We start from the raw sequence: 72,089 nt of genomic DNA, 5'->3' as shown, positions 1-72,089 counted from the left end.
ATGGACAATGTGGGGGGAAGGAGAGAGAGAACAAGAATGAATGATCATTCAAAACGGCTTCCACACACAGACCTGCGATATTGCTCACAAGCAGCTTTCGGGCGAGTCCTTTGTGATGTCACCTGAGGTCACCGACTGTGACCCCTCCTCCAGATGCGGTCGATCCTCTGCAGTGAACCTGGCACCCAAGCAAGGGCGGACACACACCGGGTTCCCGCTGATCGTACCTTTCCACCCTGTGCGTCTAAGGCTTGGTTCCGCAACCAGCCTTCCAAACCACTCCCGCCAACTTGCGGTGGGGGGGGGGGCACCGCTTCCAGGGTCTCGTTACCTCGTGCTGTCGTGTGTGTCCTGCCTTAGCGAACCTGTCCCTTTTTATCCCCCTGCTGGGGTATCACCTGTCCATCACTTCAAGCAGTTCAGGGTTCAAAGGGGGAGCCACTCTAGACAGCTCTCTCTCCCATCCCTTCATTACACATCTCCAAATGCTGCTCCATTGTCTTCCTTATCTCTCTCTCCCGAAGACAGGTGGCAGACCAACTGCTGATCACACAGGACAGCTAACATCTATGTGTATTCTTGTCACACTCCTTACAGAGGACAACAGGATTGTACTCTGAAATCTGACGCCTAAGAACATCACGCTAACCATTACACTACCACGGCTCCCCCACGGATTAATAAGAGAATACTCTAGTGAACTAAATGTACCGTCCCCAGATCAAGATGCTAGAAAGAAGAAAAAGGAAAAGAAAGAGGCAAATGACCTATTGTAATTGCTATGGAAATGGAAGGATAAATGAGACCTAATTTCTCAAGAGATTATCAAATTCAGAGATTCTCACAAGAAACTAGAAGAAAAAGGAAGGCGAGAAAGACAAGAAGTTGAAAAGGAGAGAAGAGATAGAGAGAAAGAACATATGCAAGAAAGAGAAGGAAAGTGAGAATGAAAAGATTGGGACTAAGAGAGAGAAAGAAACCAAGAAGGAGGGAAGCAAGCATCAAAATAGATCCAGAGAAAAAAGCTAAGAAAAGGAGAAGAAAGGTGCCCAGAGCTCTCAAACCACTTCCCGCATTCTCAATCAACTTCTACACAACCACAGGGGAGGCCCCAGAACCTGAGATTGGTTTCACAGCCAAGCATAGTGATCCCCCTTGTCAGGAAAGACATTATCCCACAAGAGTAAGAAATCGCCCACAGCAATTAAATCTTTAGGCCTGAGTGGGACAATTAAAAATTTACAATGCTTTTGATGTCTGTATAGTAGTTATATAGTACACTGTGTTTATAGTTGAAATGTATTGTATATTGAGTTGGAGTTTATAACTAAACAGGAAAGATTGCTGTGAATTTAATATTTGATTAATAAATATTGTAAATATATTGTTTGTTTAAGCATTCCTTGTTGCTTAAATAATTCATTATGGGCTATATGTAAAAATGCATACATCATCACACCACCATGTCATACATGCGCGCCTCGCTTAAAGTAAAAACGGACTAAGACTTGCATCTCTTAGCTTCCTTATTTTCCTCCCAGTTGGTTTTATATTTTAGAATTACAAAACATAGCAGCTAAAACACCATACTCCTTCTTAACAGACCTATCAACTTCCATGGCACCTTTGAGGGATCTATAGACATGGAACCACACTGCTAAGCATCCTGCCATTAACCCTGTACCTTGACCTTCCAAAGTGAATCACTTCACACTTTTCTGGGTTGAGTTCCATCTGCCACTATTCCCTTTCTTGAGCAAATGAATAATATTTGCCACCTTCCAATTACCTGGCACTACCCCTGTGGCCAGTGAGGACACAAAGATGACTGCCTAAGGTGCAGCAATATCTTCCCTTGCTTCCAGCAGTAGCGTTTATGCCGTCAAGTCCCGGAGACTTGTCTATCCTGGGAGCCGTGGGGGAGCCGTGGTAGTGTAGTGGTTAGCGTGATGTTCTTAGGCATCAGATTTCAGAGTACAATCCTGGTGTCCTCTGTAAGGAGTCTCTGTATGTCCTCCCTGTGGAATACATAGGTTTTCTCCAGGTGCTCTGGTTTCCTCCCACAGTCCAAAGACGTACTGGGTGGGTTAATTGGTTATTGTGAATTGACCTCTGATTAGATTAGGGTTAAATTGGGGCAGCTCAAGAGGCTTATTCCATGCTAAATGAACCCAGCAGGAAGCTCAGAGACCTTGGCCTTGACCCTGCCGTGTGCAGCTGGATCCTGGACTTCCTGTCAGATCACCAGCAGGTGTTAAGAGTGGGCTCCCTCACCTCCACCCCTCTGACTCTCAATACAGGAGCCCCTTAGGGCTGCGTACTGAGTCCCCTCCTTTACTCCCTGTATACCCATGACTGTATCACCACACACAGCTCCAATCTGTTAATTAAATTTGACGACAACACTACATTGATCGGCTTAATCTCAAATAATAACGAGGTGGCCTACAGGGAAGAAGTTATCTCTATGACATAGTGGTGTCAAGAAAACAACCTCTCCTTCAATGTCACAAAAACAAAGGAGCTGGTTGTGGATTACAGGAGGAATGGAGACAGGTTAACCCCAATTGACATCAATGGATCTGGGGTTGAGAGGGCAAACAGCTTTAAGTTCCTCGGCATCCCCATCACTGAGGACCTCACATGGTCTGTACACACCAGCTGCGTGGTGAAAAGGGCACAACAGTGCTTCTTTCACCTCAGACGGTTGAGGAAGTTTGGTATGGGCCCCCAAATCCTAAGAACTTTCTACAGGGGCACAATTGAGAGCACCTTGACTGGCTGCATCACTGCCTGGTATGGGAACTGTACCTCCCTTAATCACAGGACTCTGCAGAGAATGGTGCGGACAGCCCAGCACATCTGTAGTTGTGAACTTCCCATGATTCAGGACATTTACAAGGACAGGTGTGTAAATGTTATTTCTCTTCATCTTGAGTCTATGATAGTGCCTGCCTTACTCAGTGTGTTTAACCCCAGGAGAGTACCTTCATTGTCTGGGCTCACCCAGAAATCTACAGGAAGCTGCACTCCCTCAATCTCAAGTACCTGGGGCAGACTTCTCTCTGCCCTCATTGTCTCATCTCCTGCACTGTTAATGGAATTTGTTTCTCCAGTCGTGGGCAGGGGTAGATCAGTTATCAATACTGACAACCCTGACCCTGTGTCAACTAACATTTCACATTGCTGGCCCCCTAATAAACCTCTTGTGTACATCTGTGGCTGACCACCACTGGCAATAGAGGTGGCCATCAGCCGTTTGTCTGACCTCACCAGCTCTATACCAGGTCAGCAGTTAAATCGGAAAGAGAGGGTGCTGCTGTGGATTCTGCCTGCTTTGGTGAGTGATTCTCACAATTTGCTCTGATTTCTGGACACTGTCTCCAACCATGGTCCGAGAAGCCACAGCTGTAATAAATCATCTCTTTTACCCTCCCACATCCATTCCAGCAGTTCCTTGCTACGTGCCCCAGTTGCTGGCACACAAAGTAAGCTCTCTGTGATGTCTCTTCCCCCTCCTCTGGTGTTTCTCACCACCCATGATACTACCATGGAGTAGGTCAAACTCACCACTATCCCCAAATCTATGACTTCTTGGTGGGCTGAGCTCAGGCCTTCCGTCAGTATTTTCAGGAAGACTGGGTCATTCCTCCCTGGATTATCCAACCCTGAGTACTCCTCATCCGCTCGATATTTACATTCTGCATAATCCATGGCTGGCTCGTCAGCTCTCTGATTCATTGACATTATCTTTCTCCAGTTACTCTCACTTCCCCCTGAATGAAATGTTATCTCTCTTCATTGCTGGCATTCCTGGTAGTTGCCCAGTAAGCATCCTGAACCCTGGGCCATCATCTCCCAAATATTCCTCGGGCACTTTGCTTTTATCAACACATACAGATCTTTAGGTGCATCTATTGAATTTCATAATTTCCTTGAGCTTGTGCCAGAATTTTACATTCCCGCAGGTGACCTTAGAAGAGGGCAACTCTGACAAAATGCTTTGCTTCTCCCCGGGGTGAAGGACTTACAGATGGTCGTAATCAGAGTCAAGGGCTGGCTCAGGTCGTCAAGGTTCTTGACCTGATGTTGCTTGACCTTAATCAGTGCCATCCTGACAGATATATCTGGGGATAACCTCTACCTGAAATATCTCTATAGTAATTCCCACATTATGCAAAATATAAATGATGGATAAAAATTAAACAGCACACACTAAAAACCACAGAATATACACTCTGCAATCTGCCACTTATGTGTGTCTGAACTCATGTCTGCTGAATCCCTTTGCATTGAAAATTGTTGCACCAAAGTTACAAGCTTACTCTTAAAACATACATACACATACATGCAAACACGTCTGCCCATATACAGTTCCCTGAACGAGTATCATCATCGTGGCTTGGCTTTGCGAATGAAGGTTTAGAAGGGGGCTGCCCATGTCTGCTGCAGGCTCGCTGGTGGCTGACGAGGCCAATACGGGACAGGCAAGCCCGGCCACAGCGGTTGCAATGGTCGGGGAGGATGGTCATGGATGTGGGCGTGTCCTTCGGCCTGCGCAATGGTATTTTAGGTGGAGTGCAGTGTGCGCGGTACTGGCCCCACCCTTTACACCCGGGGTTCATCTGCCATAGCCTAGCAAGCTGGGACGGTGACAGCCAGGTCCTCGGGTCGTAGGAGTTACGTCGGAGTGTCCTTCTCCGAGGTGGATGGCCTGACAAGGCTAACAAGCCCCACCTGCCCGGGTTTGGATTCAGAGTTGTGCTTCTCTTAGGCTGGCTGCCAACCAAGGCTAACGAACCCAGCCTACCCATCCAGTTATACCGCTGGACACTCAGTCAAGCCATGACATAGCAAGCTTGGTGGAAACGGGGGGCACCGATGAGAAGGTGTTGCTCTGGACGCAGTAATGTAGGAGAGGCCATTTGCAGTGGCCTCCTGCCTAGCAGGCCAGACAGTGACCACGCGGCGATCATTACACCGGGAAAGGAGAGGCGACGTATTGCGTGTACACTTTCCCTGGGTGAGTGGGACATCAGGCCCAGACCTCACCCGCGCCCCTGAACGAGTATACATGCACCACAATGGCTTCCCAAACAGTAAGTAACAACTCTTCGCAACAGGTAGCCCTGTCTCAAGAAATTAACACACAAATATTTAGTCTCTTACATAAACACACAACACACTCCTTCTATATCTACTAGTTCAGTCCTCCACTGTATTTGTTATACCTTGTGAACCCATAGACACCAACCAGAACTGATCCAGGTGAGAGTGCTAATTTTAAAAATACTCACCCACTTAGACTGCTGAGGTCACTGGCCATACGCTGGGTTATAGGTATTCCAGACGAGGCACCAAGTGGTGTTACAAGAACAAAGTCACCAGAGAGACACTGAAGCTAGTGGATACAGAAGTGATTAATTTAACAAAATGAGATGCACTTGGAGGAAGAGGCCTCTTGACCCAATATTACATGACATTTTTATATATGCTAAAGGTCATAGGTAAAAGCAGGACAATTCTATAGTTACAATGTATCTACTGTGGCCACCCACTTTCTACACAAGCGAACCGGCTCACAAAATAGCCCGCGCGTGGGGAGAGACTTTTGTAATGCACCTCTGACGTCATTTCCACCTGGAGAGGGCTGGAGGGGAACTGCTTAAAAGCCAGTGCCGTGAAGTTTGAATAAAGGAGTCTCGAGTGCGACTTACAGACTGCGTGTCATTATTTCTAGCTCTGTGTGTAGCACATCGCTACAGTGTTGACCCCAATGGTCCAAACGGGATTTGGACCAAAGACAATCGACTCTTCATCTGTTCACGCAGTTTCGCTAAAACTGCCAACTTTCTGGACGCTGCGACCACGCTTGTGGTTTGACCAAGCAGAAGCCCAGTTCCAGATTTGGCAAATATCTTTGGATTCCACACGTTACTATTAAGTGGTGAGCTCTCTTGACCAGGAGACAGCCGCACGGGTTGGGGATTTCATACAGTCACCCCCCCGAAGAAGGCAAATATACAGCATCCAAAGCACTGCTCATAGGGACCTTCGGCCTCTCACTGCGTGAGCGAGGTGCCCGCTTGCTGCACATGGATGGTTTGGGAGTCAGGCCGCCGTCAGCATTAATGAACGAGATGCTGGCCCTGGCTGAAGGACACAAGCCCTGCCTCATGTTTGAGCAGGTGTTCCCAGAACAACTGCCCGAGGACATACATCTGCTGCTGGCCAACACAGATTTCAGTGACCCCCGGAAGGTGGCAGCCTGGGCAGACACGCTGTGGAAAGCCAAGAGGGAGAGCGGGGCGTCCGTCGGACAGATTACCAAGCCACGCGCCCAACAGCAGGCCAGACCAGGCCCGGCAACCGAGCGCACACAACCCTGAGGCAGGAGTGAGGAGGCCAATGAGCAGTGGTGTTTCTACCACCAGCGGTGGGGCATAGAAGCCTGCCATTGTCGCCCGCCCTGCAAGTTCCCGGGAAACGCCAGGGCCAGCCGCCGCTAATGGCTACGGCGGCTGGCCACCAGGACAGCCTCTCGTACGTTTGGGACAAACATTCAGGACGCCGCTTCTTGGTCGACACCGGAGTGGAGATCAGCATCTTACCCCCGATGGGGTTTGACACCCACAACAGGGCGACACGACCCACCCTGAGGGCCACAAACGGCAGCACGATTCGGACCTACGGCACCCACACAGTGCAGCTACAGTTCGGCGCCAGCCGGTTCACGTGGAACTTCACACTGGCCGCCGTGGCCCAACCACTCCTGGGGGCGGACTTCTTCAGGCCCACAGCCTGCTGGTCGACTTGCAAGGGAAAAGACTGGTCCATGCCAAGACTTTCCAGATGTTCTCCCTGGGTGAAGCCAAGTTGCCGGCCCCACACCTGGACTCCATCACACTGTCTGACAATGAATTCACCAGAATCCTGGCGGAGTTTCCATCGGTTCTGGCACCGCAGTTCACAGCAGCTATGCCCAGACACGGAGAACAGCACCACATTCCGACCCAGGGACCACCCCTCCATGCCCGCGCACGACGGCTACCCCCGGACAAGCTCCGACTGGTGAAGGAGGAGTTCAAGAAGATGGAGGAATTAGGGATCATACGACGGTCCGACAGCCCATGGGCCTCCCCTTTGCACATGGTGCCCAAAGCAGCCGGGGGCTGGAGACCATGTGATGACTACCACAGACTGAACGAGGCTACAACTCCAGACCACTACCCCGTGCCGCACATACAGGACTTTGCAGCAAACCTGCATGGGGCAAGCATCTTTTCCAAAGTAGACCTCGTCCGGGTATACCATCAAATCCCGGTACACCCTGAAGACATCCCCAAAACAGCACTCATCACCCCGTTCGGCCTGTTCAAATTCCTCTGAATGCCGTTCGGCCTGAAGAATGTCGCACAGACGTTCCAGCAGCTAATGGATGCAGTGGGACGTGACCTGGACTTTGCGTTCATCTATTTGGACGACATCCTCATAGCCAGCAGTAGTCATCAGGAGCATCTGTCCCACTAATCCCAACCTCACCATCAAACCCACTGACAAAGGTGGTGCCGTAGTAGTCTGGCGGACGGACGTCTACCTCACTGAGGCCAAACGGCAGCTCTCTGACATCTCCTCTTACTTACCCATGGATTAGGACCCCACCAAAAAACATTAAACCATTGTCTCCTGTACCATCACCACCCTTATCAACTCCGGAGACCTTCCATCCTCAGCCACTAAACTCATAATTCCCACACCCCGTACCGCTCGGTTTTACCTCCTCCCAAAGATACACAAGCCTGACTGTCCCGGTAGACCCATAGTTTCTGTCTGCTCCTGTCCAACCGAACTTGTATCTGCCTACCTGGACTCCATTTTGTCACCCATAGTTCAGTCTCTCCCCACCTACATCCGGGATACGTCCCATGCCCTCCACTTCTTCCATAACTTCCAGTTCCCTGGTCCCAACCGCTTCATTTTCACTATGGATGTCCAATCCCTATACACCTCCATTCCTCATGAAGGCCTCAAAGCCCTCCGCTACTTCCTAGATAATAGACCTCACCAGTTCCCCATCACCACTACCCTCTTCCGGTTGGCGGAACTGGTTCTCACACTCAATAACTTCTCTTTTGGCTCTACCCACTTTCTTCAGACTAAGGGTGTAGCTATGGGAACTCACATGGGACCCAGCTACACCTGCCTCTTCGTTGGTTATGTAGAACAGTCTGTGCTCCAAACCTATTCTGGTACTGCTCCCCAACTTTTCCTTCGATACATTGACGACTACATTGGTGCTGCTTCCTGCACCCATGCTGAGCTCGTCAATTTCATCGACTTTACTTCAAATTTCCACCCAGCCCTCAAATTCACTTGGTCTATCTCTGACACTTCTTTCCCCTTTCTCGATGTCTCAGTCTCCATCTCTGGAGACAGACTGTCCACTGACATCTTCTACAAGTCCACTGACTCTCATAACTACCTCAACTATACCTCTTCCCACCCCACCACATGCAAAAATGCCATTCCCTATTCCCAGTTCCCCCGTCTCCACCGCATATGCTCCCAGGATGAGGCTTTCTGTTCCAGGACATCTCAAATGTCCTCTTTCTTTAAGGATCGTGGTTTCCCTTCTACGGTGATCAATGATGCCCTCACCCGCATCTCCTCCATTTCCCGCACTTCGGCCCTCACCCCATCTTCCCGCCACCACAACAGGGACAGAGTTCCCCTTGTCCTCACCTACCACCCCACCAGCCTCCGGATCCAGCACATTATCCTCCGCAGCTTCCGCCACCTTCAACAGGACCCCACCACTAAGCACATCTTTCCCTCTCCACCCCTCTCCGCTTTCCGCAGGGATCGATCCCTCCGCGACTCCCTTATCCACACGTCCATCCCCACTGATCTCCCACCCGGCACTTATCCCTGTAAGCGTAAGTGCTACACCTGTCCCTACACCTCCCCTCTTGCCGCCATTCAGGGCCCCAAACAGTCTTTCCAGGTGAGGCAGCACTTCACTTGTGAATCTGTTGCGGTCATCTATTGCATCCAGTGCGGGCTCCTCTACATCAGTGAAAGCCGATGCAGATTGGGGGACCGCTTCGTCGAGCACCTCCACTCCGTCCGCCATAACAGACAGGATCTCCCGGTAGCCACCCACCTCAACTCTGCTTCCCATTCACATTCAGATATGTCCATACATGGCCTCCTCTATTGCCATGATGAGGCCAAACTCAGGTTGGAGAAGCAACACCTCATATACCGACCAGGTAGTCTCCAGCCCCTTGGTATGAACATTGAATTCTCCAACTTCCGGTAATTTCCTCCTCCTCCCTTCCTCTATCCCTATTTCACATCACCTCCCTCATAGTTCCGCCTCCTTCTACTTCTACTATTGTTCTCCTGCCAATCACCTCCCTGCTTCCCCTCCCCCACCCCTTTGAAAAAAAATTACTGTTTTTTTCAACTACCAGCATTCTTCAAACCCTCCCCAAAATTTTTCCTTCAGTTCTGACGAAGGGTTTCGGCCCGAAACGTCGACTAATCTTTTAAACTGATGCTGACTGACCTGTTGCGTTCCTCCAGTGCATTGTGAGTGTCCCACCTCCGCCAGCTCTACTCCCGCCTGAGTGATTTCAGCCTCATGATCAACCCGGCCAAATGTCAGTTCGGACTCGACACCATCGACTACCTGGGCCACAGGATTACCAAAGACGGGGCAACACCTCTGCCCGCCAAGGTAGACGCGATCCGCCATTTCGCCCGGCCCAACATAGTCAAAAGCCTGCAGGAGTTTGTTGGTATGGTGAACTTCTACCACCGCTTCCTCCCGTCAGCAGCCCGTATCATGCGCCCTTTGTTTACCCTGATGTCGGGTAAAGGCAAGGACATTACTTGGGACGAAGAGGCCACAGCTGCTTTCATTAAAGCCAAGAAAGCCTTGGCAGACGTCGCGATGCTGGTGCACCCCAGAACGGACGTTCCAACCGCCTTCACAGTGGACGCATCCAACACAGCAGTCGGTGGAGCAACTCATCGAGGGGTGCTGGCAACCCCTGGCGTTCTTCAGCAGGAACCTACGGCCACCCGAACTCAAGTACAGTGCCTTCGACCGGGAGCCGTTGGAACCATATCCGGCAATCCGGCATTTCAGGTACTTCTTAGAAGGCAGGCCGTTCACCGTGTTCACGGACCACAAACCATTGACCATTGACCTTCGTGTTCACGAAGGTGTCCGATCCCTGGTCAGCCTGACAGCAGCGACATCTCTCCTACACCTCCGAGTACACGACGGACATCCAGCATGTCTTGGGAAAGGACAACCTCGTGGCGGACGCACTCTCCAGACCAGCTGTCCAGGCCCTGTCCCAGGGGGTGGACTATGCAGCACTGGTGGAGACGCAGCGGGCAGACGATGAGATGTCCAGCTACAGGACCGCAGTCTCGGGTTTGCAGCTGCAAGACTTCATCGTAGGCCCAGGAGAGAGGACCCTCCTCTGTGACGTGGCTACGCCCCATCGTCCCAGCAGCCTGGCGGCGGTGAGTTTTCAACTCCATACACGGCTTGGCGCACCCATCTATCAGGACAACCGTCCGGCTGGTCTCCAGCAAGTTCGTGTGGCGCAGACTTCACAAACAGGTCAGCGAATGGGCCAAAACGTGCACGTATCATGGGGCCCCTGCCAGTGTCGCAAGGAGTGCGGTACCTCCTAACTATAGTAGACCAGTCTATGAGATGGCCAGAGGCGGTCCCGCTCAACAACACCACCACCGATTCCTGCGCCCGAGCGCTGATTGCAAACTGGGTAGCACGCTTCCGGATACCGGCCCACATTACCTCCAACAGAGGTGCCCAGTTCACCTCCAGCCTGTGGTCGGCTGTGGCCAGCCTGTTGGGAACACAATTACACCACACAACTGCCTACCACCCACAGTGGAACGCTTCCACCATCACTTGAAGTCGGCTCTCATGGCCCGCCTGAAAGGGCCTAACTGGGTGGACGAGCTTCCCTGGGTCCTGCTTGGAATCCGCACAGCACCCAAAGAGGATCTGCACACCTCGTCGGCCGAGCTGGTGTACGGCGCACCCCTGGTCGTCCCAGGAGAGTTCATACCAGCCTCAAGGGGGCAAGAGGAAGAACCCGCAGTAGTTCTGGACAGACTACGTGAAAGGCTCGGCAACCTGGCCCCCGTACCGACTTCACAGCACGGCCAGATCCTGACCTGCGTACCCAAAGACCTGCAGAACTGTAAGTTTGTATTTGTACGAAGGGGCGCACACCGGGCACCGCTACTGCGGCCGTATGAGGGGCAGTCCAAGGTGATCAGTAACAACGGGTCCACGTACCTTCTGGACGTTGGGGGGGGCGGGGGAAGAGGTTTTCACGGTGGACCGACTCAAACTGGCCCATGTGGACTTGGCGCAGCCAGTCGAGGTTCAGGCACTGCGGCGCAGAGGCAGACCGCCCAAACAGAGACTGATCCAGACTGTGGACATTGGGGGTGTATCGCCGGTTCTGGGGGGGTGCGGTTATGTGGCCACCCTCTTTCTACACAAGTGAACTGGCTCACAAAATAGCCCATGCACAGGGAGAGACTTTTGTAATGAACCTCTGACGTCATTTCCGCCTGGAGAGGGCTGGAAGGGAACTGCTTAAAAGCCAGTGCCGCGCAGTTTGAATAAACGAGTCTCGAGTGCGGCTTACTGAATGCATGTCATTATTTCTAGCTCTGCGTGTAGCCCATCACTACACTACAATATCTTGAATTGCATAGAGTTTCACTCCTTCTTCGCACCCACACTCCCGACACACAAAATGAATGTTAATCATCATTGCCTGGTTCGATATCAACTCCAGTCCACAGCTCCAGGGACGCTATTGTTCAGAGCTGCATTTTAAATTCCATCTGCAGTCACATCCAAATCTGAAGAATGGCTTCTGTTGAACTTCATATTTGTTACATATTCTAACTGCAGAATACGTCATAACACTGAGCTAAGGGGATGAACACTATTGAACTGCTGACATTTCAGCTTATGAATTTTTAGTTTTTCATGCTTTACAATTTTCCCTTTTTTTTGGGCTCCACCATGAAAAAAGGAGCATGTGATACACAAATGAAAATTCTCAGTTAAATTGATCAAAATCCTTGGTTGTAATACTCATTTATGTGAACAAAGGGTTGGGAGCTGAATACTTTTTCAAAGCACTGTATCAATGAAAAAATCACTGCTTTTTTAACATAAACACAACTGATGCCATTTAAAAACCGCTTGCTCGAAGCACAGTTAAGTGTCTAATAGCCACACAAGTGCACGCAATTTACCCAAGAGAGAAACGGTTCAGCAACAGGGTTTTGTCCCAATTAAATGCCGTACTGTCCCAGATAAACAAAGGGAATTTCTGCTATTTTCTAGGTTAGTTTTTATTCTTTGAGTTATCCCAAATAAGCAGCTGATCCCAAATTAACTGATCACCCAATTAAATGGAATCCATTGTATATAATTAAAAATTAAATACATAGTGGAGAAAGAGAGGAAAAATAGTGATCCAATCACAAACAAGAGAAAATCTGCAGATGCTGGAAATCCAAGCAACACACACAAAATGCTGGTGGAACTGAGGTAGTGGACATGGGCATCAGCAAATTTATAGATGGTGTTTGAGCTGTGCCTAGCCACTCGGTCATGGGTATAGAGTCCAGCAGTGGGCTAAGCATGCATCCTTGAGATGCACCGCCGCTGATTGTCAGTGAGGAGAATCAACCAAGTGGTATACCTTTGACTGAGGGAAACAGCCACAGGATACTCAGTACTTCCTGCCTCTTCCTTTTCCTCTCCTGACCATCACTCAACTAACTACCTGCCACCTGCAACTTAGTGGCATCTGCCTCCCTAAAGCTCTTATCTATCACCTCCTCCCATCTCCCATGTGAACCGAAAGTCATCCGGCCACAAGTCCGGTTCCCTAGCAGGATCTGCAAGGAGCTGTAGCTGAGTGTCCTTCACTGGTCGTGCCCGTAACGGAGGTGGCTGAGGCTGCAACCCTCAGCAGCCTTTTTCCATCCTGTGCATTGCTGCCTCCAAACCAGGCTGTGATACACCATTCAGAATGCTCTCCACTGTACACCCGTAAAATCTGCAAGAGTCTTAGGTGTCATGCAGACACCTAATTCATGCTGACACAACTGTATTTCTATGTTATATTGTTGTACATACTATTTATTATAAATTATTATAAATTGCACATTTAGACAGAGGCATAACATAAAGATTTTTACTCCTCATGTACATGAAGGATGTAAGTAATAAAGTCAATTCAATTCATGCTAAGTTTCCTCAAGCTCGAATGAAGTAGATCTGCTGATGGATCAGCGTGTGTGGCCCCAAGGCTGATCCTTCAACATGGCAACACTCAGGAACTTGACGCCTCACACTCTCCTCTACCGACCTCAATGAGGCATGTATCCCATATAGCCTGCAGCTGTTTTGGATCAAAACCCTGCATCAGTTCCTTTCTCCCCACAGATGCCGCCCAATCTGCTGAGTTTTCTCCAGCAAATAGGTCTTTGACTCCTGATTCCAGCATCTGCAGTCCCTTATCTCTATGAGGTTGTTTCCTATAATAATCACGGCTTCTGTTATTTCCAAATGAGCTCTAAATAATAAAGCCCACCCCACAGTTCGAATCTCATCTACTCCCCTCTCTGAGGCCTCTTCTGAAACCATATAATAATCAGGCAGAGAGAGAGGCCGCTCAGCCCACCAGGTCTGGGGACGTTTTATAATGAATAAAATTCGTCCCGGTCTCCCAAATCTCCCTTAGCACTCTGCGAAATGCTTCTTTTTCATTCATGTTGCAAATATCTTTTGAACGATATCCTGCTTTCTGCCACCTCGCCAAGGAACAAATACACCTTAACAGAAAATACTTTTAAAATAAGGGAATGCTAATTTTCCACCCTCCCGCAATCACACAAAGACGTCGTGTCCTCCTCCCTCCCCTCGCCGAGCACGGCGTGCGGTGATTAGTTTAGAGCTGCTGTCAATCAAGCTCGCGTCCCGGAAGTCCGAATGTGAGTGGCGTTTGTTAATCCAGGGTTACGCCCGAGTTTGGAAGGCAGGTGAGCCGGTGTAGTTACGGGTGTGGTCTCTCTGAAACTTTGCATGTCTGGTAGTTTAAATTTATGCATTCCTGTAAATGACGAAAAAGCAAAGTTGCAATGAGATGTTGCGGCGTTGTGACTAGGAGGAGGCCCGGGGGGAAATGGGGATCATTTCCTGGATGGAGCAGTGGTCTGTCGGCCGAGTCATAAACTCAGGGTGGATAGCAATCAGTTATACCCCGCTTTCCCATCCAGCTAGTGAAGGTTTCCAGATTTAAATTAATGGTGTTTGGCTGATCCTACCCCGCTTTCCCATCCAGCTCCGTAACCAGACTTTTAGTAGAATCATGAAACTCGCGGGGGGGGGGGGGGATAATTTTAAACTTGTTGCCCAACGTTTTAAGCTAATTTATGCAACAAATACAGTAAAATGCCACTATTATATGGAAAACTCTTGCGTGATCTTTCATTTCTTGTTTGTTGAGGATGCACGTTAATGGTCTAGTCAGCAGAGGAAACACGTAAGTGGTTTGGGGGGGGGTCAGCTGAGCAAATCATTCATCTTATTTGGAGTGATGTTCAAAAATATTTTACACAGTGGTAGAAACCTGAATTATACTTTTATAATTGCCAATTAATGTTGGAATAACTGATAATTTTAAGTCAGTGGTTGATAGATTTTTAATAACCAGAGGTATTATAGGAAAAGCTCGATTGGATACATTGGTGTTAAAGACTCCAAGACAAATAACTTACTGTTGTACTTCATTTCCATAACCATCAAATATAGGAGCAGGATTAGGTGACTCAGTTCATCTAGATCTGCTCCAGCATTCCATCACGGCTGATTTATTATCTCTTTCAACCCCATTCTCCTGTGCCTTCTCCCCATTAACTTTGATTCCCTTACTTATCAAGAAACTATCAACCTCCGCTTTAAATATATCCAATGACTTGGCCTCCACAGGCATCTGTGGCAATGAATTCCACAGATTCACCACCCTCTGCCTAAATTACTCCTCATCTCTTTACTAAGAGGACATCCTTGTATTGCGAGGCTGTGCCCTCTGCTCCTTGACTCCCTTATAAGATTTGAAACTTCAGCCTTGAGAGCTGGCCGTTTACACTGGCCCTTCAGTTTGAAAGCTAGCCTGCTGGATTGGCTTCCTGTGTGTGCTGGCAATGACTGTGCCAGTCTTGTGAAACCAGCATAAGTAATCTCTCCCCATTGTCTGCGACCGAGGCTCTGGATCCCAGGCCATTCCCAACTCTGCTCCGAATGGGAATCTCTCCCAAAGAGATTTCAATTGTAGAATGAAGGATTTCAAATGTAGAATTGACACCTTGTAGAATTTTGATACCAGAAACAGCAAACGATCCAGCACTTCTGCTCAGTGAACAGTGTGACCTCCTTAATTACATCACATATGCTGTCTGCATTTTCCCTCTTCCCCCCACATCCTCCACCAGTCACGTAGAATTCTCCTTATCCTCACTGTCCACCCCTCTGGCCTGCACACTCAATCAGTTGGATTTCACAGTTTCCACCAGCTCCAAAGAGGCACTTTGAAGGGCCGGTTCCCTTCGTTACTCCCTGGTCTGCTCTTGCGATGTGAACAACCACTCCCTTTTGTCCAGTGCGTTCCCATTGGAGGTGCAAAACCTGTCCTCTCATCCTTTCCTTCCTGCCAACAAGGGGTTAAGTAGTGGTTGACTTGCACTCCTGTCTCCTCTACACTGGCGAACCCAAATGTGGCCTGTAGGAGCAACCTTCAGCTTCCTGTCTGACTCTTTAACTCACCATCTGTGACTGCCTGCCTGTTATAACGAAGACCAATGCAAGTTTTAGGTACAACATCTCTTCCTCACTGTGTGCATGTTGCTGGATTCAGTATCAAGTCTTACAACTTTAATTAACTTGTTTTCTCTCTCTGTCAGGAAAAATTCAGTCAGTTCTGATAATTTATGATATTGACAGACTTTTTTGCTATGTCAGTAGTCTTAACTGTTGAGCCTGTTGCATGGGCCTGCCCTTTGCAACACCTAGCAGAAATACCGAAGCACTATTGCCCTCTTATTGCCTTCATTAACCCATTTAATATGTTCTCACCCTAGTCGAGATCACTCCCTTTCTTTTCTACATCCCTTCTCTGCACTTTAAACATTTTTTTGTATAATTTCTCCACCCCAATGCAAGGAAGAGTCTCTGACCTGAATCGTGAATTTAATTTCTCTTTCCACAACTGCTGCCTGATCTAACGATGAAAGGATTGGCTTTGTCTGTCACATGTACGTTGGAACATACAGTGAAGTGCTATGTTTTGCGCCAACAACCAGCGCGGTCTGGGGAGCGCGCTGGGGCCATGCTTCCAGCGTCAGCATATTTTGCCCCTGGCTCACTAACCTCAGCCATATGTCTTTGGAAAGCCAGGGGCGGTGGTAACCAGAGCACCCAGAGGGCAGACAGTGGCAGATATCAGAGATAGCTGGCACCGTAAAGCGATTGCGCTAATCGCTACACTACCATGTCGACCCTCTGAGTATTTCAGTGGCTCCATTTAACATCAGAGAACGTATGCAAGATTCAGCCTGAAATTCTGACTCTCTGCAGACGTCTACGAAACTCCAGTGAATGAATGTTAGAACCCCAAGCCCCTCCCACACACAAGCATCAACCCTTCCCCACCTGCCTCAGCAAAAGCATTGCCCCCCACCCCCACCACCACCATCCAGCATGCAAGCAATACCAAAACCCCTGAAGAGACCTTGATCCAGGGTCCACCAAACACCACTGTTCACCCGGCCATTTGACATGCCACAGGCTCGCTTGCTGTCTCTTACTTACGATAGGGGGAGAGAAGTATCAGTCCTACCACAGCGAGAGGGGAGACCAGCAGCTTGCTGTTTCAATGTTACAGTCTGCAGCGTCACTTTTATTTCAAGTTCCCAACTTGAGAATCAGCAGCACACCATTGAGAGAGAGAGTGATCATTCACATGCAGAAGTCTCTGACAGTCGCACCCAATGTATCAATGTTCCAATCTCCCGTGACGCTTCAGTTGGTGACACTGGCGAAGAAACGGGCCCACAAAGCTGCACCCTGAAGGCGCGCATCTTCCGGGACGGTCCTGCAGATATTGAAAACAGTCGCACGGTAAGCTCCGAGAGCTGAAGCCCATTGCCGTGAAGAACCGCAGTTTGAGTGCAGCTGTAGGTCACGGACTCCGACAGGACCCCAGCCGTCTAGGAAAGGAAAGAAGAAGCATTAAAGAGAAGAATTTAAGCTGTTTTGCAGCTGCTGGACTGGGAGAAGTTGCTCTCTGGCACTCCTTTAGCTCCACCACATATTTCCGGCATTTTTTGTTTTTATATCTAAAATTATAGCACTGAAATCGCTATTCCAAAGAGTAAAGTTCACCTTCATCCATGTAGGCTAGTGGATTTTTACCTTTGTGCTGCTACTTTTTACAGTGTTGCGTTATCTAAGGTAGTCTGTTATTTAGATAAAGGATAGAGTCTGTCTAGCTCTGCCCAGTGTTAAACCAATAAAGAAAAGAACATTAGACCTTGCAATCTATTAATGTAATAACTTTATTGGAGACACGAGAGACTGCAGATGCTGGAAGCCTAGAGCAATGCTTGAAGTCCTGAAGAAACTCAGAAGGCCAGGCAGCATCTATGGAGAGAAATGATTGGTCGATGTTTTGTTTCAAGACCCTTCCTCAGGACTGGAAAGAAAAGGGAGGAAGCCAGTGTAAAATTATGGGGGAGGAGGGAGGGGTGGAGCAAGAGCTGCCAGGTGATAAAGTGAATACAAATCAGAGGGGGAAGGTAGGCAGTGGGGAGGGGTGCACTTGTATTGGAAAATGATGTAAGAAGCAGGAAGGTGATAGATGTATATTGACAAAGATCTGGAGAAGATGGAATGTGATGGGAGAAGACAGTGGGCATGAAATAAAGGGAAAGAGGTCCCAAGGTGAACCAGAGGGATGAAAGAGTGGTTGATGGGTTGATCAAGAGGGCTGGGGAGGGGAATAAGAAGGTGTGTGGGGGCTAATAGGAATGGAAATACAAAAGGGAGATGGGGGGTGGTGTGGGGTGGAGAGAGGTTGCTGGAAGTTGGAGAAATCGACATTCATTTTGTTAGGTTGGAGATTACAAGAGCAGAATATGAGGTGTTGTTCCTCTAATTTGTATCTGGCCGCAACTTGGCAGTAGAGGCCATGGACAGATTCATCAGTGTGAGAATGGGACGTGGAATTAAAATGGCTGGCCACTGGGAGATCCTGGCTCTCTTGGCAGACAGAGCTGGGCGCTGGATGGAGCTGTTCCACCATCTCCATCAGATCTCATTGATGAGGCTGCAGTGGGAGCACGGAATACAGTAGATTGACAAGTGAAGGACTGCCTCACCTCGAAGGATTGCATGGGATCCTGAATGGTAGCGAGGGAGTAGGTGTAGGGGCACGTTTTACCCTTTGCACAGCCGGAGGGATGAATGTCTGGAGAGGGTTCAAAAGGAGGGATGGGTGAATAAGGGCGTCATGGAGAGAGCACTTGCTGGGAAAAGCAGTAAGATGTGCCTAGTGGTTGGATCATGCTGAAGATGGTGGAAATTGTGGAGAATGATATGTTGGATATGTAGGCTTGTGGGTGTTAAGTGAGGACAAGGGGGGCTCTATCACTTTTATGTATCGGGGGGGCGGCCGAATAATCAGGAAATAGAAGAGATGTAGTTGAGGATGCATCGACAGCAGTGGGACTGCTTTTGAAAAAGAAGGATGTCTTGGGTGTCCTGGAATGGACATCATGTGAAAAAGCAGAGGATCTGAGAGAAGGAAATAGCATCCATGCAAATGACAGGGTGGGTGAGGTGTTGTCAGGGTAACTGCGGGAGTAGTGGGGTTGTGGAAGATATCTCCCAAGATGGAGGCAGAGATGAAGAAAGGGGAGAGAGGTGTCAGAGATGGACCAAGTGAATTTCAGGGCTTGGTGGAAGTTGGTAGTGAAGTTCATGAAATTGATGAGCTCTGCGGGAGCTTGGAAAACAGGGCCAATGTTTCCCCCTTCTTTTCTTTCCTAATGAAGGGACTCAGCCCAAGATGTCAACTGCTTATTCCTCTCCATAGAAGGTGCCTGACCTACCGAGTCTTCCGGCATTTGTGTTTTAGTCTGGATTTCCAGCATCCCCGGACTCTTGTGTTTACCATCACGTCTACCCTCAATTGTTAGCCAAGGAAGAGGAGGTGTTGCCAACTGCACTGTCAAATGGTACTTGCCTCCCAATAACTTGGTGTTGGGTTTCACCAGGAACTAATTCCTCGAGGTAAGGATACCTCAATCTTAGACAACATTTGAAAATTTGTGGTATCAAGGAACCTAGTTGAAATTGAAGAAATAAGCAATTAAGGGGAAAGCATTCCATTGGCGGAAGTGATATCTTGCGTAAAAGATGTTAGCAGTTATTAGAAGTCCATCGTGCATGGAAGTTACTGAGGGGAATCTCCAGATGCTACCCGTCGTCAGGTGATGTGGATGTCAAAAGACATGGTAGCATTGTGGTTATTGCAACGCTTTACAGTGTTGGCTGGGGGATCAGGGTTCATTTCCTGCCACTGACTAAGGATTTAGCATGTTCTTCCCATGACCGTGTGGGTTTCCTCTGGCTGCTTCGGTTTCCTCCCATATTCCAAAGACGTACGTGTAGGCATGCAATGTTTGTGACAGAAGCATAGCAATACTTGTGCGCCACTCCCGGCACATCACATATTGTGTTGCTCAATGACACAAAACAACACATATTACTATATGTTTTGAGGTACAGTCTAGTGACAAATAAAGCTCTTCTGGTGGCCAGTGATTCAGCAATGCCTCTGTTCTAGTGATAAACTCCTTAAAGTGAAACAGTCCATGCCTGAATGCAGGGGCTAAGAAAGAGCGGTTAGATAGATAGATACTTTATTTCTTTGGGATCAATAAAGGATCTATCTAATGTATCTTAACACTTAGTGGCCACTTTATAAGGTACACCTGTACACCTGCTCATTAATGCAAATATCTAGTTAGCCAATCATGTGGCAATCAACTCAATGCATTAAAGCATGCAGACGTGGCCAAGAGGTTCAGTTGTTGATCAGAATGGGGAAGAAATGTGATCTAAGTGACTTTAACTGTGGAGTCATTGTTGGTGCCAGATGTGCTTTGCATCAATAAGGAACACAATATGTGATGTGCTGGGAGTGGCCCACAAGTATTGCTATGCGTCTGGTGATCTGGGATTTTCACACACAGCAGTCTCTAGAGTTCACAGAGAATGGTTCAAAAAGTAAAAGACGCCCAATGAGAACGGCCAGACTGGTTTAAGCTGACAGGAAGGCGACAGTAACTCAAATAACCATGCATTAACAGCAGTGCTGTACTTCAGTGTATCGTTGAATGCACAACATGTGGAACCTTGAAGTGGTTGGGCTACAGCAGCTGAAGACCACACCGGGTTCCGAGGTGTACCTCATAAAGTGGTCACTGAGTGTATGTGCCACACAAGTATCAGGTGGTGATAATTTTAGTAAAAATAATTACATGACCATGTAGCTTCTCCGCTCACTTGGATTATCACTGTTGTGTCCCACTAGCAATGTACTACAGGGTTAGAGATGTCATCATGCAGGGGTATAGATAGGATAACTGCAAGCAGGCTTTTTCTTCTGAGGTTGGGTAGGACTAGAACTAGAAGTCACAGGTTAAGGGTGAAGGGTGAAATATTTAAGGGGAACTTGAGGAGGAACTTCTTCACTCAGAGTGGTATGAGTGTAGAACGAGCTGCCAGCAGAAGTAGTGAATGTGGGTTCCATTTCAGCATTTAAGAGAAATTTGGGTAAGAACACGGGTAGGAGGAGTAGGAAGGGTCATGGTCCAAGTGCAGGTCAATGGGATGAGGCAGAATAACAGTTTGACATGGACTAGAGGGGCCAAAGGGCCTGTTTCTGTGCTGTGGACCAGAAACTGGACTGAATTAGCCACATGTATACTATAGCTACAAGAGCAAGTCAGAGATGTCTTCTGACACCCTGCAACCTTTCCACCTTCGGAGAGTAATGAAATATTCTTCAGTTACATCTCTCTGCAAACTATCTGGATCCCCTTCACAGTTTGCATTCCACTGAGTTTAGTGTCATCAGAAAACTTAGATACTCTGCACTTGGTCCCCTCTTCCAAATTGTTAATGAACAGTCGTGTGGCCAGCACCGACCCCTGCAGCACTCCGCTCACCACTGATTGCTAACCAGAGAAACGCCCATTTATCTCAACACTCTGCTCTCTATTGGTTGACCATTCCTAGCAATTCTGATACATTACCCCTATCTCCATGCATGCTTATGGAAAGCCTTTTATATGGCACCTTATTAAATGCTTTCTGGAAATCTAAGTATACAACATCTACCTGTTCTTCTCTATCCATTGCACTCATTATATCCTCAAGGACCTCCAGAAATGTTGTCAAACAAGATCTGCCCTTCCTTAATCCATCCTGTGTCTCTGATAAAACCACTTCTATCCAGGTGGCTCACTGTTTCTTCCTTAATGGTTGCTTCAAGCATTTTCCTGACTACAGGCATTATGCTAACTCAGTATAGCTACCCACCTTTCACCTACATCCTTTTTTAAACAGCGGTGTGACATTCGCTGTCTTCTAACCCACCGGGACCTGCCCAAAGTTGGTGAATTATCACAACTGTGTCTCCTATAACTTCTGCCATTTTGTTCAGTATCCGGGGATCTATCAGGACCAGGGACTAGTCTACCTTTAGGTCCACTAGTTTTCTCATCAATACCTCTTCAGTGACAACAATTGTTTCGAGGTCCTCACCTTCCATTGTATCTATAACATCTCTCTTTGACATTTTAGATGTGTCCTCCACTGTGAAGGTCAGCACAAAATAGTTGTTCAAGGCCTTGGCCATTTCCACATTACTCAATATTAATTCTCCCTTCTCATCTTCCAAGAGACATACTGTACACTTACTTTGGCCACCCTTTTCAACTTCATATAGTTATAAAATCTTTTACTATCTATTTTGCTAGTTTACTTTCATAATCTATATTCCCTTTCCTTATTGCTCACTTAGTGGTTCTTTGTTTTTAAAGTTTTCCCAATCTTTCAGTTTCCCACTACTCTTGTTGACTTAGTACGCATGAGCTTTTAGTTTCATGTTGCCTATTAATTCCTTAGTTATCCAAGGCTGCTTTACCCTTACTGTTTCTTGCCTTTAACTGGAATATACTATTAAACACTGTGAAAGCTCTTTTGAAAGTCTGCCATTGTTCCTCAGCAGGCCCACCATAAAAATTGTGTTCTTCGTCTATACTGGCAACACCCCTGCCGCCACCCCCGCCATCCTATTGTAGTCTCCCTTATTTAGGCATAGAGATTAAACTATTGCACCCTTCATTTGTATCAGAAATTCACTCATACTGTGATCACTCTTTCCAAGCGGATCCCTAACTACAAGATCATTAATTTTGTCTTTCTCATTGCAAAAGACTAGATCTAGGATAGCATTTTCACTTATAGGTTCACTGACATGCTGTTCAAGAAGACTATCATGGATGCATTCTATGAAGTCCTCCTCAGGTCTGCCTCAATCAACATAATTTGCCCAATCTATATACGTGCAAATTGAAGTTCCCCATGACAATTGCATTTCTAGTCTTACATGAATCAGATATTTCTTGGTTTATTGTCTGTACCTTTGTAATGTTATTACAGTATTCAGTTGCCTGTAGACAACTCCCACCAATGATTTTATTTTCCTTCTATATTCCTAAACTCTACCGAGATAGAGTCAACATTTTGTTCTTTAACCCTTATATCGTCTCTCAATATCGTCCTGATCTTATCCTTAATTAAGGGCACCACCCCATCTCCCTATCTGTCTGCCTGTCCTTCAGTATTACCTGATACCCTTGGATTCTTAATTTCCAATCATCTCCACCCTCCCACCATGTTTCTGTAGTGACTACTAAATCTTAACCCTTTGTACTGATTTGTGCCATACATTCACTGACCTTGTTTCAGATGAGGTTCCCTTATACTTATTGTCCTTTCAGAATCTAGTAACCCCTGTGTCCTTTACACTTGATATTTCTGTACTCCATTCTTGCTTTTCTCTTTTCTAGCATTAGCTTTTGTCTCTGCATTGCGTCCCTCTATTTTGCTGCTTGGGTTCCCTTCTGAACAGCACTAGCAAATAATGCCCTGGGGCATTGATCATGGTTACGCCCAGGTGTAGTCTGTTTGGTATGTTCAAGTTCAAGTTTATTGATATTTCAAGCATATACATGTATACCACCAAAGGAAAGAACGTTCCTTTGCACAACACAGTATGTAGAACTCACACACAACAAATAAAGTAATATTGCCACAAATAAATTATTACATGTGTTACGTACCCCGTTAACTGGGTTGCCAGACCAGCAGAAATAGACCACTTAGTTAGAGTCTGGTTAACAGAAACTTTAAAGTTTTATTACGGAAATAAGCAACACAGTACAATAATCGTAAGGATATAAATGCAACAGGTTAGCAATGATAAAACACACGTACACAGAACTAGGATAATAGAAATCAATCAAGCTCTATCGCAGTCTAGGGGTAAAATAATCAGTCTCAAGTGACGCAGAGTTCAGTTCAGCTTAGTACAGTTCGCAGTAATCGCTATTGTGCCGTTGGAGAGAGAGAGATAGATATGCACCTCCCTGAAATGAGTTTTTGCAAGGTGGGATGTCTGGGTCTGTTGAGTAAAAATGTATGGGATTTATGGCCACAGTTGTCTGCTGCCATTGCCCCTTGCTTCCTTTGGAGGAATGGCACAGACTACCCAACACCAGAAAATTATGGGCCCCCACTCCTAGACCATTCAATGCTGGCTTGTGGGTCAGAAAGATGGTCTGTGGAACCTTGTTCCACCACTGTACAAAGGCTGCCTCTAGTCCTTGAGCTTTTTTCAGAACGTGGGATATGATATTAAATTTTAACGGTTGCTGAGCAATAGTTACAAAGGGTTAATTAGTTGAGTACATTTGGTGATTGCTTGGAGAACCTGTAGTATTTGAAGGGTGGAGTTTCGAGACTTCCAGGCCCTTTATAAAGCAAACGTTTGCAAAGTTCAAAGCATTACTCAGCACAACTCGTTCTGCTTTCAGAACCGCTACTGAAGTCTGCTCACCAGGATAATGGCATATCTGCCAAAGCTTTTCAAGTACATAGATGACAATCAAGATTTGTATGTAACAGTAAGTGTTTGCTGTTCCTGCATTTTGTAACTGTTAATCCACTGGTAGGTAACTGCTTTTCTTTTACCGTGCTCTAATCATTTTTCCCTGTTAATAATGAGGCAAGATCATATCCACAGGATTTTTTTTAGTGTTAATCACTTGAACTTGCCTGTATTGTTCAGTGTTATGTTTAATGAAGACCCCTTTCTGAGAAACAGATTACTGTAAGTAGAGTGCAGTTCCACAGCAGTAATCTGTTTTTAAATGTATCAGCTCCTCATGTATCCAAGTGTTATTTTAAGAAGGGAGACTGTCTGTGGCAAGCAGCATAGTGATTGATATTGCAGAAGAGGTATGTATATAATACTGATTAAGGAGGTGGGGTAGATAGAGGATTGGCTTTGTTGCTAGTTCCTATTGAGGGCTCTGACAGATATAACAAAGTAATCCTTAAAACAGCCTCTGCAGCTGAGACTATAATCTGGAAGTAGCAAGGCAAATTCTTTGGCATTGTATCTGTGGAGTGTGTTACTACATAATTGATGGAGCTGGGGCCTATATTTGTTTTCTTCATTATAGCTGCCCATTGTGAGTAAAATATTAGAAGTTTAGAAGGTGTCATTGAAGAAAGGATTTTCCAAAGTGAAGAAATCTTGAAGTCTGTGATCAGACACAAACTCTTATTTGAACTTAGCTCTCAGCTCAAATTTGGTTTCAAATTTAAAAGGAAATTATTTTCCACATACCCTAAGTCAGCATAGTTGGCAAATATTTGCAGATCTTTCCAGTATATTTAGTAAGCATTCCTTTTAATTATTGTCTTTCTACATAACATTGCGTTTTAGTGAAAGTTCTACATGAAAGCGGTATGATGCATCAGGGCAGTTTAAGGAAGTGGTTCTAAAATACTGTCTCCAATCTTCCTCCATCTTCCTCTCACCCCACCTTCCCTGAACACCCCAATCCACTGCCTCCTCAGACATTACCAACCTCCTTCCCCCCCTCTGATTCTGGCTCTCATCCATGCCGGGTCTTCACAATTCCCTTCGACCTTCCCCCTCTCTGAGGCAGAACGTTCTGTCCTCAGTAAAGGCCTCACCTTTGTCCCCCTGCGACTACACCTCAGTGAGTTCCGTGCCTGCTGTCACGCTGAGCTCTTCTTCCGCTGCCTCTGTCTCCGTGCCTACTTCTTTGGTAAGGACTCCTCACCCAGCACCAATGACCCCTTCTCCCATCTTCAACCCTCCTCCTCTTCCTAGACACCCTGCTCTGGTCTTCTGCCTGCTCTGGATCTTTTCATTGCCAGCTGCCGACGGGACATCAACCATCTCGACTTCACTCCTCTCTCCATTTCTAATCTCACTCCTTCCGAACGCACTGCTGTCCATCCCCTCCACACCAGTCCTAACCTCGCCATCAAACCCGTAGATAAGGAGGGTGCTGTAGTAGTCTGTCATACTGACCTCTACCTTGTGGAAACCCGGCAACAACTCTCAGACACCTCCTCTTACTTACCCTTTGAACAGAACCCCACTAAAGAACACCAGGCCATTGTCTTCCATGCCATCACCTCCCTTATTAACTCTGGGGATCTCCCATCCACTGCCACCCATCTCATACTTCCTGCACCCAGCACCTCCTGTTTCAACCTCCCACCCAAGATCCACAAACCTGCCTTTCCAGGTAGACCCTTTATTTCAGCTTGTTCCTGCCCACTGAACTTATCGGCGTACCTCGACTCAGTTTTATCCCCCCTGGTTCAGTCCCTTCCAACCTACATCTATGACACTTCATATGCTCTTGATATTTCCAATGATTTCAAGTCCCCTGGCCCCGATCATCTTATTTTCACCATGGATGGCCAGTTGCTATACACCTCCATCCTCCACCAGGAAGGCCTCAAAGCTCTCCATTTCTTTCTGGACACCAGACCCAACCAGTTCCCCTCCACCACCACTCTGATCCACCTAGTCCTCACTCTAAATAATTCTTCCTTTGGCTCCTCCCACTTCCTTCAAACAAAAGGTGTAGCCATGGGTACTCGCTTGGGCCTCAGCTATACCTGCCCTTTTATCGGCAAAGTGGAAGAATCTATGCTCCAACCCGTCACTGGCGTTACCCCCACTTTTCCTACACTACATCGACGACTGCATTGGTGCTGCTTTCTACACCTATGCCAAGCTCATCGACTTCATCAACTTTGCCTCCAACTTCCACCCTGCCCTCAAATTTACCTGGTCCATTTCTGATACTTCCCTCCCCTTTCTCGATCTCTCTGGCTGTATCTCTAGAGACAGCTTATCGACTGATGTCTATTATAAACATAGACAACTACCTGGACTATAACCCTTCCCATTGTACTTGTAAAAACGCCATCCCCTTCTCTCAATTCCTTTGACTCCGCCGCATCTGCTGTCAGGATGAGGAATTTCCTTCTTTTTGATAATTCAGTTAGCAGTCATGCAGTTCCAGCCAAATACAAATATAGGCTTACTTGAATCTTAATAAGTGGCATTGCTTAAATTTTTAGTACTTTAATGTCCTGTATTACAGTAACTACCGAATAGAATGCTTGGTAGTTGTTTTCCATTTATTCCGCTGTGCTCACACTGCATTCGACTGGTTAATGTGAATTTGAAATAATCATGTAAATGGTATGCACTTATTGTCCCTCTTGCACAATGATGCTGAAATACTGGTAAGACAGTGGCAGCACCGTCTACCTCCAAGTTTTAAAATTATTTATTGTGGTTGCGGGGGTGGGTTCAAGTTAACATGTGGAGGTGTGAATCAGCCCGATGGCTTGGGGTGGGGGGAGGGAAGTAACTCCTACGTTGAGGTACACTGCTGACAGATTGCCTCTTGTAGATGCTGTCAATGGTGGGGAGACCTGTACCCATCCACTAGCCTCTGAAGCCTCCTGCATCCATGTGCATTGGAGTTTCCATAACAGGCCATGATGCAGCTGCTTTGGTATTTAAAAAAAAATAAACTGCTTCATCTCTCGATATAAACCAGGTTGAAGTGCAATGCTGTCTTTCTGTGATCTGTGAAAGTGTGAAGGTAGCTTTATAAACGAATTGAGTTTGTTTCCCCAGCGCCTCGCAGAATGGGTGGCAATACAGAGCGTGTCTGCATTGCCAGAGAAGAGAAGCGAAACTATAAGAATGGTGGAGTTGGTCGGCAAGGAGATAAAAAAACTGGGTGGATCAGTGGAGCTGGCTGAAAATGGGCAACAAACGGTGAGAACTACAGAGGATGTGCTTCTTCTGCCCTTTATCCTCTCCACCTATGGCCTCCCACCTTCTCACTTCATCCCCCCTCCCCCACCTACTTGCCTTGCCCCTCCCCGGTTTCACCCTCCCACCTGATGGCATGAACATTGATTTATCTAACCTCTGATCATTTTCCCCCCTACCCCTTCCCTCTTCTTCCATTCCCCAATCTGGCTCCCCTGTTGCCTCTTCTCTGATACCTCTCCTACTTCCCTTTCTCCCGTGGTCGACTCTCCTCTTCTATTAGATTCCTTCTTCTTCAGACACCTGTCACACCCCAGCTCCTCACTTCATCCCCACCAACCTGGCTTCAACTATCATCTTCTAGCGTTTGTACTCCTTTCCCTCTCCCCACCTTCTTATTCCGGCTGCCCCCCCCCCCCCACAGTCCTGGTGAAGGGTCTCAGCTCGAAACATCAGCTCTTCATTTTTCTCCATTGATGTTGCTCGATCTGTTGAGCTCCTACAGCATTTTATGTATGGCACTCTGGATTTCCTGCATCTGCGGAATCTCCTGTGTTTATGACGTGCTTTGGAAATTTCTTTATCATTTCAAATGTTCTTATTTTCTTATCAAAAGTGTTGAATATTGTGTTAAGATTTCCCAGCTGTGACCAGCCCACTTGCCTCAAAGTTCAAAATAAATTTATTATCAAATAAATTTATTGTCACCATATACAACCCTGAAATTCATTTGCTTGCGGGCCTTCACAGTGATACAAGAAACACAATAGAATCAATGAAAGACCTCACCCAACAGGACAGACACATAACCAGTGTGCAAAATACAACAAAATGCAAATACAAAAAGAAGGAGAAAGAAATCGAATGATTCAAATGGTGGTTCCTTTTATTATTGGAGAACATCCACAGTGTACAGCCTGATATAATAATAAATAGCAATAAATATTGAGAGCATGGGATAAAAAGTCCTTGAAAGTGAGTCCATAAGTTGTGGGGGCAGTTCAGTGGTGCAGTTGAATGAACTTATCTTCTCAGATTCAAGAGCCTAATGGTTGAGGGGTAATAACTGTTCCTGAACCTATAGTTGGGTCTTGGGGCTGCTGGCAGCATTGAGAAGAGAGTGTGGCCTGGATGGTGGGGTCCTTGATGATGGATGCTGCTTTCCTATGACAGCGTTCCATGTAGATGTGCTCAGTGGTGGGGATGGATCCATCTATATAGGCTTTTCCATTCAAGGGCATTGGTGCTTCCATACTAGGCCAAGATGCAACTAGTCAATATTTTTCTCTACTGCACATCTATAGAAGTTTGTCAAAGGTTTAGATAATATGCTAAATCTTCATAAACTTCTAAGAAAGTAGAGGCGTTGCTGTGCGTGCCGGACCAGGTTAGATCCTTATTTGATGGATCAACAGTTTATTTCATGTAATCAATAGTTCATACCATTTTATATGCAAATACAATTCTCTCCACAACAAATTTCACAATTGGTCACTGACCTTGATGTACTTTTTAAAATTTTAAATCAGCTGCCTGATGGAACAAAGATTCCGCTTCCACCAATCCTATTGGCCACACTGGGCAATGACCCAGCCAAGAAGACCGTATGCATCTATGGACATCTGGATGTTCAGCCTGCTCAAATTGAAGATGGATGGGATTCTGAGCCCTTTACGTTGGTGGAAAAAGATGGTGAAATTTTTTTTTTTGTTCATAATACGGTTGCTAGAGTTCCATGTCTGGCCTGAGCGGCACAATAATTTCACCAAAAGCATTTCTTGTTTGATATTTAGTTTTCGCTTTCATCTTCTGACCAGAAGCTTGATGGAGTAGTTGGAAAAACGCTTGAGCATTCTGATGGTTGAGTAGCTAATATAAATACAGGATATGTAATAGAAACATAGGAAATAGGTGCAGGAGTAGGCCATTCGGCCCTTCGAGCCTGCACCGCCATTTATTATGATCATGGCTGATCATCCAACTCAGAACCCCGCCCCAGCCTTCCCTCCATACCCCCTGACCCCCATAGCCACAAGGGCTATATCTAACTCCCTCTTAAATATAGCCAATGAACTGGCCTCAACTGTTTCCTGTGTCAGAGAATTCCATAGATTCACCACTCTCTGTGTGAAGAAGTTTTTCCTAATCTCGGTCCTAAAAGGCTTCCCCTCTATCCTCAAACTGTGGTCCCTCGTTCTGGACTTCCCCAACATCAGGAACAATCTTCCTGCATCTAGCCTGTCCAATCCCTTTAGGATCTTATACGTTTCAAACAGATCCCCCCTCAATCTTCTAAATTCCAACGAGTACAAGCCCAGTTCATCCAGTCTTTCTTCATATGAAAGTCCTGCCATCCCAGGAATCAATCTGGTGAACCTTCTTTGTACTCCCTCTAAGGCAAGGATGTCTTTCCTCAGATTAGGGGACCAAAACTGCACACAATACTCCAGGTGTGGTCTCACCAAGACCTTGTACAACTGCAGTAGTACCTCCCTGCTCCTGTACTCGAATCCTCTTGCTATAAATGCCAGCATACCATTCGCCTTTTTCACTGCCTGCTGTACCTGCATGCCCACTTTCAATGACTGGTGTATAATGACACCCAGGTCTCGTTGCACCTCCCCTTTTCCTAATCGACCACCATTCAGATAATAATCTGTTTTCCTATTTTTGCCACCAAAGTGGATAACTTCACATTTATCCACATTAAATTGCTTCTGCCATGAATTTGTCTTTACCAGTCTTTTCTTTTTTACATATCTATAAACGCTTTTACAGTCTGTTTTTATGTTCCCTGCCAGTTTTCTCTCATAATCTTTTTTCCCCTTCCTAATTAAGCCCTTTGTCCTCCTCTGCTGAACTCTGAATTTCTCCCAGTCCTCAGGTGAGCCACTTTCTCTGGCTAATTTGTATGCTTCTTCTTTGGAATTGATACTATCCCTAATTTCTCTTGTCAGCCACGGGTGCACTACCTTCCTTGATTTATTCTTTTGCCAAACTGGGATGAACAATTGTTGTAGTTCATCCATGCAACCTTTAAATGCTTGCCATTGCATATCCACCGTTAATCCTTTAAGTGTCATTTGCCAGTCTATCTTAGCTAATTCACGTCTCATACCTTCAAAGTTACCCCTCTTTAAGTTCAGAACCTTTGTTTCTGAATTAACTATGTCACTCTCCATCTTAATGAAGAATTCCACCATATTATGGTCACTCTTACCCAAGGGGCCTTTCACGACAAGATCGCTAATTAACCCTTCCTCATTGCTCAAAACCCAGTCCAGAATAGCCTGCTCTCTAGTTGGTTCCTCGACACGTTGGTTCAAAAAACCATCCTGCATACATTCCAAGAAATCCTCTTCCTCAGCACCTTTACCAATTTGGTTCACCCAGTCTACATGTAGATTGAAGTCACCCATTATAACTGCTGTTCCTTTATTGCACACATTTCTAATTTCCTGTTTAATACCATCTCCGACCTCACTACTACTGTTAGGTGGCCTGTACACAACTCCCACCAGCGTCTTCTGCCCCTTAGTGTTACGCTGCTCTACCCATATCGATTCCACATCTTCCCGGCTTATGTCCTTCCTTTCTAATGCGTTAATCTCTTCTTTAACCAGCAACGCCACCCCACCTCCCCTTCCTTCATGTCTATCCCTCCTGAATATTGAATATCCCTGAACGTTGAGCTCCCATCCCTGGTCACCCTGGTAATGAAGAACATGGTGGCTTCGTTTTGTTTCCTTCATCGCTGTGGGTGAATTACTAAAACTCAGTCATGATTGTCTTCAATTACCTAAATCGAAGCGTTCAAAGTTCAAAGTAAATTTATTATCAAAAGATGTACAGTGTATATCACCATATACTACTTAGAGATTAATTTTCTTGCAGGCATTTACAGGAAGATAAAGAAATAATATAGAATTTATTAAAAAGTGTAATTAACAAAGTTTGACAAACATCTAATGTGCAAAAGAGAACAAATTGTGCAAATAATTTTAAAAATGTAATTATATAATACAAAGTTACAGAGTCCTTGAAAGTGAGTTGAAAGGTTGTGAGATCAGCTCAGTGTTGAAGTGAACGAAGTTATCCACACTGGTTCAGGAGCCTAGGATGGTTGTTGGGTGATAACTGTCCCTGAAGCTGGTGGCGTTGGACCCAAGTCTGCTATATGGATAGCCCGATGTTGGTTTACGAGCAGAGAGCATGGCTTTGCTGATAGAGGCTGCTTTCTTTTCCCAGTGCTCTTTATAAATGTGCTTAGTGATGAAAAGTGAAAGATCAAACCTTTGATCAAAGATGAAAGATCATCAGTACTTCACTGATTACAGGGGAACGGTGATAAATAAGATTGCATTGTGTAGTCTTATGACTGCACCAAACTAACAAGAACCTTTGTCGTGAGCACTTAGATTTTAGCTCATCTTGAGCGTAACACCCCAGAAATGTGGGTGAAAATTGCCCACTGCTTTCGGTCATAATTGCAATTTCTATTAAAAATGAATCATTTTCAGTTGTTGGCAAACAGCAAGACAATTATTTGAGCAATGAGAGGAAAGCTGTTCTCTCTTGTTTTCCAAAGTGAGAAAGAATTTGCTTTCTCTTCTTCAACTGCACACAAAATACTGTTCAATTGTGATGAACATTCTAAGTCCACCAAGGACAGTCCCAGGTCCAGCTGCAAAAGGAGGAGGGTTGGACATGGGGCTAGCAATCCCATCCAGTAAAGACGTAGGCTACAGAAATACCAGCAGTAGCTCCAAAGACCTCACTCCTGGGAGAGGAAAGATCTTGAAAGAAGGGCTAAACCGAGGGACTGCTCGAAAGACTGGCCCAGGACAGAGGACTCTGGCGAGCTACTGTTTGTAGCTTAACGCTTGAAGAGGTGGTAGTAATGAACATGTTATGAAAAATGAGGTATTATCTATTAAGATACCTTCTGCTGAATGGAGTGGTTTAAACTATAAATCCCTGTTAAGACAACCTAGCCAACACTTTTGTGTAACATTCTTCTGTTTGAATGAGGCTTATCTAAATCATTACAAATATAAAACACAAAATAATTGATTGCATAAGTATTCACCCCCTTCAAGTCAGTATTTCGTAGATGTACCTTTGTCAGCAATTACAGCCTTGAGTCTGTGTGAATAGGTCTCTAACAGCTTTGCACATCTAGACACTGTTATTTTTCCCAATTCATCTTTACAAACCTGCTCAAGCCCTGTCAGATTTCATTGGGGTCATGCGTGAACAGCCCTTTTCAAGTCCAGACACAAATTCTCAATGGGATTGAGGTCTGGACTCTGATTTGGCCACTTCAGGACATTAACTTTGTTGTTTTTAAGCCATTCCTTTGTAGCTTTGGCCTTGTGCTTGGGTCATTGTCTTGCCGGAAAACAAATCTTCTCCCAAGTCGCAGTTCTCTTGCAGACTGCGTCAGGTGTCCCTCTAGGATTTCCCTGTATTTTGCTGCATTCATTTTACCCTCTACTTTCACAAGCCTTCCAGGGCCTGTTGCAGTGAAGCACCCCCACAGCATGATGCAGTCACCACCATGCTTCACGGTAGGGGTTATGTATTTTTGATGATGTGCAGTGTTTAGCTTAGGCCAAACGTAGTGTTTAGTGTAATGGCCAAGAAGCACAATTTTGGTTTCATCAGACCATAGAACCTTCTTCCAGCTGACTTGAGAGTCTCCCACATGCTTTCTGGCAAACTCTAGCCAAGATTTTATGTGAGTTTTTTTTTAACAACAGTGGCTTTCTCTTTGCCACTCTCTCGTTAAACTGTGACTGGTGAAGCACCCAGGCAACAGTTGGCATATGCGCAGTCTCTCCCATCGCAGCCACTGAAGCTTGTAACTCCTCCAGAGTTTTCACGGTCTCTTGGTGGCCTCCCTCACTAGTCCCCTTCCTGCACAGTCACTCAGTTTTTGAGGATGGCCTGCTCTGGGCAGATTTACAGCTAACTCCACCATGTTCTTTCCATTTCTTGATGACTGACTTGACTGTACTCCAAGGAATGTTCAGTGACTTAGAAATTTTCTTGTATCCATCTCCTTGCTTGTGCTTTTCAGTAACCTTTATGTGGAGTAGCTTGGAGTGTCCTTTTGTCTTCATGGTGTAGATTTTGTCAGGATACTGACTCACCAGCAGTTGGACCATCCTGATCCAGGTGTATTTATACTTCACCTTGTCTGCACACAGATCTCTAAAAACAGATCTCCATTTAACTAATTATGTGACTTCTAAAACCAGTTGGCTGCACCAGTGATGATTTGGTGTGTCATATTTGGCGGGGGGGGGGGCGGTAGTGAATATTTATGCAATCAATTATCTTGTGGTTTATATTTGTAATTAATTTAGATAACTTTGTAGAGATCTGTTTTCACTTTTTCTGTTGATTGCTGTCAAAAAAGCCAATTTAGTTGCACAGTGATTCACTGTTGTAAAACCATAAAACATGAAAACTCCCAAAGGTGCTGAATATTTTTATAGGCACTGTATATACAACTCTGAGATTAATGTTCTTGTGAACATACTCAATAAATCCATGATGGAATCAATGAAATACTGCACAGCTTGGGTGTTCAACCAGTGTGCAAAAGACCACAAACTGTGCAAATACAAAAAAAATAATAAATAAGCAATAAAAATCAAGAACATGAGATGAAGAGTGAATCCATAGGTTGTGGGAACATTTCAATGATGAGCGAGTGAGGTTATCCTCTTTGGTTCAAAGGGCTGATGGTTGAGAGGTAATAATTGTTTCTGAAACTGGTGGTGTGGGCCCTGAGGCTCCGGTACCACCTTCCTGATGGCTGTAGTGGAAGAGAGCATGACCAGTGTCCAGGCTCACATTACCCGTTCCTGCAACTTCATTATAGAAACATAGAAACAATACAGGCCCTTCAGCCCACAAAGCTGTGCTGAACATGTACTTACCTTAGAAATTACCTAGGGTTACCCATAGCCCTGTATTTTTCTAAGCTCCATGAGGCGATCCAGGAGTCTCTTAAAAGACCCTAACTTATCTGTTTCCACCACCATCGCCGGCAGCCCATTCCATGCACTCACCACTCCCTGCATAAAAAACTTACCCCTGACATCTCCTCTTCCTTCTTCCAAGCATCTTAAAACTGTGGCCTCTCATGCTAGCCATTTCAGCCCTGGGAAAAAGTCTCTGACTATCCACACGATCAATGCCTCTCATCATCTTGTACACAATATATGTATCATTCCAAGCCTCTCTGTTCCTGTACCCCGAGAGAATCATCTTTTCGTTATTTGCTTCTCTTCATTCTTCCCAGCAAAGTTCAAAATTTAAGGTAAACTTATTAGAGTACATATATGTCACCACATGTAACAACTGCAAGATATCACAATAAATACAAGATACACAACAGAATCAACAAACAATACAAGATGGACAACAAGCATTGTGCAAAAAAAAATCAACAAATAGTGCAAATGTAAAAAGAGAGATAAAATAACAATAAATATTGAGAATAGATGAAGTGGCCTTGAAAGTTCATCCATAGGCTGTGAGAATATTTCAGTGATGGAGCAAAGGAAGTTATCTCCTTTGGTTCAAAAGCCTGATGGTTGAGGGGTAATAACTGTTCCTAAGACTGGTGGTGCAGTTCCTGACAATCATCCATATCATTCTTTTAGTGGGCCCGTAACGTGTGCAACTATTGTGTGCGTTTACCCTCAAAGCAGCAACTGCATCTCAGATGTAATCCTTTGGTTGTAAAGAGCTTTGAGATATCCTATGGGCACCAAATATTTTTTATTTAGTGAGATTGTGAACGCCATTGACATTGCACTATTTACTGCTCATGTCCAGAGTATTCTGAAAGTCAATGATCTGTCTGGCCCAGAATGCAGTTGCATGGTAGGTATTTTGCTGAATCTTTTGTGAGAGTTCTGAACGAGGCTGCCTACTATTAGTTTACAATTGCTACATTTAGATTATTAGATTTTCTCTCTCTTATTTCTGGCTTGTTAGACCATTACCATAATGCATGCTGTACCCTTCTCCCCATAGTCATCAAATTAGTGAAGAAGCTATGTAGTGATTGATCTTTAATTCAATCTGCAAAGACCTATTAGTGGAGGTTAAATCGGAACCCGATGTTGTTGAATTGGATTAATGCCACCACGCTGTTGCTTGTCATCTGTATCAACGATCTGGATGATAATGTGGTCAACTAGATCAGCGGATTTGCAGAAGACACCAGGATTGGGGGTGTAGTGGACAGCGAGAAAGACTTCACGGCTTGGAGAGGGCTCTGGACTGTCTGGCAAATGGCAGATGGAATTTAATACCGACAAGTGCGAGATTTTGAACTTCGGTTGGACCAACCAGGGTAGGTCTTACACAGTGAACAGCTGGACACTGAGGAGTGTGGTAGAACAAAGGGATCTGGGAATACAGCTCCATAATTCATTGAAAGTAGTGCCACAGGTAGATAGGGGTGTAAAAAAACTTTAGGCACATTGGCCTTCATAAATCAGTGTATTGAATACAAGAGTTGGGATGTTATATTGAAGTTGTACAAGACGTTGGTGAGGCCTAATTTGCAGTTTTGTGTGCAGTTCTGTTCACCTACCTTTAGGAAAGATGTAAATAAGGTTGAAAGAGTGCAGAGAATATTTACAAGGATGTTGCTGGGTCTCGAGGACCTGAGTTAGAAGGAAAGACTGAATAGATTAGGACTGTATTCTTTAGAAAATAGAAGATTGAGAGGAGATTTGATAGAGGTATGCAGAATTATGAGGGATATAGATAGGGTAAATGCAAGTAAGTTTTTTCCACTGAACATGAGAAAATCTGCAGATGCTGGAGATCCAAGCAACGCACACAAAATGCTGGAGGAATTCAGCAGGCCAAGCAGCGTCTATGGAAAAAAGATGCTGCCTGGCCTGCTGAGGTTCTCCAGCATTCTGTATGTGTTTTTCCACTGAAGTTGAGTGGGACTACAACCAGGGGTCCTGGGTTAAGAGTGAAAGGTGAAAAATTTCAGGGGAACATGAAGGGAAACTTCTTCAGTCAGAGGGTTGTGAGTGCTGCCAGTGTAAGTGGTGCTTGTGAGTTTGATGACAACATTTAAAAGAGGTTTGGATAGTAGAGATCTGGAAGGCTGTGGTCCCAGCGCAGGTCGATGGGAGGAGGTAGTTTAGATGGTTTTGAAATGGAGACTAGAGAGCCTGTTTCTGGGGTGTACTTCTCTATGACTCTGGCTATGATTTTACACTTGTCTGAGACAGTAGTTTTGAGGAGGAAGTACTTAACACTGGAAACTTATTCTGTTCAGCACCTTGTGACATACTTCATGGTAGCCATATCCTGTTTTTTTTTGAAACTGTCAGCAATTAAAACACCAAGGAGAATGCAGTCATTTGCAACAAAGGGGTTAGAGGCATGTGAGAGCTTGTCACCACTAGATTATGGTTACTTTTTTTAAAAAAAGCTAAGTCGGCCACATATGAGACTGCTGTTCAACAACTTCCTTCCCATTCCCTTTCATCTTCTGACCCTTCATTACTTTCCTCTTGTCCTCATACGTACATACATTACATTACTACACAGTTTTCTGTCTTGACAAAGACTCATAATTAAAAGTTAGCTTTTCCCCACAAGTGCAGCTTGGAGGCTGAGTGTTTCTGACAACATCTGTTGTGTTTCATTTTTCTGCACTCTTCTGATACGAGACCCAGTAGTTCAAGCACCTGCACATGCACCGAAACCTGCCTATCCATTCTAAAATATCTGCCATGTTTCTGGTTAGACTGTTCTTTTTTAAGAAAGTGTTTTGGAAACCAGTGACATAGAGAATTAAATTTAAACGAAGATGTGTTTAACAGGCTGTTTTCAGGATAAATCTAGAAGGTTTGCACTCCCTCCTCATTCCTGAAGTTGGGGACATGTTAATTATATTGATTGAGACAGGGCATGAGAGTAGTGCAATTAGGAATTTCCTTTACAATATTTGTTGTAAATTATTAATGCTAAAGGAAATGCTGAAGTAGACGTTTCCTCGGAATTCCATTGGTTACTCTTTGCCAACCAAATGAGTTCAAAGTAAATTTATTATCAAAGTAGATACATGTCACCAGTGATTCATTTTCTTGTGGGCATTCACAGATGGAAGGAACCATCATAGAGTCAGTGAAGAACTGCACATGACAAACAACCAATGTGCAAAAGGCAACAAACTATGTAAGTGCAAAAAGAAAAAAAAATAAATATCAAGAACATGAGTTCTAGAGTGAATCCATAGATTGTAGAATCAGTTCATTGTTGGAGTGATTGAAGTTATTCCCTCAGGTTCAAGAGCCTGATGATTAAGGGGTAATAATGTTTCTAAGCCTTCCGTCCAGGTTTCGATCAGCGTCCAAAGTGAGTTAATTAAGATTTGTTGCTTTATTTTAATCACCTCCTTACTACCAGCATATTTTGATTTCCCATGGGTGCCTTTAGAGGGTAGATTTGCTGAGCATGAGACTGAGAGTAAACAGCCCACATCTTAAAAAGAGTACAAAGGTCTTATGTCTCTGCCTCAAAGCTGAATTAACTGAATTATTTGAGTCTGATATCAATGATGTGATAATGCCATTGAACAACATGCTGTAAGAATTAATGATTTATTTTTTTGTTTCTTTCACGGGCTTGTTTCTATCTTTGCTCTGTGTTCTTAATGGAATTAATTAACAATGCAGCTGGAATTGTGCTGGCAACAACCTCAATACAGTTCTTAGTAATTAGTTTTGGGACCACAACTAAAAGGTCTAGTAAAGCAACCTGCTCTTTCCTCCGTGTATTATTTAACTGAGGAGTGGGTCAAGGGACACTTGCAAACACAGTGGTAGTTTTTCTTACCTGCCCATTCAGGTGTATTTATCACAAGTACATAGAAACATACAGTGAAATGTGCCATTTGCGTTTACAATCAACGCACCTACAAGTGCTGCCACACATTCTAGCGCCAACGTAGCCTGCCCGTAATGCTTGGCAGAACAACAGACAACAAAACAACAACTGCAAAACAAGTCCCTTTCCTGCCACCCACCCACCAACATGCAAACAGATAATCCTCCAACTCCAGGACAGGCCACCAGTCTCCAGTCTCTAAACCAGCTTTCAGGCTTCAATTCTGGACCGCTGGTTGACCTTCATGCTCCAGTCTTCGATATTGACCTTTGCATTAGCCAGTGAAAGGACACCAAACTCCTGCTGGCCTACCAGTTCTCGTGCCTCCCTGTGTTTTACCTGATCACGTATACTCTTGGTCTCTGGCCTTTGATTGTCAAGTAGAGGCTCGGACTTGGAACGCAGAGTGCGAAACAGAGGCCTGACCCTTAACTCTTCCACATTCCTGACCTGCACATCCTGTACCTGAACTATAACCTGACCCCTAACTCCCCTGCCGTTCCCCAAAATCATTCCTACGAAACTAAGAAAACAACTAAGTCTGAGTCATGATCTAGATGAAGGTTGCAGCTCAGTGCCATCTTGCAGTCGTAGCCAGGATTCCTCTGATATTATCTTTAAGTGGGTGTATCAAACCTTGAAGGTTAACTTTGAAAGTGAACTTTTCAGTGATTTCCATGGTATAACATCATTTTTTTTAATGGAGATGGGACTGCTACTTGGTACTCTGTGTTTGTAACACATTCCTACTCTAACATCACATTCCTGTGATTGTCTCAAGACATGTTCATAGCACAGTTCATAGAAACATAGAAACATAGAAAATAGGTGCAGGAGTAGGCCATTCGGCCCTTCGAGCCTGCACCGCCATTTATTATGATCATGGCTGATCATCCAACTCAGAACCCAGCCTTCCCTCCATACCCCCTGACCCCTGTAGCCACAAGGGCCATATCTAACTTCCTCTTAAACACAGCCAATGAACCGGCCTCAACAGTTTGCTGTGGCAGAGAATTCCACAGATTCACCACTCTCTGTGTGAAGAAGTTTTTCCTAATCTCGGTCCTAAAAGGCTTCCCCTCTATCCTCAAACTGTGACCCCTCGTTCTGGACCTCCCCAACATCGGGAACAATCTTCCCGCATCTAGCCTGTCCAATCCCTTTAGGATCTTATACGTTTCAATCAGATCCCCCCTCAATCTTCTAAATTCCAACGAGTACAAGCCCAGTTCATCCAGTCTTTCTTCATATGAAAGACCTGCCATCCCAGGAATCAATCTGGTGAACCTTCTTTGTACTCCCTCTATGGCAAAGATGTCTTTCCTCAGATTAGGGGACCAAAACTGCACACAATACTCCAGGTGTGGTCTCACCAAGGCCTTGTACAACTGCAGTAGTACCTCCCTGCTCCTGTACTCGAATCCTCTCGCTATAAATGCCAGCATACCGTTCGCCTTTTTCACCTTCTGCTGTACCTGCATGCCCACTTTCAATGACTGGTGTATAATGACACCCAGGTCTCGTTGCACCTCCCCTTTTCCTAATCGGCCACCATTCAGATAATAATCTGTTTTCCTATTTTTGCCACCAAAGTGGATAACTTCACATTTATCCACATTAAATTGCATCTGCCATGAGTTTGCCCACTCACCCAACCTATCCAAGTCACCCTGCATCCTCTTAGCATCCTCCGCACTGCTAACACTGCCACCCAGCTTCGTGTCATCCGCAAACTTGGAGATGCTGCACTTAATTCCCTCATCCAAGTCATTAATATATATTGTAAACAACTGGGGTCCCAGCACTGAGCCTTGCGGTACCCCACTAGTCACCGCCTGCCATTCTGAAAAGGTCCCGTTTATTCCCACTCTTTGCTTCCTGTCTGCTAACCAATTCTCCACCCACACCAATACCTTACCCCCAATACCGTGTGCTTTAAGTTTGCACACTAATCTCCTGTGTGGGACCTTGTCAAAAGCCTTTTGAAAATCCAAATATACCACATCCACTGGTTCTCTCCTATCCACTCTACTAGTTACATCCTCAAAAAATTCTATGAGATTCGTCAGACATGATTTTCCTTTCACAAATCCATGCTGACTTTGTCCGATCATTTCACCGCTTTCCAAATGTGCTGTTATCACATCCTTGATAACTGACTCCAGCAGTTTCCCCACCACCGACGTTAGGCTAACCGACCTATAATTCCCTGGTTTCTCTCTCCCTCCTTTTTTAAAAAGTGGGGTTACATTAGCCACCCTGCAATCCTCAGGAACTAGTCCAGAATCTAACGAGTTTTGAAAAATTATCACTAATGCATCCACTATTTCTTGGGCTACTTCCTTAAGCACTCTGGGATGCAGACCATCTGGCCCTGGGGATTTATCTGCCTTCAATCCCTTCAATTTACCTAACACCACTTCCCTACTAACATGTATTTCACTCAGTTCCTCCATCTCACTGGACCCTCTGTCCCTTACTATTTCTGGAAGATTATTTATGTCCTCCTTAGTGAAGACAGAACCAAAGTAATTATTCAATTGGTCTGCCATGTCCTTGCTCCCCATAATCAATTCACCTGTTTCTGGCTGCAGGGGACCTACATTTGTCTTTATCAGTCTTTTCCTTTTTACATATCTATAAAAGCTTTTACAGTCCGTTTTTATGTTCTCTGCCAGTTTTCTCTCATAATCTTTTTTCCCCTTCCTAATTAAGCCCTTTGTCCTCCTCTGCTGAACTCTGAATTTCTCCCAGTCCTCAGGTGAGCCACTTTCTCTGGCTAATTTGTATGCTACTTCTTTGGAATTGATACTATCCCTAATTTCTCTTGTCAGCCACGGGTGCACTACCTTCCTTGATTTATTCTTTTGCCAAACTGGGATGAACAATTGTTGTAGTTCATCCATGCAACCTTTAAATGCTTGCCATTGCATATCCACCGTCAATCCTTTAAGTGTCATTTGCCAGTCTATCTTAGCTAATTCACGACTCATACCTTCAAAGTTACCCCTCTTTAAGTTCAGAACCTTTGTTTCTGAATTAACTATGTCACTCTCCATGTTAATGAAGAATTCCAGCATATTATGGTCACTCTTACCCAAGGGGCCTCTCACAACAAGATCGCTAATTAACCCTTCCTCATTGCTCAAAACCCAGTCCAGAATAGCCTGCTCTCTAGTCGGTTCCTCGACATGTTGGTTCAAAAAACCATCCCGCATACATTCCAAGAAATCCTCTTCCTCAGCACCTTTACCAATTTGGTTCACCCAGTCTACATGTAGATTGAAGTCACCCATTATAACTGCTGTTCCTTTATTGCACACATTTCTAATTTCCTGTTTAATACCATCTCCGACCTCACTACTACTGTTAGGTGGCCTGTACACAACTCCCACCAGCGTCTTCTGCCCCTTAGTGTTACGCAGCTCTACCCATTTCGATTCCACATCTTCCCGGCTTATGTCCTTCCTTTCTATTGCGTTAATCTCTTTTTTAACCAGCAACGCCACCCCACCTCCCCTTCCTTCATGTCTATCCCTCCTGAATATTGAATATCCCTGAATGTTGAGCTCCCATCCCTGGTCACCCTGGAGCCATGTCTCTGTGATCCCAACTATATCATAATCATTAATAACAATCTGCACTTTCAATTCATCCACCTTATTACGAATGCTCCTTGCATTGACACATAAAGCCTTCAGGCGCTCTTTTACAACTCTCTTAGCCCTTTTTAATGCTTGCCCTGGATTTGTCGGCCTGCCACTTTTACTTTTCCCCTTTGTACTTTTTGCTTCTACGCTCACTTTACACCCCTCTGTCTCTCTGCACTGGTTCCCATCCCTCTGTTGTGAACTAACCTCCTCACACCTAGCCTCTTTAATTTGATTCCCACCCCCCAACCATTCTAGTTTAAAGTCACCTCAGTAGCCCCCGCTAATCTCCCTGCCAGGATATTGGTCCCCCGAGGATTTAAGTGTAACCCGTCCTTTTTGTACAGGTCACACCTGCGCCAAAAGAGGTCCCAATGATCCAAAAACTTGAATCCCTGCCCCCTGCTCCAATCCCTCAGCCACGCATTTATCCTCCACCTCATCGCATTCCTACTCTCTCTGTCGCGTGGCACAGGCAGTAATCCCGAGATTACTACCTTTGCGGTCCTTTTTCTCAACTCCCTTCCTAGCTCCCTATATTCTTCTTTCAGGACCTCATCCCTTTTCCTACCTATGTCATTGGTACCTATATGTACCAGGACCTCTGGCTCCTCACCCTCCCACTTCAGGATATCTTGGACACGATCAGAAATATCCCGGACCCTGGCACCAGGGAGGCAAACTACCATCCGAGTCTCTGGACTGCGTCCACAGAATCGCCTATCTGACCCCCTTACTATCGAGTCCCCTATCACAACTGCCTTCCTCTTCCTTGCCCTACCCTTCTGAGCTACAGGGCCAGACTCTGTGCCGGAGGCAGGGCCACTGTCGCTTCCCCCGGATAAGCTGTCCCCTCCAACAGTACTCAAACAGGAGTACCTGTTGTTAAGGGGCACAGCCACCAGGGTACTCCCCATCACCTGCCTTTTCCCCTTCCCCCTCCTAACCGTGACCCACTTGTCTGCCTCCCGTGGCCCCGGCGTGACCACCTGCCTTCCACTCCTCTCTATCACCTCCTCGCTCTCCCTGACCAGACGAAGGTCATCGAGCTGCAGCTCCAGTTCCGTAACGCGGTCCCTTAGGAGCTGCATTAAAGGAGTTCCTTTAAGAAAGTCATTGATTGTGTGAGTAAATTCTGCAGGTGTTGGGGTCATTTCCCAGAAGGTACGGTGCTCCTCAAAGCAGGTTCTCAAGAGTGTAACTGGTGGGGAGTGTGGAGCGAGAAGCTCTGTTCAGCAAACAGGTGCCTCAAATTGTCCATTATGCCGAGATATCAAGATGATTGAAAGAGTACAGAGAACATTTACAAGGATGTTTTTGGGATTTGACATGAGAAAGGTCGAATAGCTTAGAACTTTATTCCCTTGAGTGTAGGAGAATGAAGGGAGATTTGATGAGGGTATGTAAAATCATGAGGGGTACAGATAGGGTAAGTGCAAGCAGCCTATTTGCACTGAGTTTGGGTGAGACTAGAACTGGGGGTGATAGGTTAAGGGTGAAAGGTGTAATGTTTAAGGGAGATGTGAGGGGAACTTGTTCAGTCAGAGAGTGGTGAGAGAGTGGAACAAGCTGTCAGCAGAAGTGGTGGATACAGGTTCGATTTCAGCATTTAGGAGTTTGGTAAGTACATGGATGGGAGGGGTATGGAGGGCTGTGGTCCGGGACAGGTTCAGGTTGATGGGATTAGGCAGAATAATAGTTTGTCATGGACTAGATGGGCCCAAGGGCCTGTTTATGGGCTGTAGTGCTCTTCAGATGGTGATCAAAGGTAACTAAACATAATTGTCCATTGCCGTTATGGTAATTGTGAGGACAAAGGTGGCACTTTTACGAACTAAGATTAGATTGATGATAATCATTTTTTTTCTCTTTTATACTGCAATTTTTGTTGTCTTTGTAACATTGGTTGTTTATCCATTTTGTTGGGTGCAATCTTCCATTGATTCTATTGTGCTTTGATCCATGGTGGGTAATTTCCAGCTTATAAACTCTGTGAGTAGTTTAAAGGTATAGCAATCACATGAGGGTCATTAAGAGTCGTAGAGATAATGAGAGGGTCTTCACAACAGTTCACGCCTTCATTCATGCGAAGATAAGACCAATGGCCCGTTCATTACCTCTAGTGAGATGTCTTCTAGACAATACACCCAAGTCCAGTTGCCTTGATGTACTATTGCTTGATATACGATGACCTGGGTGGCTGAGAACTTTCATAGACATTCTCCTTGAAGAAGTTCCTATAAGATCAATAATCTGTGCCTAGCAACCTACACAGAATGCTGGAGAAACTCAACTTGCCAGGCAGCATCTATGGAAAAAAGTACAGTCAACATTGCTCGGATTTCCACCATCTGCAGATTTTCTCTTGTTAATAATTTGTGCCTCGTACCTTCCTTCATCCTATCCACTCAAAATGCAGTTCTGTTCTTTTGTCTCAAGGACCAGCTTAGATTCTGTTTAAAATGATGTATATCTCCTTACTTATTAGATTTTCTATAATTAACGTAGAATAGTACAGGCCTTTCAGCCCACAATGCTATGAAAAAAAAATTATATAAGGACATCGCAAGACACAGATCAACTGCAAAGCTGGAGCAGTAACAGTTGTACACAATGTTCCCTCTAATTTGTAATGACTGGTGTGCACAAAGATCTTGTGCTGTGCAATTTTTTTGCCCAATGATGACAACACGTGTGCACTGAATTTTTAAGTGGAAGTAAGCCTGAAGTTATTTTAAGGATAGTAGACTCCTTTGCAGAGTGATGCACAGTGCAACCAGTTTTTCAAAGGCATCATTTAACACCTCTAAAGCTATTTTGTATTCACTGTTTATCAGCTTCCGAGTCCCAGCGGTGCAACCAGCAAACTGAGGCTATGTCCACACTAGGCCAGATAAATCCATAACCGAAGCTTTTTCTCTTCGTTTTGACCCTCCATCCACACTAAAATGGCTTTTTCCTCCCCCGAAAATGGAGATTTTCAGAAACGCTCTCCAGAGTGAATAAATCTGAAAATGCCTAATATCCGGCGTAGTGTGTACGGGGTGTGATGACAAACCAAGTTATCAGAAGATTGGTGCTGATGAGAGAGATAAGGGAGACAAATGGAGAAACGTTCAAAATGTTAATGACAGAGGAGAGAGAGGTAACGAAAAGAGACACCAGTCCGAGTATTGACAGACCGGTTGCTTTGAACCTGAACTGTTTGAAGTTTGATGGACAGGCGATACCCCAGCAGGGGGATAAAAAGAACAGGTTCGCTAAGACATGACACACCACGAGGGAACGAGACCCTGGAAGAGCGGTGTGCCCCCACAAGTTGGTGGGAGTTTGGAGGTCTGGTTGCGGGAACCGACCATAGACGCACAGGGTGAAAGGGTACGATCAGCGGGAACCTGGTGTGTGTGTCCGCCCTTGCCTGGGTGCCGGGTTCACCACGGAAGAACGGTCGTATCCGGAGCGGAGGGGTCACAGTCGGTGACCACTGAAGACATAACAAAGGGTCTACCGGAGAGCTAACTGCGAAGAACATCAAAGGTCTGCTGAATCAGATTTGAATATCTCTATCTTTCTCTCTCTCTCCAACGGCACAACAGCGATTATTGCAAACTGTACTAAGCTGAACTGAACTCTGCGTCACTTGAGACTGATCATTTACCCCTTGACTGCGATAGAGCTTGTTTGATTCCTATTACCTTAGCTCTGTGTACATGTGTGTTTTATCATTGCTAACCTGTTGCATTTATATCCTTACGATTAGAATACCGTGTTGCTTATTTCTTTAATAAAACTTTATTAGTTTCTGTTAACCAGACTCCAACTTAGTGGTCTATTTCTGCTGGTTTGGCAACCCAGTTACGGGGTACGTAACAGGGGTAACCGGCTATTTTTAAAACCATGTCATGACGTGCCGGAACAAATGGTGGCGGCAGCGTGGCATTTCATTGTTTTCTTGAACACAACCTCCAACACAACAACAATATCTGACAATAGATGTGTAACAGCCTAATCTAACATTGTATGGAAATACAAGATAACACTGATGCAGACATGATTTATATATTTAACAAGGTGCTTTATTAATGTATTGCTTGTGCAAACAATCAATAGATGCAATTGTCACTTTTGCCCAATAACCCGTTTAATTGCACATGTTAAATACAGGAAAATAATACACAAAGACATGGCAAAAGTAAAGGCAAACAAATGAGGCAACAGCAAATTTCACTTTTGCCCAGTAACAAGCCTTATTGCATTTAGTTGTAGCTGTCGTCCTTTTCATCGGTGAAGAGACTATGGCTGTAGGAAATGTTTCTGGACAAACGCGCACCAAGTCTTTCGTTTGACAATCTTCTTTGAAGTTTTTCTACTCTGTAACTGGACAATTGCGCACCAAGTATACCGTTTCCTCTTCGCTTGTTTTCTGTGTGTCCTGCGCATGCCCAGTAGGAGGAGATTCGCCCAAATATCCGTTTTAATGTGGATAGAGGAATTTTCAAAAACGCCTAGTGTGGACACCTGTCGTTTTTACGCGAAACCAGCGTTTTTAAAATTATCCGGTCTAGTGTGGACGTAGCCTGAGTGACTTCAAACTCGCAGATAAGTACACGCGCTACTGTTTGCGGTCGGAAGCTTTGTTTTTCACAACACATATTTGGTGGTTTCATTCTGCCTTCTCAGCTTCCATATCGTGGAAGACAGTGATTTATTTTGATAAATATTTTGCAGTGTTGCAAAACTTGCAGTGTTGTGTATAGTTGTGCATACCATGCGTATAAAACAGAACATTACAGCACAGCACAGGCCCTTCAACCCATGATGTTGTGCCAACTTTTTAACCTACTCTAAGACCAATCTAACTCTTCCCTCCAGTTTTTTTTATCATTCATGTGCCTGTCTAAAAGTTTTAGGTAATGTTTTTGCCACCACCACTGGCAGTGCGTTCCATGCATCCACCTCTCTGTATTTAAAAAAAAATCTACTTCTGAAATTCCTCTCTTTATACTTTAATTATGTCCCTTGTGTTAGCTGTTTCTACCCAAGGAAATGTCTTTGGCTATCTACTCACTGTATGCCTTTATCATCTTGTACACCTCTATCAAATCACTTCCATCCTCCTAGAAACAACCGAGAGAGTGAGGAAGAAATTTATCAAGCTATTACCTGGAATGGAGGGCTATATTCGTAAAGAGAGATTGGATAGGATGTATTGATTCTTGTTGGAATGTAGGAGACTGAGAGGAGACTTTAGGGTTTATGAAATTGAGGGACATAGCATGTTGGCATCTTTTTTCTCGGGCTGAGGAATCTAAAACTAGGTTTATGGTGAGAGGGAGGAAATTTAAAGGAGCTTGGAGGGTTGAGATTTTGAGCTGGTAAATAACTGAATTTCAGAAGAAGTGGTGGAGCCAGACACAATTAGAACATTTTAGGTTGTTGAATACTTCTGATGAAACACCTTTTTATATTCTGTGTTTTTCGCTCTTTTTTTTGCCGTTTGCGCAAGTTGTTTTTTTGTGCACTGGGGGTTTGATGTTTTTCTTTGAACAGGTTCCGTGCTTTTCTTTGTCTCGTGGCTGTCTGTGGGAAGACGAATCTCAGGGTTGTACACTGCATACGTACCTTGAATCTTTGAAACCTTGACAGGTATGGGTCTATTGTGGGCAAATGGGACTGGCATAGATGGGTATGGAGGAGATGGGCCTGAAGATCCCATGTTGGTGGTTGCATGACCCTTTGCTTCCTTGCGTTTAACATTGAAAATATTTGGTAATGCCCTTTTTGATATTATGAAATTTAGTTAAATGAGATTTGCATGTTATAGAAACAATTATTGGTTCAGCATATTTAGTGCGGCACCAGTTAATTATTGGTTGATTGTGACATGGTGAGGAATGATCGAATGCCCCAGACTGGCGCATACTGTGGGAGGGTGATAGGACACCTGGTTGAATGGTGCCACAAAACAGCCTCTCAGTCAACAATCAGCAAAGCTAAGGAGCCAGTGGTTGACTTCAGGAAAACAGTGCATCAGTCTAGATTGGGGGATTGGTGGTGGAGAGAGTCAGCATCTTTAAATCCTTGGATCAGATGACCTGTCTGGGGACTACACATAGTTTCAATCATTAGGAAATTATGCCAACATCTTTCCTTTTCTTAGGTTAAGGAGGCTTGACTTGTCATCGAACATTAACAAACTTCTGCAGATGTACTGTTGAAAATATTCTGACTAGTTGTGTCATGGTCTGGTGCAGTGATTTGATTACATGGGTTTATAAGAACTGTACAGTAGTGAATTCTGCCTAGAGTATCACATGCATGTCCCCACTCCAAAAAGGCTGCATTAATCATCAAGGATCCTCACCATCTGGGCCAAACCATCTTTGGCAGCTACCATCAGGCAGGAGGTAAAGTCCAACACCGTCAGGTTCAAGAGCAGCTACTGCACTTCAACCATTCTCTTCCTGAACCAGCCAACAAAACCCAAAGCACGGCAGTTTAGTAAAGCAGATAACTTAGCACTAAAATGGACTAAAACAAACAGGGCCAATAAGTGTAACTTCTAGACTCATTATTTCAATAACTTGTCAATAGCGTGAGAAGGAAAGCATGAAATTTTCCGAGGTATCATGTGTCACGGATAATTACGGGAATGAGTGTGTACACAAAGTTGTGTGTGATGTTCCTCTTCGTTACCTTGCCCCTTTTTTTGCTAAGCATGTGCTTAACCTTTGCACATTGTTTCCAAAAGTTAATAAAGTCCAAGTAAATTTATTATCAAAGTGCTTACATATCACTATCTGCTACCTTGGGATTAATATTCTTGCAGGCATTCACAGTGGAGCCCAGAAACATAACAGAATCAACGAAAAAACTACACACAAAGGCTGACAAACACTAATGTGCAAAAGAAGTCCAAATGTGCAGATAGAAATATTAAATTATTCTCTGAACATGAGTTGTAGAGTTCTTGAAAGTGAGCCCATAGGTTGTGGAATCAGTTCAGTGTTGAGGTGAGAGAAGTTATCCACGCTGGTCCAGGAGCCAGATGGCTGAAGGATATTCACTCTTTCTGAACCTGGTGGAGTGGAACTTCAGTCTCCAGTACCTGCTTCCTGACTGCAGCAGCAAGAAGGGAGCATAGTCTGGATGATGGGGGCTCCTTGATAATGGGTGCTGCTTTCTTGTGGCAGTGCTCCTTTTACGGGGGTGATTGATAAGTTCGTGGCCTAAGGTAGAAGGAGTCAATTTTAGAAAACCTAGCACATTTATTTTTCAACATAGTCCCCTCCTACATGTACACACTTAGTCCAGCGGTCGTGGAGCATATGGATCCCTTCTTTGTAGAAGTGGTCCACAGCAGGGGTGATTGATACGTTTGTGGCCTAAGGTAGAAGCAGATGAGTTATTAACTTCAAACTTTCTGCATTTTCACTCAAAGAGTTGAACTGCACGTGCATGTAACGAGAGCATCTTGGACCTCCAGGTGGTCCACAGCTGCGGTGATTGATAAGTTCGTGGCCTATAGTAGAAGGCGATGAGTTATGCAGCTCTCGTTACATGCACGTGCAGTTCAACTCTGTGAGTGATAATGCAGAAAGTTTGAAGTTAATAACTCATCTCCTTCTACCATAGGCCACAAACTTATCAATCACTCCTGCTGTGGACCATTTCTGGAGGTCCAAGACGCCGACTTCTGCAAAGAAGTGATCCATATGCTCCATGACCGCTGGGCTACGTGTGTAAATGTAGGAAAAATAAATGTGCTAGGTTTTCTAAAATTGACTCCTTCTACCTTGGGCCACTAACTTATCAATCACCCCTCGTAGGTGTGCTAAATAGTGGGGAAGGCTTTCCTCTGATGGACTTGGACTCTGCCTACCACTTCTTGCAGGCTTTTCAGTTCTTTGGTATTGGTGTTTCCATACCAGGCTCTGGTGTAACCAGACAGGATATTTTAACTTGCCTTCTTTGTAATGGCCCTGGCGTGCTAGCCCTGGGATACATTGTCTGATATGATAACACCAAGCAATTTTAGTTTGCTGACTCTTTCCACGTCTGATCCTCTAATGAGGACTGGCTAATGGACCTCTGTTTTCTTCCTCCGGTAGTCAATAAAGAGCTCTTTGGTTTTGTTGGCATTTAGTGCGAAGATGTTGCTGTGACACCTTTTTCAATCTCCCGATTTTTAATATGCCAATTTGTCACCACCTTTGGTTTGGACAACAACAGTGATGTCATCAACAAACTTAAAATGTGACGTAGGAGTTGTACTTAGCCTCACAGTCATAAGTATAAAGCAAGCAGAGTAGGGTGGCTAAGCACACAGCCTGACGTTGATTGTGGAGGAGATATTGTTGCCAATCCATACTGACTAAGGTCTGCAAGGGAGGAAATCAAGGAGGGATCGAGGCCTAAGTCTTGGATCTTAATGATTAGTTTCGAGGGGATGATAGTATAGCATTCTGAGTTGTAGTCAATAAAGAGCATCCTGATGTGTGTATCTTCACTGTTCAGATGTTCCCAAGCTGAGTAAAAAAAATGACAATCAAATGGCATCCACTGTTGACACAGTGTGACTGTTCCAGTTTGCATCTTCAGTTACATCGTGAAAGTTGTATATGTACTGAGGTTTGATCAGTCCGATCAATTGTACTTGTGGCTATTTTAATATAATAGATTGATCTGTTACTTAGGACTCTGACATGTAATTTATCTCCCATCAGATCACTTTTGAATTTTTTTGAAATAATGTAAAGTCTCCCTGTTTAAGTGAAATAGGTGTGGATTGTAAGTTTTCTAACTCTTTAAAAGTTTCCAAACGTGTGTAAGTGATGATGCTAGTGTTCCCCATACTATTACTGTTTGCATTCCCGCACCATCCACTCCGATAAAGCATTCTAAAGCTTGCAACTTTTATAGGAAAATTGTATGGACGAGGTTCCACTGATGACAAAGGACCAGTGTTGGCATGGCTGAACTGTATCGAAGCTCTCCAAAAGCTAAAGCAGGTAATGAGGTTTATCTTTAGTGCTCTTAATGTGCTATTATACCTTATCCCTGGAAGGCAAAGGGCATTTAAAAGATTTGTGCTTATGACAGCATTTCCTTGCCATTGCTAAAGCAGTAAATTCTACTAGTGGAAAGAGATGACTTTGAACTTTTTGTAGGAAATTCCAGTTAATATCAAGTTCTGCTTGGAAGGAATGGAAGAGTCCGGGTCAGAAGGTCTCGATGACCTGGTGTATGGCCGGAAGGACACATTCTTCAAGGATGTGGATTTTGTCTGTATTTCCGATAACTACTGGCTAGGCAAGAAGAAACCCTGTGTAACGTATGGTCTCCGGGGCATCACCTACTTCTTTGTGGAGGTATATTTCATTTTCCCTATTATTTTTGCTTCTGTTAAGAATGTTCCAGCAGTTTTATTTCATCCTTCAACTGTTTCAAAGTTAACTATGTGCTCTTTCACAATTGCTTCAAAAACATTGTGACAGTATTTAAATTCCATGTGTAAAATGTGGTTGAATATTTGAAGCATCAAAACTAGAAAATGTTGGAAAATCTCAGGTAGGGCGGCATCTGTGAAGAGACAGAGGGGGAAGTAACATTTCAGATTGATGACATCTTCATCCGATGCAGAAATTACTGATGTAACTTCTTAACACACAGCATAAAAAGGGAAAGAGGAGAAAAGAGCCCATGAAATGGCCTGAGGTGGAGCAAAGATCAGAATGTTAATAGAGAAAAAGAAGTGACATCTGGACAACAAAGAAATTGAAGATGGTCCAAAGCAAGCCTGTTTTTTGAAAATGGGTTTAAATTCTGTAGTATTTTGGCTTGTATTTTCATTCTGCCAAATTGATGATCTTTACAGAGTGTAACCATGTAACCTGCACTTTAAATATCACAGGATAGCTTTGGAACAAATTAGCCACCCTATTCAGCTAGAAATGGTTGCAGTAAATGTGTTCCCTAGATTTCCTCTTCAAATGAAGCAAAACCTACTTAGTTTGCATTTCAAGTTCCTCAGTGATAAACAATGAAGTTGCTATCTTTTCCAATTAATCACAGTAGCTCAATCATAGCTTTATTTTGTTTGAAGTGTAATCGTATTGGGTTTGATGACTGCCAAGTGCTAAACTCAAACATAGACCTTAAGCCCTATCCTATGTAGATAGCTACGGGTACCCTCACTAAAGAGACATTATACTCTAACTACTCAATCTCCAAAAGCTAGTTCACTTCTTGTTTATCCTCTCTGGTGCAATTAGCTGCCAATCCACACTATTTGAGCGGTGAGTTTCTCCCTTTCTACTGAGGAGGAGATACTCCCAGCTAAGAAAGTAGTTTAAACACAGCTCATTTATTTTTAGTGATTTTAAATCCAAACGAAATTCTTAAAGCACATTTACAACTCAGAGGATTTCTATCTCATAAAGGATTTCCAAATTATAAGCAATTTCTAAAGCACAAAGGATTTCCAAAACACAGGTGCAATTCCCATATGCTAAAAAGACATACTGATGAGATGCAAATGAATGAATTGTCCATCGCGGAAACTGAAGACAGAGGGATGGGTTCTACTTCACTTGTGTTTCTATCATTTTTCTTGATGTTTCTGGACCATTCCTAAAAATCCTGACTCTTCTCTACATACATACTCTGCCACTTAGTAACTTCATACACGTGATATTTTTTCTAATACTTTTTCACACTGATTGTCTAAAAGCTTCTGGAGACCGAGTTCCCAGATTCCCACGATTAATGCTGTGAAGCTGACTATTTGAACACACAAACCTTCCAACTAGTAATAAATCAGCTATTTGATATGCTACGTGATTGTATCAACCTGGTCTGCAAGCTTCCTTGAACTAAATAACTTAGCCATTATTATCTGGTTTGAAGCAAGCCCAATTAACATACCCCATTTTCTTACACTGCAACTTCTGAGCAATGAGCAGGTGCTATGGTCTAGCAAGTCTGTGCTATATAGATAGTGCTTGTTTGCTTGCAAAGCTTTCCTTTTAACTTCAAGCTGATTACTCTTTGCAATTTACATTAAGAACTGAAGACTAGCTCCCGTTTACGACAAGAAGCTAACCAAAGATTATTGGTTGGAAATTTAACTCACTCAAAAATAACTCTTTGAACTCTAGAAGTGTCAGCTGCTGTGTCCAGAAAGCTGAGCTTAGAGAAAAAAACAGCCAACTGGCCCTGTACAGTGAATACCCATCACAGAATTATGCACTAGATCAATTAGATCTCTGCATCTCAGAGCTCTGCAATCCTTCAGCATAGGGGAAAATATTCGAAGTTATTTAATGATGTTATAATAGGACATTTTTTTAAAAATTCTTGAAGTAATATGTGATGGATCGGAGGAAGCAGAGGACGTACTAAGATTTCCAGAACAATTAGATAAGAAGCTGCATCAAAGGTAATGCAGAAAATAAAAGCTTGTAGAGAGAACATTGGTTGATTAACAGAAGATGGAGAAAAGTGTAAGTTGATATTTATCTGGTTGGCAAGATGCAATGATTGATGTGATGCAGGGATCAGTGCTAGGGTCTCAGCCTTTTACAATATATAGAAATGACTTGGATAAAGGCACCAAAGGTATAATTGTTCCATTTGTTGCTGACAGAAAACTAGGCAGGGGAAAAAAAACATTACAAAGTAGACTAAGGAGGCTAGAAAGCTATATAAGTGAGTGAGTAAAAGTTTTGCAATTTACATGTGGGGGAGATATTAATTGTCAATTTTGGCAGGAAAAGAAAGTAAATTAACCAATGATGAGGGATTGCAGAACCCTGAGATGCAGAGGGATCTAGGTATCCCAGTCCACAATTCAAAAAAAAAGCTGCTATACAGATGCTGCAATTGATTGGATAGGCTAACAATGTTATCACTTATTGCTGAGGAATTCTAAATGCAAAACTAAGAAGGTCTTGTTTCATTGGTATAGGACATTGGTAAATTCCTGCTTGGAGAGCTTAGTACAGTATCTGTCTCCTTATTTTTATTGGATGCAGTTTGGAGGAGCTTTAGATGCTGAGGAAAAATTAGACAGGCTAGGCTCATACCTCCTGGAGATTTGAGAGCTGACTTGGTTTAGCCAGAAGATACTGAAAAATCTACATAGAGTTAAGTCTTGGGGATGTTTCTTCTTGCAAAAGAAAATGTAATTGGGGATTGCTGTCTAAAATTAGAAGTTGTTCCATTTATGACAGAAAAGAGTTTTTTTTCCCTCTGGGAGCTGTTATAGGGAAAGGTTGAATAGATTAGGAGCGAGGGAGGTGTACAAAATTATGAGGGGTATGGACAAGGTAGATGTAAGCAGGTTTTTTCCACTGAGGTTGGGTGAAACTAGAGCTAAAGGTCATAGGTTAAGGGTAGAAGGTGAAATATATAAGGATAACCTGAAGGGGAGCTTCTTCACTCAAAGGGTAGTGAGAGCATGGAGTGAGCTGCAGAGAAAGTGGTGGATGCACATTCAATTTCAACATTTAAGAGAAATTTGGATATGTGAATGGATGGAGAGCTATGGTTCAGGTGCATGTCGATGGCACTAGGCAAAATAATTGTTCAGCATTGATTATGTGTGCCAAAGGGCCTGTTTCTGTGCTGTAGTCTTCTATGACTGTATGAGGATTATGAGTCTCTGGAACACTTCCTTGAAAGTAGTAGCATCGGTCTCTGAATATTTTTAAGGTGGCCATCAATGAAAACGTGAAAGGTTATTTTTGGACTCATTTTCGGAGACTCTGCAATTCATGTTGCAGTTGTTCGTGTTTAACTATTTACGCAATTTGTTGTCTTTTACAAATTGGATATGTGGCGGTCTTGTGTGTGTTTTAGTGGATTCTATTGTGTTTCTTTGTTTTGTGACTGCCTGCAAGAAAGTGAATCTCAAGGTTGTATATGGTATACGTACTTCGGTAATAAATTTGAACTTTGGGTCGACAGGAATGTCCCATCAAAGCTAGAATCAGAGAGATCATGAACTCATTAAGTGACAGCAGATGTGAAATGACCACCTTTTGCTCCTTGTTTCTGTGAACTTGTTGTAGAAAAATAACATGCTAAATGTTAACATGTCATGGTTCCAACACCCAGGTTGTATGCTCCAATAAGGATCTGCACTCTGGTGTCTTTGGTGGCACGGTACATGAAGCAATGGCTGACCTGATCTACTTACTGGGTAAGACCTCAGTATTCACTCCAGGATTGTGCTGAATGGCTAGTCTGATGTTAACTAATTCAAATCTATAATTAACGTGGCATATCCTTTAAATAAAAAGTAAGGTGTTCAAAGTAAGTTATGCCAGCTATGAGTTAAGGGACCCTGTTCTCCTGTATACACTTCAAAAATGTATACTTTCCAGTTTATTTTCACATAGAAAGAGGATATTGCCACTATTTCATTGGTGAGGAAAGAAAGCATCAAACTCAATGCTGGTTTAAGAAAGTTGCTGTAGTCAGTTAGCATGCAACACCTTTATTTCATGCCATTCACTGCAGATATGCACAGTGCAACAGATTTAAAATTAATTGCATGAAGAGAATTTCTTCAATTTAATTGCCAATAACATTGCGCTGCTTGAATTCTGTGGCAAGGTGATGCCCAAATACAGAGCAAAAGAAACCAAGTACAGTTCATTGTAAAGTGGTAAAAGTGCAATGAATTTGGGGACAAGGAGTTACAAGGTACTTCAAAGCCAGTAATTACATGCACAGTTTGCTAGTTAAATGGAGTAGCCAAAATATGCACAAGAAGCGATTTGAAAGAATGTGGTGCTGATTGGGTGATAAATGGTCTTTATCTTTCTCCACCTAGCCAGTGTCAGTCTAATTTAACCACCTGCAGGAGAGAATGCAGGCTAAAACATAGCCCTGGCATTTCCCCCACAGTTTTGTTTTCCTTTCTTCATTTTGTTGTTCAACCATACACATGTATACAGCTAAACGAAAGATTGTTCCCCTGGGGCCAAGGTGCAAAACACAGTGAATGTAGTCACACACAGCATGTCCAGTTACAAACTTTCCAATGCATAAATTTCTATGTGCTAGGTAGAAAACCAACTTTTTGGATTTGTAGAATGCAAATGCTCTTCAGATGCAGTTTGGAGCTTCTGTTTACGTGACTTTCTGCTGCCGTATATACGTTGTTCCTTTGTGTGAAGTATATGCTAACAGTTATGCCTAAATCTCTTTTCTAATTAGGCAAATTGGTGGACAAAACTGGAAAGCTCCTTGTTCCTGGTGTTTATGAATCAGTGGCACCACTTACGGATGAGGAAAAGAAATTGTATGATAAAATAGACTTTGATATTGAAGAGTACTGCAAGGATATAGGTGCCAGTCAGCTGCTGCAGAGTACAAAGGTACATTTAAATATAACCAAACTTCTGATTCTGTGGACAATCATGATGTGATTGTGGCTGCTCATGACACTTTTCTGGAATTGTGTCTACATGTGAATTCTCTTCATATGGATTTGTAGATTAAAAATTTGACAGTAACTAAAATTCCAATCATTGAGCAGTTGCCCAGAATTGTAAACACAAGAGATTCTGCAGATGCTGGAAATCCAGAGTAACACAGACAAAATGCTGGAGGAACTCAGCAGGTCATGCAGCACCTATGGAAATGAATGAACAGTCGCTGTTTCAGGCTGAAACCCTTCTTTAGGACTGGAAAGGAAATGGGAAGACATCAAAATGAAAAGGTGGGACGAGGGGAAGCAAGACTAGCTGAAAGGTGATAGGTAAATCCAGTTGGATGGGAGAGGCAAAGGGCTGGAGAAGAAGGAAACAGGAGAGGAGAATGGACCATGGGAGAAAGAGGAGAAGGAGGGCCATAAGGAGGAGGTGATAGGCAGGTGAGGAAAAGAGATAAGAGGCTAGAGAGTGGAATAGAAGAGGGAAGTTAGAGGGGAAATGATGCAGTGTTATTTCTATCATTCTAAGTAAGCACTGCACCTTCTCACCATTTCTGTTTGAATGTGCAACCTCTCTCTCACTGGTGGTGTAGTGAGACTTAGATGGAGCTTTGAAAATAACAATACAGGTAGATAGGATTGTGAAGAAGACTTTTACCTTTGTATTGAGTGTAAGAGTTCGGATTTAGATTCAGATTTATTTATCACTTGTACATCGAAACATTCAGAGAAACACATCTGAGGATGTGCTGAGAGCAGCCTGCAAGTGTTGCCATGTAGTCTGGCACCACCGTAACATAGAAAAATTGAAAATTTACAGCACATTACAGGCCCTTCGGCCCACAATGTTGTGCCGACCATGTAACCTACTCTAGAGTCTGCCTAGAATTTCCTTACCGCATAGCCCTCTGTTTTTCTAAGCTCCATGTACCTATCCAAGAGTCTCTTAAAAGACCCTATTGTATCCGCCTCTACCACCTTCACTGACGGTGCATTCTACGCACCCACCACTCTCTGTGTGAAAAACTTACCTGTGGCATCCCCCTTGTACCTATTTCCAAGCACCTTAAAACCAGGCCCCCTCATGTTAGCCATTTTGACCCTGGGAAAAAAGCCTCTGGCTATCCACACCATCAATGCCTCTCATTATCTTGTACAGCTCTATCAGGTCACCTCTCATCCTCCATCGCTCCAAGGAGAAAAGGCCAAGTTCACTCAACCTATTCCCACAGTGCTCGGCAGAACAACACAGAACACAACAAGACAAAATGTACCAAACGACAAAGCAACAAAAGTGAAACAAGCCACATTTCCTCTCTTCCCCCCTACCCACTGATCCACCCAGCCACACACTACACAGTCCTTTAACACCAAGCCAGGCCTCCAGTCTCCCAGCAGATACAGACTCAATCCTGCAGATACTGAGCTTCGACCTCCTCAGCAGACTCACAGAGGTTCACAGATTCAGCTCTGGCCAACAGCCCTAAGTTTCCACAGTTTTGTCCTCGTGTCCCAATCCTTGACATTTGACCCTGTGGCACATTGATCACTAAACATCAGGCTTCGAAGTCCGGGGTCGACAATGGCAAGAACCTGAACACTAGGTCATGAACTCCTTTCTCACTGAATCACCAACCCAGGGGCTCACTGGAACTCATTTCTCTTGTCCAATCCGTAACGCGCTGACCTGAGGGCGGGGTGGGGGGGGAAGGGGGGTGTCTTGTATCTCCTGGCTGTCAATCCTTGATCTGAAGTCAAGTTATGGTGAAAGAAGCAAATGTGTGTAATACATCTAAACTTCGGTGTTGGCGATATCTTGCACATCCTCTATGCGTTCACTTCAGTTAAGTTGTATAAAATAATTTTTTTTTCCTTCTGCTTCCAGGAGCAAGTTCTGATGCACCGATGGAGATACCCGTCCTTGTCATTGCATGGTATTGAGGGGGCTTTTGCTGGTTCAGGAGCTAAAACAGTCATTCCCAGGAAAGTTATTGGGAAGTTTTCTATTCGATTAGTGCCCAACATGGATCCAGAAGTGGTTGAGAAGCAGGTATGGAGTGGGTGTTGTAAAGGAAACGATTGTTCTTTTTTCGCATTCGTCTGGTCACCTTGGATATCTGCATAGTTGTGTAGCTTAGGGCCTGTACACTATCCCCCAATTGCCTTTGATGTCATACCCTGCACCCAATTGTCCCATTTCTTTGTACACCATGTAAAGACACCATAGATTGTCACAATTAATAGTAAGCAAAGTGGTTAGGGCATGAGGTCATGAGTTCGAGCCCCAGCCGAGACAGCATGTTGTGTCCTTGAGCAAGGACACAATGCTCCAGTCCACCCAGCTGAAAATGGGTACCGGCAAAATGCTGAGGGTTAACCTCGCGATAGACTGGCGCCCTATCCAGGGGGGAGTCTCGTACTCTCAGTGGCTTCACGCCACGGAAACCGGCATAAGCACTGGCCTGATGAGCCTTTAAGGCTCGGGACAGACTTTAACTTAACTTAACCTAATAGTAAGCAAATATCTGGTACTTGTGGGCACGTGGCCAAGTGGTTATGGCATTGGACTAGCGACCTGAAGGTCGTGAGTTCGAGCCCCAGCCAAGGCAGCATGTTGTGTCCTTGAGCAAGGCACTTAACCACACAGTGCTCTGCAATGACACTGGTGCCAAGCTGTATTGGCCCTTGCCCTTCCCTTGGACAACATCAGTGTTGTGGAGAGGGGAGACTTGCAGCATGGGCAACTGCCAGTCTTCCAGACAACCTTGCCCAGGCCTGTGCCCTGGAGAGTGAAGACTTTCCAGGCGCAGATCCATGGTCTCGCAAGACTAACGGATGCCTTACTTATCTGGTACTTGTAGCTCCTGAGAAGCTGGGATGCAAATGGGTTACTCTACATATTTTATGTAAAATTCTGTAATTTTTAGCATTTTCAGCAATCCAATCACAATCTCAAAATAAACAACTAATGCTTAATATTAACATTGTATTACTAAGTTCATGGCTGCAGTGTATTTAGTGACATAAACATCTGGCACAGTTTCAAATGCATCTGAGAAGGGATGACCACCTCTCCTACATAAAACAAGATTCGGCAGCCAACTGCAAATTCTGTGCTAGAAGTCAGACAAGTTGCCAATCTCTTTCAGGAGGAGATGGCTTTCATCTGTGATTGGGTGAAATTTTGATGAGGATCTGACTTTCCTCCACTTGATAAAGGAGAAAAAGCAAATCACGTTGCACAGCTCTGACGGTCCTTGCGTAACCAGTGCAGATGAGAGAATGTGATGGGTGGAAGTTAGACAATACTAAAATAACATCAGGAAATACTGGGAATGCTCGGCAGGTCAGGCCACCATCGGCAAGAAGGAAAACAGTTAATGTTTCAAGTTGCAAATCTTTCATCAGAACTGGGAAGGAAACAATGGAAGCTTGCTATGATATTTGGGGTGGAGAGATGGAAATGCCTTTGGTCAGATGAATCTGGGGTGGCTGTGGGATAAGATGTAAAGAGGGTTATCTGGTCAAGTAGTGGGAGCACTTAGAAAATGAGAACATAACCAGAAAGAATGTGGGAATTGTGAAATGCAGAGCAGAACGGCGTTCCAGCAGATCAGGATGGTCATGTCCTCCTTTCCAGAGGAAACAATAAAGGAAAAGCAACATACAAACTGAGCCATTATCACAGGTGTACGCTTGATGCAGACAGAATTCGAATTACTTGGTTTGAATTCTCTCATTCATATTCTATCTCTCTATCTCTCCTTTCTCCTCCCCCCCCCCCCACCTCCTTGCTGTCGATGAATGGTGCTGGGGCAAGGTTTAATTGACACAGGTTGTGGATTTGGACTCTAATTCAGGTTTATGATGTGATCTGGTTTCCGGTTCTAGTTCTGGTCGTTCTTTTGCGCTACTACTTCTGGTCACTCTTTTGCGCTACTACTTCTGGGCGATTTTTGAATCAGGGCAACTTGCAGATAATGTACACTGAACTTAACTGTACTGAAATATGCCTTTTGATTTTGTGTTTTATATTCTGTGTTTTCGCTCGTTTTTGGTTGCAGTTTGCACGAGGGAGTTTGACAGACCAAGACTAAAACTGATAAAAACCACAGAATTATAACATATAGTTACAACAGTGCAAAGCAATACCATAATTTGGTGAAGAGCAGACCATGGGCACAGTAAAAAAAAGTCCCGAAGTCCCGATAGCCCCATCATCTCACGCAGACAGTAGAAGGAAGAAACTCTCCCTGCCATGAACCTCCAGCGCTGCAAACTTGCCGATGCAGCACCCTGGAAGCACCCGACCACAGTCCAACTCTGAGCCTGTCCGAAAACTTCGAGCCTCCGACACCAAGCACCATCTCTGCGGAGCGCTTCAACCCCGGCTGCCAAGCAACAGGCAAAGCCGAGGATTCGGGGCCTTCCCCTCCAGAGATTCTGGATGGCACAGTAGCAGCGGCAGCGAAGCAGGCATTTCAGAAGTTTCTCCCGATGTTCCTCCGTGCTTCTCACGTCCGTCTCCATCAAATCAGGATTGTGCACGGCATCCTTTTTGACAGAAAACAGATACTCATTCCGGTGTGGCTGCTGGGCGCTGCGTTGCGCCGCCATCTTCTCTCTATAATATTTGCATTGTAGATACATTACACACATTTTATTCTGTATCCGTACTTTAATCTCTAACTTTAATTTTTTAAATAATTCTTCATTTTAATAGTTATAGAACCATAGAAACTACAGCACAGAAACAGGCCTTTTGGCCCTTCTTGGCTGTGCCGAACCATTTTCTGCCTAGTCCCACTGACCTGCACACGGACCATATCCCTCCATACACCTCCCATCCATGTTGAACATTGTTTTTTGTTGCACATCGTGCCCTGGAAACACAGCACAGCAAAGTCCTAATACATATAAATGTATGTGGTCAGTAATGTTGATCCTTGATCGAGCGAGTAATTGACCAGAGAGAGGTATCCAGGTGGGTCATACATACTGAAGACGGGTGAAAGTTTCTGACCAAAGAAATGTGTGAAGGCAGAGGTGGCAGAAGAAGAGTTCAGAGTCATGCTGAGCTCAGAATTATTGTGCTGGGATATAGGGATATGAAGCTGAGGCCTCTGCTGCAAACAGATCATTCTTGATCCAAGAGTGGTGGGGGTGGGAGGGGAGTGCTGAGGGAGTGGGACTAGGAGGAAAGATGGGGTCAGGAAAGTGAAGTGGGGGTGAGAGATCCAGAGGGATGTTGGAATGCAGGTGTTCTTGGAGTTTGCAATCTTTTGATGTTTGAAGATACAGTTTAAAAAAAAGGCGTGTATTACAATGCTGAATGTGCTAAAGAATAAAGAGGAACTGCAGACCATGAAAGCTTTTGAGTTAAACAGTACAACTTGTCAAACAATTTGGGAAGCTGTAAAGATTAATGTGTCAATAGCTTAAACCCAAAACTGGATCATTAGAAAGGTAACATTCACAAAATGCTGGGAGGAACTCAGCAGGCCAGGCAGCATCGATACAAATTTTTTCTTGTTTGTCATTAGAAAAGTAATCCCTTTTAATTTAAATGTACAAATACACACGAGCAAAATAAATAAGTAGAGAAAAGAACATTCTGTTATAATTGCTCTTGTTAAAATATTAATGTAACTAAACATGCACAACAATAATTTAAAAATAAATCAAAATACACTTCCCTTCTCAATTATGTGCAGTAGATGATTTTTCCTAATTATAAAAAAGTTATCTTTTATAGAGGAGGGTGCAGATATGTCTCACCAAAGGAGGTGTAAGGCACTCCTTCCCTCTACTAACCTGCAGGTCAAACTTGAGCAAGGAGTAGCACCTGCTTACCCCCCCCCCCCCCCAGGGTCCTATGAAGTCATGGGAGCAGGTGGTGGGTGTTGTGTGAGCAGCCAGTGCTAATCACAAGACCTGGTTATGCGACCACTGACTCTAGGCAGTCTCTGAAGAGTTTTGATAATGGCTGGGGTCTCCCGTCTTGTAAAGACACTGCCCAGAAGAAGGCAATGGCAAACCACTTCTGTAGAAGAATTTGCCAAGAACAATCATGGTCAAAGTCCATGTTCGGCCACGTCCTACGGGAAGGCACGTGGTGATGATCTGTATCGAATTTAGTTGCCAAATTAAGTTTTTTTTTGTATACCTCAAATTCAGAAAGATGTGAAACTTTCAAAATGGGTTAATTCTCTCCCAATGCTGTATGTGATGGAAGGAATGAGCGTGTAATTATAAAGTATTTTGTACATTTTTGGGATATCCAAAATACATTAATGCTGGTGAAATACAGGGGAAGAAGAGCTGCTTTATGCTCACAAACAGCAAAGATGTGAATGTTTTTTATTGCTTAATGGTGAATAACAAGGGCTCAGCCGCTTTGAGTAAAACAATGGTGATATTTGGTGTTGTCCCTTCTTTGTGCTAAATGACACAGAGAAACAAAGTGGGACTGGATTTAATAATTTGTTTCTGCACATGGGGACTGTGCAGATGTTTTGATTGTGTAAGGTGCCACTTTTCTGTCTCCTGCCTAAGTCCCTTTTCATTTGAATTTTGTTCTTGCTTAGGTTGTGGATTACATCCAGAAGCTATTTGCTGAGCGTGGAAGTCCAAACACAATGAAGGTTTACATGGGTCATGGTGCCAAGGCTTGGCTGTCTGACTATAACCACCCCCACTACAGAGCCGGCAGGAATGCAATAAAAACAGGTTGGTGAAAGGGGACTTACTCTGTTGTTGGAACAACCACTGAAAAGCTCCTAAACACACAACATTCTGTGGGTGCTGGACATCGTGAGCAGCACAAACGGTCAGAATCAGTATTACTGGCATATGTCAGGAGACTTGTAGTTTTGCAGCAGCAGTACAACACAATACACAACAATTAAAACTATAAAGTACAATAGGAAGTATATATTAAAAATAAATTAAGTAGTGCAAGAAAAGAGGGAACAAAATACTGAGGAATGTTCATGGGTCCAGTGTCCATTCAGAAATCTGATGGTGGAGGGGAAGAAGCTGTTTCTGAATCGTTGAGTGTGTGCCGTCGGGCTCCTGTACCTCCTCAATGGTAGCGGTGAGAAGAGGGCATGTCCTAGTTGCAGTGGGAGATACAGAGACCCAAGTTTTGGAACTTTTTGATTAGAACTGAGGGTATGCTTGTGTTGAACGATGAACTGTGGTCAATAAGCAGCAGCCTGATGTACTATTGTCCTGGTGATCCAAGGCTGAATGGAGACCCATTGAGATATCACACGCTGTGGCCTATTGTGGTGGGAGCCTATGATTGCAGCAGTGAGACATTGAGGCCGTCCTTAAACACTACAGCCAGTTGCTTTCAGTGTTCTGCCAGGTGCACCATTGGGGCCTAACGCCTTTGGAGGATTCACTCTCTTGAAAGATGTTCTGACATCAGCCTCTGAGACAGAGATCACAGGGTCATCAGATGCTGGGGGGGTTCACACAGGTGTAGTTTTATTCTCACTTTCAAAGCGTGCGTAAAAGTAATTGAGCTCATCGGGGGGTGAGGCATCACAGTCATTCACAATGTTGGGTTTTGCTTGTAGGAAGTAATGGCCTTCAAACCCTGCCAGAGTTGATATGCATCCGATTCCACCTCTAACTTCAGTATGAATTGTTCCTTGCATTTACAGTAGACTTCCATTGGTCGTACTTAGACTTGTATAATTCTGGAGATGAGGCCCTCCTTTGGTCAGGGTTAACCATGCATGTTGCATGCCAGTTGTCTACATGATGCGCAAGCCAGGGCAGTACAGTATCGAGAGCAAGCTGTTGCCCATGCAGAAGGCACCCCCTCTCCATGCAGCTGATGAATCCAAAGGAGCAGCAGAGATCAAAACAGTTGGGTACCAGCAGCATTGTAGGAGTTGCCAGTCATCATTGAACTCAATGCAGGGCTGCCTTAGGGACTCCAGCTCTGGATTTGTCCTCAGGGTTTATTCGTGAAGCCTTCCCCATGAGTGGGTATGGCCGCAAGGCAGCAGAGGTAGAGTTTTCCTTCTCCTAGGTTTGCTGCCAACTGTGGCTGACGAGCCCTATTGCCTGAAGTAACTGGCTTTAAGGCGCCAATAACCCACCTTTGCCCCTTCTGTTGTCAGCTGAAATGGTTCTGCCAGTCCTAGTAGTTAAGCCACACGTAAAGGCCAGGAGTTGGACTTGGTTGTCAGAGGCTATTTGAGGTGGCCACCATTGGGAGCATTTAAATAAACAGTAGAAGCTTCTCCCCACTACCTCCCCATTAAGGAACCAAGTTCTGGATCACCAGTCTTGGATGCCACAGGTCTAGCCCTCAGCAGATTACAAATCTCCTGGTTCATCTGCGGCTTTTGGCTTTGGTATATCCAGTAGTTTCTCAAAGGCACACGTTCATCCACACAGGTCGTGGTGAAGTGAGTGACAACTGTGGCATATTCATTCGGACTCAAAGATGAATCCCTGAATATTGGCCAGTCCACCCACTCAAAGCAGTCCTGTAACTGCTTCTCCACCTCTCTTGGCCATACCTTCTTGGTCCTCGCCACTGGTGCTGTGGTCATCTGTCTCTGCCTGTAGACTGGGAGTAGAGGTATAGCCAGGTGATCGAATATTCCAAAGTGTGGGCGTGGGATGGCACGGTAAGCATTCTTGATGGTGATGGAACACATCAAGTGTGTCTGTAGGCCAGCCGACTTGATGAGTTCCTCCAGCATTTGGTGTGTGTTGCATAAAAAGCTCCTACTTGCAAAGGCTCACATCCTGTAATTAGCTGTACAAACTTTCCTGTTGTTAATGTCACTTGGGAAGGAGGAGGGGTTTAACAATTAGAACAGCTGCTGTCTGAATGATGTCATCAGTTTGCAATATTAATGCATTTTAATGAATATTTTCATGAATAAACATTATTATCAGAGTCAGGTTTGTAATTACTGACATGTTGTGAAGTTTATTGTTTTGTGGCTGCAGTACTGCAGTGCATAAAATATACTATAAATTATAATAATAAGTGCATAAAAAATTAAATAAGTTGTGCAAAAAGAGAGCAAAAATAGGTGTTTGGTGTTCATGGGATAGTTCACTGTCCGTCCAAAGATCTGATAACGGAGGGGAAGAAGTGTTGAGTGTCTGCCCTCAGGCCCCTGTATCTCCTCTCTGATGGGAGTAATTACAACATTTGCTTCTGCTACCCTTTGAGGAAGAGTACCAAAGATTCCTCGTCGCCCCCGAGCAAAAGAAAAATCAGTTCATCTTTGTCTTATGTAAATGACCCCCTAGTTCTAGATTCTCCCACAGATGGAAATATAATCACCACACCCCCCTACAGCAAGATTTTGGACCCCATCAAGCTCTTTACAATAGGAATGACATTTTGTCATGTTCTCTATTGGGTCACTGTGTTAACAGACATCTTGGTAAGAAAACTAATTAAAATCTGAAATGGTATCAGATTCCAATTCACCTATTTATCACAGTCACATTGAAGCATCCAGTGAAATGCGTTGTTTGCGTGAACAGCCAACGTGAACTAAGAGCAGCCTGTGAGGTGCCACGCATTCTGGTGCCAACAGCATGCCCCCCATGCTCACAGAACAACACAAAAACAACATCAACAAAGCAATTTAATATCAGAGAATGTATACAGCATACAACTTGAAATTCTTGCTCTTTGCAGACGTCCACCAAGCGGAAAAGACCCAAAGAATCAATGACAGAAACATCAGAACCCCGAAGCCCCCTTGCCCACCTCCTACGCCAGCAGCAAAAGCATCGACTCTCCCCCTACCCCTTGCTTGCACTATCAGAAACACTGACAACCCCCTTCCCCCACCATGCAAGCAAGAGCAAAAGCCCACAAAGAGACGTTGATCTAGAGACAATCAAAACTACAGTTCATCCCAACACTTCAGTATCTCAGGTAGGTTCTCGCTGACTAGTGAGGGAGGGAGAGATCGCTCCTGCAACAAGAGCAGGAGACCAGCAGCTCACTGTTTCGATGTTAGGAGCCGCCTTCCGACAGCGGTGCAGTCTGCCTGCTGTCTCGGTGTTTTGGTCTTCCACGGCACCTCCTTCAGTGACGTCGGAGAGGAACCAGGTTGTCCATGGGCTGCACTCCAAAGGCGTGCGTCTTCCAGGCCACACCTGGAGATATCAAAATGCCAGCTGCGTGGCAAGTTGGAGAACAAGAACCCACCGCAGATGGAGACCCATAGTTTGAGCTGCAGCTGTAGATCACCGACTCCAACAGGAACCCAGCCACCTTGTAAAGAAAAGGGAGAGCTGAGAAAAGAAGAAGAAGCTGTTTCGTGGATTAACTGGAAGAAGTTGCCTCGATCTGCAAAAACCTCTGGCACCACCTTTTCTAGCTCTTTCCCACCGTGCCACTTAAATTTCAAGTCCAGATCTTGCGTGAATGTTCAGTAAGTGATGCTTTGTGCCAAGAATGAACAATTTTCCCACAGTTTTTTTTTTATCAAACAAGCAACTGGAAATATGCAGGCAAGGGTATAAGAAAGTGGCAAAACTCTATCTAATGAAGCAAAGGAATCTTGTACGTAGATTGTGGAAACTTTGTTTATTTCTAAAATATGGGAATAAAGAGACTCATAATAACACAGACCAGCCAAAGCTGACCTTCAGTTGAGGTTGCTCTTATTGTCATCATATTGCTAAAAGATGTTCTCATATCAAAGTGGAAGATTGGAATATTATATTATGGATTTGAATTTGTTTGAGTTGCGGTATCTTAATGTACAATATGCAAAACATTTTTTTCTCATAGTGTTTGGAGTTGAGCCAGATATGACCAGAGAAGGTGGAAGCATTCCAGTTACCTTGACGTTCCAAGAAGCTACTGGAAAAAATGTTCTGCTGCTGCCAATTGGAGCAGCAGATGATGGCGCTCACTCCCAGAATGAGAAGATCAACCGGTAAGCGAACATAATAAAGTTAACAATTGCTTTTGTCACAAATAATGTGAAGCAGACCTGTATGTTTTTAATTTGGTTGTGTAAATTGATTTTTAGGGGAACATTAATTTGTGAGGATGAATTGGATTAAGAGAAAGCTGCTATCTTACATATACTTATTTGGAAGGGTTTGTTGGATCCTGATATTTTTGCCATCCAAAGATCCTTCAGAAGTCAAGAATTAGGCATAAAATTTGTTGCTTATGATCGTTTAATTAAATGTTACAAGAACAAAGAATGAAAAAGAGAGAGGTGAAAGAACAACTATAAAATAGCCAAATCCAAGTGGCCTGACATCAGCTTCTGAAAACTTACAAGTTTCCAGAAAAATGCAAGAAGCAACTGTATTGTAATTACTGGAAAATTCACTGAACAAAGATTCAGTTTCCAACTTTAAAGACCAGTTCAAAACCTATTTATTTACTTTGCTTTTAGTTGACATCTTTGTCTTCTATTTTCATGTTTTTAATTTTTATTTTCATGTTTGCACTTTCTTTCATTGTAAAGCACTTTGAACTACATCGTCTGTATGAACTGTTCTATAAATGTAGCTGATTAAATAAAAACACAAGAAAGATAAACTACAAGAAAAATAATAATTCTACAGCTCAATCCAGCAGATTGCTGACAGAAATTGAATGGAGATTAAGAACGTGAGGACCATCAACACTAGCACAGATCATTGGGGTGGAATGCTTGTTCTTGTGCTAAAACTTTATTATGACATTGATATATTCCCATCTCCAACTTTAAAGCACATAGCACGGCTAGACGAGAGGGCATGTCTTATGAAGATAGGTTGGGTGAGCTAGGGCTTTTCTCTTTGAAGTGAAGGAGGATGAGAGGTGACTTAATAGAGGTGTACAAGATGATAAGAAGCTTAGATAGAGTGGATAGCCAGAGACATTTTCTCCCAGGGCTAAAATGGCTAATATAATATGGTGTAATTTTAAGGTGATTGGAAGAAAGTATAGGTGGTTGTTAGAGCTACTTCCTTTACACAGGGAGTGGTGGGTGCGTGGAATGCCCTGCCAGACATGGTACTGGTAGAGGCAGATACATTAGGGTGTTGAAGATAGGCACGTGAATGATTTTTAAAAAATGGAGGGTTATGCAGGAAGGAAGGGTTAGATTGATCTAGAGTAGCTTAAAAGACCGGCATAACATTGTGGGCCAAAGAGTCTGTACTGTGCCGTAATGTTCTATGTTCTATTTTCATTGAGGGAACATAGTTTCAATCTCTTATCCATACGCTATTACCTAATGACTCGAGTGTTTTGCCTATTATTACACCCTGCAAAGTAATAGGGAAAATACTCTTCAAAAATATGATCAACAAAATGAGCATTTTTCCTCAAAAGAAGAGGGCTGTAAATAGTCTCCTTAAAAGCCAATTTTTATACATTGATTTACATCAAAGATACATTGAGTTTATAGAATGTTATTTGGGTGCTTTTATAAGGAATTGGAAGCTAATGGGATCATAATTAGAAAGGTCCAAGTGGTGTCTGCATTTTGGGCCTAGGAGTTGGATGTAGATGGATGGTGACTGGAGAATAATGTTTAAAGTCAGAGCAAGATAAGCAACACACAAAATGCTGGAGGAACTCAGCAGGTCGGGCAGCATCTGTAGAGAGGAATGATCAGTCAGAACAGGAATGAAGATAGGATTTAAAATGGTTGGCTACTGGGAAATTCATCTTATCGCTGATGGAGCAGAGGTGCTCGACAAAGTGGTTCCCAAATTTCTGTTGGGTCTCACCAACGTAAAGAAGGCCACATCGGGAGTGCTGGATACAGTAGATGACCCCAGTGGATTCATAGGTAAAGTGTTGCCTTACCTGGAAGGACTGTTTGGGGCCCTGAATGGAGTTGAGGTAGGAGATAAGTAGACAGGTGTAGCACTTCTGTCGCTTGCAAGGGTACATGCCAGGAGGGAGATTAGTGGGGAGGGATAAATAGGCAAGGGGATCACAGTGGAAGCAGAGAATGGGTTGGAAGTAAAGATGTGTTTGGAGATCAGATGTCGCTGAAGCTAGTGGAAGTTGCGAAGAACGATTTGTGGATTTGGAGGTTCATGAGGTAATTTCCCAATGGCCGAATATTTAAATTCCTATCCCCATTGCCATTGCCATTACGTGTTGGTTTATGGCCTCCCCTTCTGCCATGATGGGGCCACTCTCAGGGTGGAGGAGCAAAACATTGTATTTGGTCCAAATAGCCTCCAAGCTGATGGCATAAACATCAATTTCACTTTCTGGAACTTTCTTTCCTCCCCCTTCCCTCTTCTTTTATTCCCATTCTGGCCTCTTACCTCTTCCCACCTGCCTATCACCTCCCCGCTCCTCCCTTTCTCCCATGGTCTGGTCTACTCTCCTCTCCTATCAGATTTCTTCTCCAGCCCATTTCCCTTTCCACCTATCACCTCCCAGCTTCTTACTTTGTTCCCCTCCCTCATCCACCTGGCTTCACCTATCACCTAACTTGTGCTCCTTCCCCTTACCCCATCTTTTCATTATGACATCTTCACCCCTTGCTTTCCAGTGCGGATGAAGGGTCTCGGCCTGAAATGTTGATTGTTTATTACTCTCCCTAGATGGTATGACCTACTGAGCTCCTCCAATATTTTCTCTTTGTGGCTCTAGATTTCCTGCATCTGCAGAATCTCATGCACTTATGAGAGTGAAATAAGGCCTTGCTTTGCTCCCTCCTTCCAGCAGAGGGCTGCAAAACCATTGTTCAACACTGGTACTTTCAAGGGGAATAGTAAGAATGCAAAAACCCTCAAACTATTGCATTGAAATGTATCATAAATAACTTTCTGTTCAGAAAGCAGTTATTGTGTGTATTTGAATGTTGTGCAACCAAAGAAAACTTTGCATTTTTATTCCAACGTCTTCAATGTCAATGTAAAGCAAACCATAGAACAGTTGGCTGAAGAGTATTGAAAAAAATAAATGTTTTCAAACTTGAGTGTGCGGTGAAGGGGTGCATTTCAAGGACACAATGGAGGAGTACTGGGAGAAAAATTCAATAGCAGAATTGATGTTTGAGGCATGAGCAACCAGAGTCCAGATTTGGGTGGAATGTAAAGGGGAAAGCATAGGTAATAAATTTACCAACGAGAAAATCTGCAGATGCTGGAATTCCGAGTAACACACAAAATGCTGGAGGAACTCTGCAAGCCTGGAAGCATCTAGGAAAAGAGTACAGTTGACGTTCTGGGCCAAAACATGGACTGGACTCTTTTCCCAGGTGATAAAAACAGACAGTTTCAGGGAGTGTTTGAGTTGGAGAGCAGGGAATAACAGGACTGGAACCACAAAGGAAACTTGCAACTTTTAAAATTTATTATTATTCTTCCAACAGAACCAACTATATTCAGGGAATCAAGATGCTGGGTGCTTACTTCCATGAAATTTCCTGTCTGAAGTGACGACAGTTCTGGATTGATGAACTGCTGAAGTGCTTTCCACAGCACTGCATCCAGTAATATTCCCTCAATCAAAAACTGTGCAGAGCCAGAATAAGAAACAGTGATTTGTTATAGAAGAAGGTAGATTATGTAATTAATATGTGAATATTAAAGATACCAGCTTTGGTTTTGATTGTAATGTAAATTTGGAATATACATTTTCATGTTTACTGCCTGGGAAGTTGATTGTGCAATATCTTTCTCAAAATAGGATAAGTGCTTGAATTGTGAGAATTTCACGGACTGTAGAGGGGAAGTGTGCCTAATTAGGTAACTCTACCACATAGATTAGCTGAACGCCTCCTCCTCACACGTTCGTTCTGTTACTCAATAAACCTGAACTTAATAAACGTGAAATAAAATCATGCTAATTAAAATCAGTAAAATTTTCAACATCGCATTAGAGAAAATGAATAAGATGTCCTTTCAGTGTCATCATCATCATTATGAGTCATGTCGTATGACGTGGGCGGTCATGGTCTCGTTGTTCTTGGCAAACTTTCTACAGAAGTGCCTTCTTCTATGCAGTGTCTTCTTCACAAGATGGGTGACACCAGCCATTATCAATACTCCTCAGAGCTTGTCTGCCTGACGTCATTGATCACAGAACCAGGACTTGTGAGATACACCAGCTGCTCCCATGACTGCATGTGACCCTGATCGGTGGGGCTCAGCAGGTGTAACACTTTCGTTCTGCTATTCAATAAACATATACCTGAAGGGTGACCTGCAGGCCAGCAGAGGGAAGGGGCACCTTACATCTCCACCCCTTCCCTCAAAACTGACCTTTAGCAAAGGCAGTTTATCACTTCTTTCTAGACTTGCCTGGATGTGATTTCATGATGGTGCCAATCTTTTACTTCCTGTGGAAATAGCCGAGAAAAAACTTTTATTAAAAGTAATTGCCGCATGGCTAACTACAGATAGCAGTAAATAACAACTTGCAAGTATGGCCACATCTGAGTAATAAGAATG

General features: G+C 44.2%; 1 protein-coding gene and 1 pseudogene across 2 annotated transcripts; both read left to right on the top strand.

Annotated features, from left to right (window-relative positions):
- Positions 1 to 944, top strand: part of LOC134342990 (RNA-binding protein 25-like) — a 6,028-nt pseudogene extending 5,084 nt beyond the window's left edge.
- Positions 945 to 14,057: 13,113 nt separating this feature from the next.
- Positions 14,058 to 71,520, top strand: cndp2 (carnosine dipeptidase 2). Of its 2 annotated transcripts, XM_063055010.1 has the most exons (12): positions 14,058 to 14,127; positions 24,313 to 24,402; positions 27,483 to 27,626; positions 29,153 to 29,315; positions 51,137 to 51,225; positions 51,385 to 51,585; positions 55,334 to 55,418; positions 56,441 to 56,601; positions 58,543 to 58,707; positions 63,245 to 63,386; positions 67,453 to 67,600; positions 71,009 to 71,520. In XM_063055010.1, the coding sequence occupies exons 2-12, from the start codon at positions 24,343 to 24,345 to the stop codon at positions 71,073 to 71,075; spliced, it is 1,425 nt and encodes a 474-aa protein (XP_062911080.1). In that variant the 5' UTR covers positions 14,058 to 14,127; positions 24,313 to 24,342; the 3' UTR covers positions 71,076 to 71,520. The 2 variants fall into 2 exon arrangements, with proteins under 2 accessions (XP_062911080.1, XP_062911087.1); XM_063055017.1 differs by lacking the exon at positions 14,058 to 14,127 and having other exon boundaries at positions 24,291 to 24,402; positions 71,009 to 71,518.
- Positions 71,521 to 72,089: the final 569 nt, after the last annotated feature.

Source organism: Mobula hypostoma, chromosome 1 (assembly GCF_963921235.1).
Source record: "Mobula hypostoma chromosome 1, sMobHyp1.1, whole genome shotgun sequence".
NCBI lineage: Eukaryota > Metazoa > Chordata > Chondrichthyes > Myliobatiformes > Myliobatidae > Mobula > Mobula hypostoma.
The sequence above is the reverse complement of the archived record's forward strand: the minus strand, read 5'-3'. Positions and strand labels throughout refer to the sequence as shown.

Excerpts from the sequence above, each read along its gene's own strand:
- cndp2 (XM_063055010.1), top strand. The coding sequence starts at position 24,343 with ATGGCATATCTGCCAAAGCTTTTCAAGTACATAGATGACAATCAAGAT. Across the intron at positions 51,226-51,384 it reads CTCTCCAAAAGCTAAAGCAG|GAAATTCCAGTTAATATCAA; the intron begins GTAATGAGGTTT and ends AACTTTTTGTAG. Across the intron at positions 58,708-63,244 it reads CAGAAGTGGTTGAGAAGCAG|GTTGTGGATTACATCCAGAA; the intron begins GTATGGAGTGGG and ends GTTCTTGCTTAG.